Here is a 63,210-nt window from a genome sequence, read left to right as displayed (position 1 = left end):
TGCCCAAGGAGGTTGTGGATCCCCCATCCCTGGAGGCATTCAAGACCAGGCTGGATGTGGCTCTGGGCAGCCTGGTCTGGTGGTTGGCGACCCTGCACATAGCAGGAGGATTGAAACGAGATGATCTTTGAGGTCCTCTTCAACCCAGGCCATTCTGCGATTCTATGATTCTATGACATGAGAGAAGACATTCAGTTTTAATTTCTCAGACCGAGCTGATCAAAGTTTCTGGTTCTTACAGGGCATGAGTTGGGGCATTATTGCATTATATTCTGTCCTCCAGAAACCCAGCTTTTTACCTTCTTCAGAATGGCTTCTTCCCATTAAAGAATGTCTGGCACAAGTAACCCTGAACAGCCTAAAATCAAGTTGTCTTTTCCTCCTTAAATCTTCTACTTTGTTCGGTCCTTCCTCTCTTGGCTCAGTGTCCTTTTCTGATGAATGCTGAGCTTCAGCCAAATTTAGGGTGTTGAGGCGCAGTCAGCAGTGAATTAAGCTGTAGAGGCTGAAACAGCTGTCAACCATGAGCCGTCCCTTCTTCGTACTCTGTCTTCCCCCAGTCTTACAAAGGAAGCCAGCCCTGTGTCAGAGAATCTGAACAGATGATAAATCAACTGGTGAACAGCTGCAGCTTCTAGTCAGGCATGTTCGTACACAAGAAAACCCTTTTCTAGCTGCCTACATTACATAGTTGGTGGCAAATGGAGAAAGCGTGGGAGGCAGTTCACAAGCAGTTCAATTACACTTGCAATCGTGGTGGCAATGTGAGGGAGAGAGTTTGCATTAACAGATGGGTTTGATTCTTGCCACACCGCTGATATTTAATGCTGGATGTGTAACAACACATCTTGCTGGAACTCCGTCTTTGAGAGCTTTTGTCATAAGCACAATGTACAGATGTGCCTTATTACAACAGAAGTGAGATAAATGCGTGACCAATATACCCACTTTATATTACCCACTTGATATTCATTATTAATATATTGGGATCTTTAACAAGGATTACTTTCAAAATACTGCCTTATTAGGAAAACTTATCTCGATTTATTATGCGGCAGTTATATACCTAACATGAGGGTTTTTTTAATAGTTTTCTGTGACAAAAATATTTATTTATTCTGCTCTAAGGCTGGTGTATCCAATTTTTTCACCTGTTCTTACACTTCGTTTCATCTCTCTTCCTTGGAGATAAACAGATTATGCAGGGTTTGTTTTTTAACTCGGAGATTAAGAATTCCTGTCTTTAAGATTTGTCAAAGTTCTTAAGAGTTGTATGAAAGAAGATGGTCTGCCTTCGTGTCTTGGTTAATGGAGTATCCCGCAGGGAGTTACTTTTGTAAGAATAATCTGCCATTGAATGACAGATCGAGAGAACTCCTTAAGGAGAAACTATTGAAAGTTTATTGCAGTGAATTCTTGGAACTCACCAGGGTTCCTCTCTTACTCCTGTTTGCATTCTATGAAGACCCAAGATCATCTTTACGTTGTCATTCTCTGGGTGTTTACTTAGAGACAGCTGACAGCTGTGTGGATCCTGGAAAGAACAACAGATTCCGCTTCAGACTTGCTGGTAGGAAAAGAATCTAAAAGTAATGCATTCCTCCTGGGAACAATATTACAGTGAAAATGCTTACCCTCAGATGAGCTTATTTGCTTTAAAAAGTGAGAAGATGTACCAGACAATCTGTGAGAGAACTGATGTAAAATTTATTTAGCGGGGATGTGTCCTTCAGCCTTCATCTGCCGTGTTAACATGGCACCAAAGAGGGCACCAGCTGCTTCAGTATTGACTCCAGAGGAATCAATTATGTATAGCAGGATGGCTATGGAAAGAATTAACAAAAAATTACGTGAAAGATGCAGCTCAGTTTTATTAGCTCCCAAGCTAGATCAAAGCCATATTTATCTTGTAAAGATTTCAAGAAACTAATTGATTTTGTGCAGGCAGCTGCCTGTTTTTCATTTGTTAACCCTGCCCACTCATCTTCATCTATAGGTAGCACATGTACATACCTATATGCTTTTGCACTCTAAATAGAAACTGCACCCTTGCAGTATGCTTCCCTCTCACTAAGTACATCTGTGTCCTGCATCTCCACCTTCAAAGCTATAATGTTCAACTGTTCTTGGGTCACCGTTAAATCACTATGACATCTCAGGAAGATTTCCAGAAGAGAAACAGCTTGATGCCAGTATAAAAGTGCCGACATGAGCCATATTAACATTGGCCTATGGATAAGTGATCAGGGAAGTACAGAAGATCAAAGGAGAGCAAAAATTTTTGGCAGGGTTTCTAAATGACAATAATATGGAGCAGCTGTAGGATAGATTAGATAGGGACTGATGAGAATGAGGAGAACAAAGGAGATGGTGTGTGCAGATGGAGGTGCTGGCCAGGTGGCCATGCAGATGGACTCATCTCTTAGCACACACCTTTGCATTTTCTCTTTGAAGAAGCTGAAGTCAAGGCCAGAGATTGGCCCAGTACTCAGACACCTCTCCTCCAGAACTTTCTAACAGCACTCCTGCTTTCTTGCACCAAATCCTTTTAGCTCAACAGTAGAACCAGGTATCCCCTTTACAGCTTCCTCTGCCTCACAGAGTCACAGGAAGCAGCCTTACCATCATTCTTTTCAGTGCATGGACAGTCTGTGATGAGAGATCACCCAGGAATTTACCAAGTTTGTCTCCATACACACAGTCAGTGGGGCAGACGTGCCTTTGGGATCCTGAAGGCTGCAGCTGAACAAAATGACCCACAACATCCCAAGGCCTCCTTGTAATGGCAGTATCTGTGGGCATCATCACTGAGCATCACAGTTACTTGCAATAGCATTCTCTCCTCCACAGGCATATGAATTAAATTAAGGAGTCTGTTCATAGTATTAGTGTCCAGTCTCAGAAAGCATTAACTACAATAAATCTGTGACCATACTGGACTGATGAGTACTGTATGGACAGGAATTAATCTACTGTGACGAGAGCAGAAAAACCATGAAATAGGAGGAATAAAGTGTCAGCTGAGGATTTCTGGTTGCCTGTGTTGGTGGTGCTTAGCCTTAGCAAAGGAACAGCTCCTGTCACTCCATACAGGTCATGGGCCTGAGCAAAGAGAGAGTGCCATTCCTGCTGCTGTGCACCACAGTGAAGCACCTGTAAATTCATAAAGGGGCAGCTTTGTTTTTTTCCATACTTCTAAAAGGCCATAGGTTCAAAGCATCCAAAAGGATGTAAGCAGTCCCTTATTCCTGCTAGGAGGCCATGGGAAGGCCTCAGAGGACAGCGATAAGCTCTGATAATGACTGGTGTTCTTCCATGCTGAGTGAAAATTCCAACTACCCTGCAGCCATAAACCTGCCTTTGAATATCTGGCCTCCAGCACAGCTCTTAAGTAGAAGCTGCTCATTTGTTTTTCGTAGTTGCTACCAATGGGATACTCTTTCCTTGCAGAAAATGGCCTGATGTTGACTGAAGCCAGAGAGCAGGTAGATTGCACTCTCTATCTGCTTACAGAAAGAAACTTGCTCAGCATTATTTTTCTTTTTGTGGAGTGGGAAGGTACATGGAGATCCTTCTCAGATCTGGAAGCAGCAGGTTCATCTGAAGACAAGACAGGTGTGCTGTGGGCTGGCTTGGAGCCTGGAGAGGCAGGCTCTCATCATCACTGGGCTGCAGCTGTTTCCTCATACATAGCTGACTGGTGGTACCTATGAAGTGGATCCCAGGTGATTTCTCCTAAGGTTGTGATAGACAGGGTTCCTGACAAATATTTTTATTAGACAGCAGCCAGGTCGATCTGCTCCCTTGTCAGGTGACAGCCATTAACACAGTGTAACCCCAGCTTTGGACAGTTGGGCTAAAATTCTCAGAACCCAGCTGAGTCGTGGCTACCAGTGCTGAGGGTTGAGATTTGTGCTGCCTGTGAGTCTTGTGTGATGGGAGAAAACACAAGAACGAAATGCGTGGAATTAATAACTCTCGTGCAGTCTTTGACTCTTAACTTGCTCAGTTCATCTAACGTGAGTTAGGAGGGGTTCAATCATACTGACTACACAGACAACTCCATAGAAATGATTCTGAGTGTAAAGCCATCCCATAAAGCCATACTCCCTTCCAGCTGCACACATGTTCTGCTTAATGTCTCTTGATTGTTCTGATCCTTAACTTAACCATCAGAACAATACACAGTACTGACCCATACTCCATATTACCTGTTGGGATGTCTCAAGATTGCCATTGGAGAAATCCACAGCTGACTTGGCCGTGGAGTACAAACCACTTCAGAATCATGCCTTGCACAGTTTCTTTTAGGAATGGAGAGAGCAACAGTGATGAGGATATGTGTACAACTGCTGTCCTGAGGATGTGGAATCCACCTTTTTAATCTTTTGCTCTGTATTTCTTACTGCTGCACTCTATTTTCTGCATCTCTGTGACAAGGGAAATCCTTCTCCTGCTCTGAGTGCAGATGTTTCCTGTTGACAACAGTATGATAGTACATAATGCACACCTAGTCTGTCCATAAGAGTACGATTGCTTGGTGCTTGTTGATCTGCTAGTGGTGGCTCAGGCACAGGGCTATCGGACAGGGTGCAAGTGCTTTTCTAGGTACTTCAGTGTAGTTCGTGTCATCTACAGGATAGCCAACACTGCCTCAGCTTTCCACACAGCCGCTAAGAACAATTTACTGTAGAATGTACTGCGTGATGTTATTGTTCGCTGGACCTGATCCAAACTGCCATGTTCGTTTTGGCCACATGGAACCCAGCAAGAATTATGGACAAAACATTTGCGTCTCACAGAAATTACCTCGGCAGTTACTCATAAGAGTGAAGTAGTGGTCTCTGATGTCCCAGGGCAAATCTCTTCAATCACCCTGGAAACTGTCATATCAGATCTGCTATCACAAAATATTTACGGTATACAGTAGGAAAGATGAAATCTCTTCTAGATAACGTAGGGCTCTGGATGAGCGCCCAGCCTTGCTGCCAAACAGCTGGCCTTGCTGCTAGAGCAGAAAGTAGAAAGAGGAAATATGTTTCTCTGGAGGAATGTGCATGAAGGTTAACAGAGGTAAGAGTCCTTATTCCCACAGACCAAAATTACCTGGAGACCTCACTAACATCCGTTCCAAATTCTTGTTGGAGAGCCCTTAACAAAATCAGTTTATTTAAAATGAAAGCTCATTCAAAGGCTACCATTCAAAATGACCATGGAGGCACAAATCCTTGTATGCTCGCAGGCTGAAAAAGTACAGCGTTATTGAAATCAGCCTCTGTGAATAATGAGAGCTGTGCTGTGTTTTGTATTTTTTCCCTTTCCAACCCAAGCAATTCCATGACTGATTACTTCTAATCCTTAGAAAGCATTTGGGTGATTCACGTAAAGTTGTTTTTACCACCTGGCCTCTCTCATTTGCATTTCTGTCTGGATTGGAAGACCAATTTGCTCAGCCTGCACATGCGTGTGCCACTCAGTATCATAGTTACTTTTAATCATGACCATTTCACTTCCAGTAGGTTGAGAGAGAAGTGAAATTCCTCGTGTGAACATCAGGCAATAAGAATTTCTGTGCAAATGGTTGTGAAGTGTAGGTTTGGTGTTTATATCTTTGTTTCAGATTACTGAGAAAAATATATTTTGCTAAAAGGAAACCAACTTGGGGCAAAAATATACCACTGACGGTAGATTTTGTCAATTAGTGGGACATTCAAGATAATGAAGCACAATGAGTGATTTTCAATAGCTGGTATCCAACAACTCCTCTTGTGACTGGTTCATTAGATTGTCCATAAATTGACTATTTCTTAAGTTGTAACACAATCTTATATATGAGCAAAACATTGGTTTTTAAAATGAAACTGTTCAGAGAAAGTCTGAGCAGAGAATGGGCTAAGTATCCCTGCAGTTGGGGTAGAACTGCAGGCCTGTTTTGCATGCCCAGTGTTATCAGCTGCTGAGGAGAGCATGGATGTATGGTATGGCTATTGTGTTTGATGCCACCTATGCCTAAGCATAGTCAATGGGGAGTTCATAGTGTGTCTGTGTGTGCATGGCTGTGAGCAAGGAGCATCTCCAGCAGCTAGGGAGAGTGGAATCCAAGGGCAGCCACTGGGCAGGTTGAGTGCTTGGGTCCAGCTGCTGAGGGGTCCCACCTTGTACATAGAAATGTATTTCCTACTAACAGACCTTCATCCGGATCAACCAAAATGTGGGAACAGGATAAGGCTGTCGGTACTGTCTGTGTTTGCAGGTGAGCTGAGTGTACCTGTTTATGCTGACGTGGCCAGCTATGTGTGTATGTATGTGTTGCAGTTGGCTGTTTGTGTGTGTATTTACCAGAAACACAAGCTCAGTGCTGCAACTAGTTGGACCTAAGGCTATGGAGCTGTGGCAACCCCACCTCTGCTGGATTTGGCAACCCCTGGCACATAAAAGTCTGTTACGCTCACATTTCATCATACATTCATAGATGTCTGTCTACAAATAATGCTTATGCATGCAGTTATCCTGTATCCCACACAGAACTGTGCAATTCTTCTTACTTGACTGCACAAGGTTTCTGTTTCTCAGTCTTCCAGCTTCTCAAGATCCCTGTGAATTGGAGCTCCGCTGCTTGTCATTTCAGCCACTCTCTCATAATTGGGGTCATCGGCAGATTTGCTGGGAGTTGCATTGTTCTTCACCATTCAGGTCATTACTGAAAATACTGAACAATGTGGGAACCATCCAGCAGTTGGATATTGAGCTGGCTACTGTCCGGTGGGCCTGGCCAACCAGTCACTTCCACACAACTGACAAAATTCACTGCTTTAGTAAATACTTAGCTTCTAAACAGGTACAGTGGGGAAGGTGTCCACCTCCCCAGAGTCAGTGTGGCCTCACTTGATGTCATTGGGCCAGGGGGCTTATCTGAGCAGTATTTAAAGCCTCTTTTGTTCCCTGTTCAGCTCCAGAGCTATGGAGATCATGGTACTACTTCTGCCAAGCTCTTTGCAGTTACTGACACATTAAGACAAAACCAGGAACACACACAGATGCATGACTTCCCGGGAGTTGATAAAATACTCTAAATGGCAGAGCCAAGTCAGGGATAACTTTTGTCTCTGGCTTTCATCACTGTTATGCATCACTAAGACTGAAAATGGAGTTCCACAAAACAGCCTCCCATTCCAGCCTCTCCAGCTCACTCACCCAGCTGGACAGGAGCATCACAGACTTTGTTTTCTTCCTTGACACTTCTCATTGCAAACAAAAATAACTGATAGCATTTAGCAGCACTGAACAACTGACAAAGCCCTCTACTGCTGATATGTTGAGGCTTGTTCTGGGATGTCTTCTTGTCAGCCTCCGTAGTCCACAAATGGCAGAAACTGAACTAAAGAAGGGGACCACCCTCACAGGTGCTACTGTGACTTGCCATATTTGCTCTAGGCTGTGCTCTCTAGGAACTGAGAGCTGTGGTGCAGTAAGTAGCCAGTTAATCCACATCTGTGCACTGCCCTGATAAAGCAACCCAAAACTGTATTTGACTGGATTTCACATCTAACAGAAGTTAGATAATGCAGATTATGTTTCTAGTTAGCACTGTATTAACGCAGGCACAGTGTGGTGGAAGATGACATTATTGCTTGATGAAAATAAAACATGGTTTGTAATCTGCACTGTTACCTATTTTTTTTTTCTTTTTTATAAATCTCTTTTGATATGTATATGAAATAAGAACATTCAAGAAAATTAGCAGTATTAACGTTGAGACACACAGACTCCATATTACTTATGGACTAACAGCAGCTCTGTACGCTCTGAAGTTCAGCTACCATTTTCACACAGAGGTGGTGACGCACTGGAACAGGTTGCCCAAGGAGGTTGTGGATGCCCCATCCCTGGAGGCATTCAAGGCCAGGCTGGATGTGGCTCTGGGCAGCCTGGTCTGGTGGTTGGCGACCGCGCACATAGCAAAGGGTTGAAACTGGATTATCACTGTGGTCCTTTTCAACCCAGGCCATTCTATGCTTCTGTGATACAGGAGCAAATAAGATTATGTTTTGTGAATGACTTGTCTACATTGAACAAGAAGTGAATGCTATTGTGGTGGCAATTCATCTAAGCGTGAAGAATTAGGAAAGAAGGTACAACTACTTCATTTTTATGGACTTCTGCTAGTAATCCTTCTAAAAGTAGTAATTAGTCAAGGCTTGAAATGTCTCCCTTCCAAAATATTGTGTAGCAGTTTCAGTTTAAGAAAAGTGCTGAGTACGATCAACTTTTGCCCACAAGCACAATGCAGTTGTTTTACTGCACAATTCTATGCTTATAACTTGCACAAGTTCTTGTTTCATCAGGAGCAAATTGCTATGAAGGGAAGCTGAGAGCAACAGGAATTTGGGCTTCTTCTCATTGGGGTTCGTTTCAGAGCCACATTAATACTAGTGTACGTCCTGGCTCCAAATGGCATCCAGTTCTTGCTCACCTGTATTAAACTAGACTTCGGTGGTGGGAAGCACTGTTATATGCAAGTATACAACATCAGTTACATACTTTGTTTTATATAAGTTTATCATGTATATTTTTACATAGAAATTTATCTTGTGATTTCTACATGAGTGGGGTTTTGTTAGTGTTGGTTTTTTGTTGTTTTGTGGTGTTTTTTTTTTGTTGTTGTTTTTTTTAATGTTTATGTTCCAGTTCACGTAGCAGTTATTCCAAAATATAACTTCACTACTACAGTCCTCAAGACCTCATTTGCGATAATAAACTCACAGGTACAAAAGCTTCAACCACCCTCCACAAGTTAGAACACGGACTGCTAACACTAAAGTAATCAAGCCAGTTGCCACAAACTGTTTTTATTAGTAGGGGATCTCTGGGAAAGATGTAGGTGGTGTGAGTAGAGATGTCTGTTAGAAACTGTGATAGCTATTTACTACCTAATAGAGAGCATACACATTTCCTCCTTCTGGAAATAGAGAACCAGAATTCATTTTCACACTGTGTTTTCTTTCAAGAAAGCTCTCTCAATATCGTATTCTCTCACAGACAGATAAATTCTGTCAAAAATCCTGACAAGGGAGGAGAGTACAAATAAAGTATTACAAACAAAAAAGGAATAGCATTCAAATAAAAGGTCTATAATTTACTCAGAATGATTGTATAGTTTTCACTAGCGGTGTTCACCTTGCTGTATTGTATGGTATGCAAGAACAAACTGCCTCAAATACAGTTCTGTACTGCAGCTGTGGCAGGTTAGAGCAATGCAATTAGAACATTAAAAACAAAAACAAACAAACAATCAAAAAACAAACAGAAGATTGTTCTTTCTTTACATTTTCTTTTTAATATTCCGTTTAACTAGAACAACAGTAATTGCCTCGGAGGACCACATGTCTCAGATCTCCGTTCTGCTACAGGCAAACCAGAAATCAACCCTGAGCAAAATAAACTAAACTCTTAATCTTAAGGATACTGATAGCTGGAATGTTTAGATATCAATTAAGAACTGCCACAAGGATGCTTACAAATACCTGGATATATCAGACCGCCTCCTGGTTGCTGGAAGAGAGCGTTATTGGTCATAATCACTATGAGGAGAGCTGACAGTCTGATGGCTCAGCTGTTGGCCAAATTATCATAGCAACGTGAACGACAATTTTGCTCCCTTCCTTCCTCTAACTATTTCAGTCAATAATAATAGAATGTGTTACACTTCTTTATACCCCTGAATAAACCCATAATGATAGTCAATACTTCAGTGCACTAAGTACTGCATAAGCTGTGCCAAGGAGAGCAGTTAGTAACTACTGTTAAGCAGAAGTTTGGGTAGCAAAGTACTTTTTCACCACCTATTCCCTGCATATATTTAAAATATATGTTAAAAAAAAGTTGAAGGCAAAAATTCTTCCCTTGCAATACTTTGGTTTCTCCGATAGCAGAGTAATTCATACCAAAAAAAAAAAAAGAATTTTGAGCTCCAAACAGAGTTTAATGGGATAATGGAAAACTCAATGTTTAGTGAAATTATATTACCAATATGCCAATATTACCAAAGATTTTTTAAAAAAACTATATAGTAAGGAAAATCTACAGAATATTAAAAAGAACCATCAACCGCGCTAGACTGTATTAAGCATCCCCAATAAATAATATCCTCTAAAGTAATATTGAGCAGAAACCACACATTGAGTATTATTTGAGATGGTTATGAAATTTGAGAGGCAGATGTTTAAAATCAATCTGTTATTTGGGAAAGGCACTGGTATAGCTATCAATGCAAACAGCATTAAGTTTTATCTCTGTTTTGTTCATATCTGCACAGGAGTGCAGAGAGGATGAAGAACATCCTCATCTCACAGTACCTATATTCATTTAATGTCTTTGGTCTGCATTTGATCTCCTGGAAATGGAGGGCAAAGGGAAGAACGAATGGGTAAGGCAATCAAATCAATCCCATGGGTTTATGCAGACAAGTAGAAAGCTGAATACAGCAGCCAAACTGTACACTGAGGGTGACTGTGTCATAGCACAATCCTCAGATGAGAACATCAGAAAACCATAGGCTGAACCTGAAGCATTAGAAAACCTGGTATGAATCCAGATGTCTTGTCCTATGTACTCACAGTGGTCATGTGCCACTGCTAAAGCACTTCTGTTCCTGTTCACCATGCCCACTGAGTTAAGGGTGAGTTACAAGGAAAAGTAGTAATTAATAGCACAGATACAAAGGCTTTGTCACAGTGAGAGGAGAACATTAGCTGGGTAACACTCATGAAGTGTTACTTGTTCCAAGAAGTAACCATTTAAAAATGGTGCTACCATCAGAACCTGATGGCATTTAAATAACAGACTAATAGACAAATGGAATCACAATTTTTCTATTCTTTGGGTAGTCTTCAAATTTCTCAAGGTACCACCTGAAAAAAAAAAGTACAAATCTGTTGAGTATTGCATCCTCAAAATACTTTCAAGGAAATTAAGTAACTGCGCAATGCATTCAAATTAATCCATATGTATTTTTGAATGCAAGCCAGAAAAAAAATGCCTTTAGAACCTACTCTGGATAGAAAACTGCTATTTACCACGCTCGCCCTAAGGAAATCTGATTGTGAGCTACAACAAAACAAAGCTACCACTGCAAACAATGAGAATCAAACTAGTAGGTGTGATGAGAGCAGCCAGGGAATGAATGGCCTATTGTAATAAAATGTGTATTGTAACGATTTCTTCCTTTAGAAGAAAAGGAGGAAAAACAATATCCAAGGGAATAAAATAAGTCAAGTTTTATAATGACTACATAAGCGAGCATGAGATACTTTACACATTGGATCAACACCTGGTTCTGGATAGAAAAACCGTCAATTCCAGTCAGAGCTCACATAGTCAAACACTACGGTAGCTTTACTAGTTCCCTTCAACAACTATCACTATTTTCACATCCAGATAATTACAGAAAAAAGACACATTAAAGTAATAAATATTATTATATCACTTTATGACAAACACATTTACTCCAGTTTTCAAGTATTTCATCTTCTGCTTCTCTAATATAGAAAAAAGTTCATTAATCTGAGCTCCTCAGAGTTGCATGTGTTCACATTAACAGTACTTAACTGAAAGACTTAAGTTGCAATAAGCAGAGAACAAAACTCTCATAATAATGCACAACTGATTTTGATGTTGTTGCAGGCTTACAGTTTCAACACTGAATAACACTGCCTGTTTGTCTAGTGACATACAAGAGGAAGTTTTGTGACTTCTATATAAAGCATGCATTGCATGCTTGCCTGCAGTTGTGTGACATCAACATCACACTATTGAATTACATATTATATTCATTTTCAGTGATTTATTCCCATTTTGTCAAATTGAAACTTGCTTCGATTTACTATTTTTGCTCTTGCTTTTTCCCCCTTCACTCCATTTATTTAAACAAAACAAAACAACCAAACATTGATTCCCTTAATGCAAATTAATTCCTTTAACAACCATTAGGGCTTTTCATAACACTCTTATTACAAAAACATGAAAGAGTTTTACCAAGGCTTAAGATACACGGAAACAAACCATGGAATTTGAGTCCAAAGAAAATAATACATTAGGAAAGACTGCAGAACCTAACTGGTTCCTTCCTCATCACTTGGGTTGCCGAGGAAGAGGACACATGCCCCTGTTATTTCTGGGAGTACAGGGAGACCTAAGATAATGGAGCAAAAACCACAAAGAAAATGTAGTTCCTTTGGGGATGCAATGGCCTCATGCCGGACTGTGGACTAGAGACTAACTAGTTAAGTACCAGCTCTGCACAAAAGGGCAAGGACATTCTGGTGGACAGGGTGAACATTGAGTTCAGCATGATGGATCCTTGCAGTGACAATAGCTAGCTGCACACTGAAGTGCTTTAACATGTATAGAGCCCCAAGTTAAGGCAAATGCTTATTCACCACCATTCAGCAGTCAGTAAACCATATCTAGTTTACCGCATCCAATTTTGGGCTTTCAGTATGCCCAAAAACTCATGAAGAGTTCAGTAGATAGTCATTTAGACAGCTATGTAGCTGTAACATACAATACACAAGGAAGGGCTGAATTAGCTAGATTTGCTCAGCTTGGAGAAAAGAAGTTTAAATGGGGCATTTAATTGCAGTCACCCACTATCCACAGAGGTATTAGAAAGAAGACAGAGCCATATCCCTCTCGAAAGTGCACAGAAAATGGTCAAGAGGTAGGGATAAGAGCTGCACCACAGAACAGGAATAAGGAAACATATATAAGGAAACAGCCAGACATAAGGAAAAAGAATTATTCCCCATGTGAATGGCAAAGCGCTCAAACAAGATATTTTTCCTCAGAGGTGCTAGAATCTTTGTCCTCAGACGGACTCTGAACTCAACTGTATGAAGCCCTGGGCAACCTGGTATAGCAGTGAGGTGATGAGCAAGTCAGACTAGGTCTTCACAGGTCCAGAATGAACAACTTTCATTTAATGAATAGCCATTATGTTGACCACCTCATTGTATGTTCTGTGCTTATGCTTAACTACCCTACTGAAATCTTGTCGTGTTTAATACCGCTCAGAGTACTCTCTCATTCTCCACAGCAGTGGCAGCTTTTCATTAGACTTGTTCTGCAACATCTCTGTGGTATAATTCATGAAGTGGAAATGAAGTGTGGTATAGAGACGACAGAAATTCTAAGACACAAACACTTACTGGTGGTGTTGCTTTGCTCTTGAACCCAAAATGAAAAGTGTACATAGTGCAAATGCAAGGCTTTCGATAGTGCAGCAGGCAAGGGCGTATCCAAGCCATTCCAGGATCTCTCCAAAGAAGTTGGCTCCACTGACATATTCAAACATTCCTCCTAAAGGCAGAAAGGGCAGAATTACTTTAAAAGCACCTTAATCGAGGAGATCTTTGATAGTATTTTTATTGCAAGTCTATATCACTATATCACCTAGATCGTCTATATCAATAGTGTCTCTTCATATATTTTTTAAAGCAGTAGAAACAGTGTTTTGCAGTTCAGGCTGTACTACATAGGATTGCTTCAGGCATCACTCTTATCCAGCTCCATTTATCCTTTAGAAATCAAAAGAAAAAGACAATATACTTAATAACAGAAGTGATTTCATGCCTCCATAAATAGTTCTTTACAGGGATATCAAGCTGGCACTGACCATCAACTGCACTTTTTCCTTTTTCTTTTTTAAATAAAGAAAAATAATTAAAAAAAATAATCCCTTTTAAATAGTCTCATAAAATATTCCTACGTTTCATTAGCATACAATACTTCAATAAATTGGAGAAGTGAAACAGCTCAGGTCAATGATGAAAAATATAATTTAAAATTCAAGTTGCAAATAGCTTAAGATGTGTTGCCCTTCTGTTCTTGCCCCCTGTCAGGCCTAGAGAAAGGTCTTAGCTAAAGGTACTTCAACACTGACCCTCACAAAATAAAGATTATCAGTTTGTGTTAAGTAAGTGTAATCTACAGCCAATTAGGCATAAACAGTCAGTGCTCACCCGATGGGAGTGTTATAAAAGTAAGAACTTTCACCCTGATTCCAAAGTTAGCATGCAACCTGACATTACAGTCAGAACCATGCCAAATGCGACCAAACAAGCAAATATTTACCAGTTGTAATAAAGGACATGTTTTGAACTTGCTCTAATTACTTTGCTGACAGAACAGAAGCAGAATTCCAGAGCTTAATTTGGATAAGTAATATAAGAAAACCAACTTCTCTTGATCAAGCAGCAAAGAATATCTTATTTCCTTCTGAACATTTCACACTGTGGTAGTATTCATTTGCAATAGATGCAATCCAAGTGCCCATGTAAAGATAAAGTTATCTTCTCGGTGGAAAAAATAATACGAACTCTAAGAAACAATTTCCTAAGGTAGAACAACTGCTAAGTTTCTTCTCAAATCATAAATTATTGCCTCTAAAAAGATAACACCAAGCTTTAGAAGGTCACATTTACATATTGGAATATCTGTTTATATTGGAAGACGCTTCTTGAGGCCACCCAGTGCAACTCCACCCTGTTCAAGCAGGGTCAGCTAAAGCTAGAAGCCCAGCAAAATGTCCAGTCAGGTCTTCAGCATCTCCAAAGATGAAAACTAAACAGTCTTCCTGGACAATCTGCTCTATAGTCTTTGACCACCCTCACATTTAGAAATACATAGAATTGTGAGTTCACATAGGATTTCATGTGTTTTAATCTGTGTCTATTGCCTTTCTGCCTGTCAGCAGGCACTACTAAAAACCCAGCTCCTTTATCTTCATTGTCTCTCATCAGGTATTTACATACATTGATAAGATCCCCATAAGGATTTTCTTCTCCAGGTTGAATAGCCCCAGTACTCTTCATGAAAAATGCATCTTTTGCTATATATTTATTACCTCTTGGTATCTTGTAACCAGTTTCTCCAGGTTTTCTCAGATTTCTAAGGATATGATCAGAATAAATATTGATTATCATGCCGATCAGCCACCCCATGAAACCTGAAAAGGAATATACAAAATATTAGTACACTGAATCAGAAAACAAAGTAATAGATAACTTATTAGGCATGTTATCTCAAAGCAGTAGTAATACAGTACTGTAAAACACTATAAGCGGTTCCAGTGACTCTGTGGACAATCCCAGTTTCACAATGAGCTCTTGAGTAAATAAGGCTCATAGTAATCAGCCAATCTCTTGACCAAAACACTATTTTAAGTATAAGGTGTTATTCTTGGGTTGCTAGACAAATATAAGCACGTATTTATGTGTATGTGTGCATACATACGCATACGTATTAACGTATATCTTCTAACTTCCAAACAAATCAGAATTTTAAAGAACACGGAAAACTGGTCATTCTTATTCCTCGTAAAATGACACACCTCAGACTTCTTTTTAAGTGACATCATGCAGACTGTTTTGTAATTAACAGGAATGGAAAAATACAGTAGATTCTGATGCAAGACTAACAAAGATAATGTAATCACGCTCCCAGGAAGTTTAGGGTAGGGACTTGCTAAACCTAGTACTGCTGAGCATTAACAAACACTGAGCTCGAAATTATTTGCCAAACAAGATGCAAAAAAATAAACAAAACATAACAAAACAAACAAACAAACAAACAAACAAAAAAAATGTTCTTTAAGATTATGGAAGAATTTCTGCAGTACTTTCTCAAATTCATTACCAGGTTGTAATAGATTTCTTTCTGTAATCTAAACCAGAAATATATTCTAAGATAACTGCAACAGAGAATGAGTGCTGAGACCCAGCTGCAATACAGCACAACACATGATATATATATATATAAATCTAGTACTGAAATATACTGTTTTCACCCTTCCATTTGCATCTCTGGCTGCATGCCATCCTTCTTTGAAAAGAGTAATCCTTGCTGTTGGGAACAGACAAGATTCAAGGCCAACTGCATTGAAAACACCTGCAAAAATATTGAATTTTATTTGGGCCAAGCACAAGGGCTGCTCTGAAAGCAATGCCTTTTTATTATGTCGGCTTATGACATCAAAGACAGATATTGGTGGCATGGCAGTAGAGGATGAACCTTCCCATCAATATTCCATTACATTTTGTTGTCGTGCAACATATGGCAACAGAGGGGGAGTCTGACAGAATGGTGTCTGACATGGGAGAGTATATAGAGCAAAAGTTTGTCCATTAATTCCTCCGTGCAGAAAAAACTGCACCCACTGACATTCATTAACTGCACTTGCTGAATGGTCACAGAGACCAAACAGAGGATGTGTTCACAGTGAGGGATGGGTAGTGCATTTCAGCAGGGGTGACAGCACGTTACCTCTGCTGGGGTAGATTGCTATAAGCACGTCATGCAGGCTCTTGTTCACTGATGGCAAAAAAAATGCACAGCTAATGGTGGTGACTGGGTTGGAAAATACTGTTTTGTAGTTGAGAATTTGCTCTATCAAAGTATATATCAAGTAGTATTACTTTACTTTTTGTATCTGTTGTTTTTCCATGGTAATAAGTAGGAGGCTCTACTTTTGGAGCAACCTATGTAAGTACCAGTGACTTGCTTCTGAGCCAAGTCACTTCACGCTCTAGGTATAATTTTTGAGTGTAAGGAAAACACGTTAAGTCTTTCAGACAATTCTCTTACAATACATAAAAAAAAACAGTAAAATCTCTGTTAGCTGTTTGATTGCCAGCTTTCTTTTCCATTGTCAGCAATGTTTACCAAAGAGACCTGCCTGCTCACTTCCATGTGGATTAAGAAGGATGTGACTGCTCTACAGGAAACTAAAATTGCTGTGTGAAAGTCCTTTCCATGTTTACCTTGGTAAGTTTAAAATGCTGCTTGACTGGCTTGTTACAGGCTGCTTACAGTACAAGCAGAATGTAGAACTGTAAACAAGCACATCTCTTACTCATATCACAGAGCAGGAAGTTTCCATTAGTAATCAAGCTATGTAAATGCTATACATCTTATAATGAAATTTATCATAACCCTCTCAACTAGAAATTCAGCATAATTACTCAAGATAGATTAGATGCTGATATATTCGATCAAAATGAGGAATTCACAGATGAATTCAAATATCAACAAGATTCAAAAGTATAGAGCAACTCAAATGCTACTTGAATGTTTTTAGTTAAGTAATCATTTGAATGTCTTTTCTTTCAAAATAAATCTCTATCCAAACAGAAGGTATTGAACTCTTACAATATCTAAGTATAAAAAATGCTTGCTTCTCTTGCACTAGTGGCTATGTACCAACTTGATAATTGCCAGAAAAGAAAATGGAAACATACCTTGGAAAATAAGGGATGTTATTTGTACTATTAGATGAGCATATCATTATTTCTATCCATAGAGTAATTTGAAATCAATTTTCTTGAATAGCACACAAATTAATTCTTCTCAAGTGTAAACAGTATTTCTACTAATACAATCCAGTATTAACACACACAAAAAAAAAACCCTCTATGCTGAAAGTTATACTCAGTTCTATGAAAAGGAAATTGGAGATCCTTTAATTTTTCTGAAACACAACTATAATTCTGAGAACTCTGCCTTTTGGGAGCACTGTAGTTCACTGTCCATATTCCCATGTCCTGATCATGGCTGAATCTTGAAACTCCACTCTACAAAATACAAAGAATAATGAAGGACTAAATATGATGGGCCAACAGATTAATACATGTCTCTGAGCCTGGTACACCCATCAGGGGTTTGGGTTTTTTGACCTCTGCTCTGTTTTCATGAGACCAGGACAGCTGGAAACTAATAGGAGTGGCTTCTCCCATCAGTAGAATGGGGTCTTAAGACGGGAGTTGGGAAGGTTCATTCATAGAGCTTTAAACTAGGTATGAAGAGGGGTGGAGGTGTAACTGGGGTCACTAGAACAGAGCCTGTATGTAACATCCCTTTGCTTGTAGAAGAGGGGTGTGCTAGTAAAATCCCACAGTCTTGTGTCTTGGTGAAGGAGGAGGATGACTCACCCTTTCATATGAAGAACACCAGGGCTGGTGTGAGGTTGGTGGCTGTGGAAACACCTGAGTGTGGTCATGAGGTTATTAGGGCTACTGCCACTCAAAAGGAGGCCCAGCTCGGGTGCCTTCATACTAATGCAGGCAGCATAAGTAATAAACAGGAGGAGCTGGAGGCCACTGTGCCATCAGAAAGCTATGATATAGTCACCATCATGGAAATGTGGTGGAGGGTGAGGGAACCAATGAGGGGAAGCAAAATCCTGGACCTACTGTTTGTTAACACAGAAGGTCTTGTGAGGGATGTAAAGGTTGGAAGCCGTCTGGTTGGCCGTGATCATGAGATGCTAGATCTCTCGATCCTTGTTGAACCACAGAGTTAGCAGAACTGCCACCTTGGACTTCCAGAAAGCAGAGGTCCTCTTTAGGACCATGATTGAGAGGGTCCCTTGTGAGGTAGCTTTGGAGAGCACGGGAGCCCAGGAAGGCTGTGAACACTTTGGAAGTTATTTTAAAGGTGCAGGTTGCTGATGATTCCCAACTCACGGAAGATGAGCCAAGGGGCAAAGAGGTTGGACTGGCTGAACAGAGACCTTTGGTTGGATCTCAAGAACATAAGGGAAGTTTATGGTCTCCGGAAGAGTGAGCAAGCTACTTATGATGATTACAGGTATGTAATGAAGCTGTGCAGAGAGAAAATTAGAAAGGCCAAAGCGCAGCTAGAACTGAACTTTGCCACTAAGGTAAAGGAAAACAATAAATATTCTTATAAATACACCGACAGCAAGAGGGGGGCTAGGGAGAATCTCCATCCATTGTTGGATGCCGAGGACAACTTAGTGACCAAGGATCAGGATAATGCTAAGGTACTTAAGGCCTTCTTTACTTCAGACTTTAATAGTAAGACTTGTTACTCCCTGGGAACACAGCTCCTTGTGCTGGTAGATAGGGATGGGGAACAGAATAAGCCCTGCATGATCCATAATGAGATGGATGCTCACAAGTCCACGGGCCCAGATGGATTGCACCCTACAGTGCCGAGGGAGTTGGCAGATGTTGTTGCCAAGCCACTTCCCATAATCCTTCAACAGTCCTGACTAACTGGGGATGTCCTGGTGGACTGGAGACTGGCAAATATGATGCCCGTCTTCAGAAAGGGCCGTAAAGATGATCCTGGTAGGTACAGACCTATAGTCTCACCTCAGTGCCAGGGAAGGTTATGGAACGGATAATCTCAGGAGCCATCATGGATCAGTTAAATGTCACGCATGGGATCAGGCCCAGTAGATCCTGTCTGACAAACCTGATTTCATTCTATGACAAAGTGACCCACTTAGTGGATGATGGTAAGGCTGTCAATGTGGTTTACCTGGACTTCAGTAAGGCCTTTGACACTGTCCCACACAACCTCCTTGTGGAGAAGCTGGCTGCCCACAGTTTGAATGGGTGTACGCTTAACATCTTTAACATCTTTATTAACAATCTTTATGAGGGGATTGAGTGCACCCTTAGTAAGTTGACAGATGTCACCAAGTTGAGAGATAAAAGGAGTTTATGAGATAACCGAATGAAACTGTTGTCACCTGGTTGCTTCAGTGTTGGGACAACAGAGTCAGTAGTGTGTCCCTAAATAGTAATGAAACTCACCAACTAGGAAACACTGCCCAAGACTCAGCTATTGACAGAGTGATTAGTAGATGTCTGCACAGTGTCACCACCCTCTGGGAAAGAATGTTATTGGCTGTGAAGGAAAGACATCCTTTCAAAGTCAAGCTGGAGCCTGGCCTGAGAAGATCTCAGGCCATCTGGAATACTGTTGAGAAAGGCATCCGGTATTTGAGAGAAACAGCCATAGTGGAAATGCTGTATGATCTCACATTTGTTTCTAATGATCCACACCAAGACCATGATTCTGAGAGAGTGAAGAATACACCTGAAATATGGCAGAAGCTCACAAGAACAGCAGCAGAGAGGTATGCCATTTTACTGGTAGCAACGACCAATAGATACGAAGACCTAGGCAGAAGACCCCCTATTTTAGAACTGATTCTTACACTTCAAAACTTGCAACAAAAACTACCACCATCCCATGCCTCCATATCAGTCATCTGCCAAATAGTAGAAAGACTGGACAAAATGGAGAAGAGCCAGGATGGCATGAGGGAGGAAATGTCCCTGGTGATTAATCGTGATGAACCTGTGGCAGTATCAGAAACACCCAATGAAGACCAGGATGATCAAAAGAACCTTCTGAAGGAGCTGGTCAAACTGATCAAAGTCTCAGCTATCAAAGGCAAACAACCCCCTGTTCAAGCAAATGACCACAGTAAATTTATGTCTCATGCTGCCCTGTGGAGCTACTTACATGAGCATGGAGAGAACATGAAATGGCATGACAAACCCTTCTCCTGCACTAGTAGCATGGGTGAGAGAACTACAGAGCAGATCAACTACCACTGAAGTTGCTCCCATTACTTCAAGTAACAAACAGAGGAGCCCTGCCCTCAGCCAGGGGAGAGAAAGGGATAATAGAGTGTATTGGACTGTGTGGATTCAATGGCCTGGCACATCAGAACCACAGGAATATAAAGCACTGGTGGACACTGCTGCCCAGTGCACTCTGATGCCCTTAAGTTATAAAGGGACAGAACTGATTTGTATCTCTGGAGTGACTGTAGGCACTCAGGAATTGTCTGTGTTGGAGGCAGAAATACACCTCACTGGTAAAACCTGTCAGAAACACCCTATAGTGACTGGACGGGGGCTCCACGCATACTTGGTATAGATTATCTTAAAAGGGTACATTTCAAGGATCCCAAGGGATATTGATGGGCTTTTGGAATAGCTGCTATGGATACAGACAACATTAAGGAGCTGTCTGTCTTATCTGGCCTGTCAGAAGACCCATCTGTTGTGGGGTTACTACAGATAAAAGAGCAGAAGGTACCAAATGCAATGAAAACAGTGCATAGACAGCAGTACCACACCAACAGGGATTCCTTGCTCCCCATTCACAGGCTGATTCATCAGCTAGAGAGTCAGGGGGTGATCAGCCAAACCCACTCACCACTTAACAGCCCCATATGGCCGATGAGTAAAGCCAGTGAAGAACGGAGGCTGACAGTAGATTACTATGGCCTGAATGAAGCCACACCCCCACTGAGTGCTGCTGTGCCAGACACATTAGAACTCCAGTACGAACTGGAGTCAAAAGCAGCCTAATGGTACGCCACCATTGACATTGCTAATGCCGCCTTCTCCATTCCGTTGGCCACAGAATGCAGGCCACAGTTTGCTTTTACTCGGAGGTGTGTTCGGTACACATGGAACCATATGCCCCAGGGGTAGAAACACAGCCCGACCATTTATCATGGACTGATTCAAAACACATTGGAACAGGGCAGTGCTCCCAAGCACCTGCAGTACATCGATGACGTTGTGTGGGGTGATACAGCAGAGGAAAACTTTTAGAAAGGAGAGCAAATAATTCAAATTCTTCTGCATGCTGGTTTCACTATTAAGCAAAACAAAGTGAAGGGACCTGCCCAGGAGATTCACTTCCTAGGAGTAAAATGGTAAGATCGGCACTGTCACATCCCAGGAGATGTGATTAACAAAATCACCACTATGTCTCCTCTGACTAGCAAGAAAGAGAGACAGTCTTTTCTGGGTGTAGTGGTCATTTGGAGGATGCACATCCCAAACTACAGCCTCATAGTGAGCCCTCTCTATCAGGTGACATGAAAGAACAACAATTTCACATGGGGTCCTGAACAGCAACAGGCATTTGAACAGATTAAACAGGAGATATCCTGTGCTGTGGCCCTAGGGCCAGTATGGATGGGACAGGATGTAAAGAACATCCTCTACTCTGCTGCTGGAGAGAAAGGTCCCACCTGGAGTTTGTGGCAGAGAGCCTCAGGAGAGACCTGAGGCTGACCTCTGAGATTTTGGAGTCGAGCATACAAGGGTTCGGAAGAGGGCTATACTCCAACCAAAAAGGAGATCCTAGCAGTATACTAGGGGGCTCAGGCTGCTTCTGAAGTAACTGGCGCTGAAACACAGCTCCTTCTGGCACCCCAACTACCAGTACTGAACTGGATGCTTAAAAGAAAGGTCCCCTCCACCCATCACACTACTGACGCTACCTGGAGCAAGTGGATTACACTGATTACACAATGAGCGTGGATGGGGAACCTCAGTCATCCAGGAATCCTAGAGGTGATCACGGACTGGCCTGAAGGAAAAAAGTTTGGAGCATCACCAGGAGAAGAGGCGTCACGTGCTAAAGAGGCCCCACCATACAATGAACTACCAGAAAATGAAAAGAAATATGCCCTGTTAACTGATGGGTCATGTTGTATTGAAGGGAAGCATCACAAATGGAAGGCTGCTGTGTGAAGCCCCACACGACAGGTTGCAGAGGCCACTGAAGATAAAGGAGAATCAAGTCAGTTTGCAGAGGTAAAGGCTGTCCAGCTGGCCTTAGATGTTGCTGAATGGGAGAGGTGGCCAATGCTTTATCTTTATACTGACTCATGAATGGTGGCGAACACCTTATGGGGGTAGTTACAAGCAGAGGGAACAAAATAACTGGCAGCGGAAAGGTAAACCTATTTGGGCTGCTGAATTGTGGAAAGGCATTGCTGCCCAAATAAAGAATACAGTTGTAAAGGTGTGCCATGTGGATGCTCATATGCCCAAGAGTTGGGCTACTGAAGAACAACAAACAAACCATCAGGTAGATCAAGCTGCCAGAATTGAGGTGGCTCAAATAGACTTGGACTGGCAGAACAAGGGCGAACTATTTCTAGCTTGATGGGTCCATGAGACCTCAAGCCATCAAGGAAGAGACCAAGGGGTGGACTTAACTATGGACGCTATTGCACAGGTTATTCATGACTGTGACACATGTGTGTCATGGTTTTGCAATTTTGTAATTTTGCTATCAGTATTCCACATCATAACATCATGATAAAGCATAGATAATTTTGACAAATCTGCTGCTCACAAAAGAAGACTGAATGTCCCAGAGAACACCACGGTCATTCATATGACAAGGACTCTATATAATCTCACTTCAGTGCTGGACTCACTCTCTTGGACCTTGCCAGCCAGGGGGGAGCCATGTGGGAGTGTTCCAGCCATTTCGCCTAGAGTTACAGTAGGCCTCTCGGTTTCGGGACTCACTCTCTCCTATTTTACTTGATTTGTTAGCCTTAATTCCAATTATATTGTATTATATTGTGTTATTCTGTATTTCGATATAGTATTTAGTAAATAAGTGTGCCTCCTTAGATTATTGCCACTGTATTTATTTTCAATTTCCCTTTTTCCTTCTGGGATAGCGGCCCTGCAGGCCATCTATTCCCCTGTCATGGGTACAGGTAGATTTTAGGTTAACCCATGATAATGTGCAATGATTAAAGAAGCCAAGAAAAAAAAAAAAGAAGACAAGGAAGATCAAGCAAGGCTTATCACATAGCATTTAAGAAGATCTTGTGATAAGGAGGCATTATGTCTCATGGCTCATGTTTACAGCACTGCATTGAGATCATCTTTTGATTAAGGCACTGGACTAGGATACCAGAAGCTGAAGTTCCATACTCTGTATTGCACTTGTCTTTACCAGTTTAAATCAGCTGATCTTTTTATCTTTTTTTTTGTTGTTGTTGTTGGAACCAAGCGTAAGGAGACTGAAGTTTCAAAAGTACTGAGAGTTTCAGATATACCCATCCAGCTGCCTACCTCCCACTGAAGTTATCACCCCCTCGTACCTCATGTTCTCCATTTTTAGAGCACATACAGTACTTCTTCCTAACCTTCAGAAGATGAGGAATTTTAAATAGATTAATGTCAGTCAATACAGCATTTAGCACAGCCTGTTGCCATTTACAATAACATTGCTGTAAAGGCCAGGCTTCCCTATTCTTGCTGTACAAGGCATGAGAAATCGGTAAGAAATACTAACTTGTTCTGATTCTAGAAAAGAAAATGGTATTATTTTTGACAGAAGGTAAAAGCAGACGATTAGGAAACTATATTTATATATCTTCCCCTCAATATCCAACCTAAATTTTCCCTCCTTTAACATAAAACCATTTCCCCTTGTCCTGCCATTATCTACCCTCATAAAGAGTTAACTCCCCTCCTGTTTGTAGGCTCCCTTTAGGTACTACAATGAGGTCATCTTATTCTCTTAATTACATGCTTGGCTCCAAGAGTAACTATAACCTCACTTCCCCATAGGGTTGAATGATCAACCTCATCAACTTATCCTTGTGGTGCAGTCTTGCTCTTTGAGAAAGTACATCCGTATTACAAGGTCTTTTGACATTAAAATTGGTATGGTACTATTCATCAACTGCCATAACTCTGTGAGTTTGTTTTGTTCAACCACATACAAACCTTCAACATCTGTGACATCAAGAAACAAGGAATTTTAATCAGCATGTTATGTGGAAAACCTCTGATTTGGTTCTAAACCTATAAGCCTGAAAGTTCCACTGAAGGCCTCAATACTGAAATAATATACTCTTATTCACTGTGGTGTTGAAGAACAAAATACATTCACCTAGTGCTGACATGGAGGAAAAATTCTCAGTTCATAGATATAAAATAAAACATGAAAAAGCTTCCAGCTATACTACTGCAAACAAGATAGCTAAGCTTACTTAGAATGCTGTGAGAAAAATACTAAAATGTGGTTGAAGATGCTATAGCATTAAAAAAGAAAAACACCTGTGAAGACAAAGGGAAATTGCTACTCCTAATGTTATCATCAGATATTTTAACTCACCTGCAATGAAACAAGGACGTTTTAACCAGTCTGAAGGGTACTCTGCATAAGTGGTTAAGCTTCGGCCTTGCAAGTATCCATTGAATATACAGAAGAGAAGTGCTAGTAGGAAGGTGAAAAACGGTGTTGGCTTTCCTTGCCGGATCAGAAAGGGAAATATGAGTGCCCTAAAATGAATGAGGAAGGAAAATATGTTGCATAAATAAAGGGTGTTTGCAGTGTCCAGACTTGCAATCCACAAACCATATCCTGCTTGCCAAATTCTCAGCAGTCTTTGATCCCTGTTCAGATGGAAGGTTACACTTGCTTTATCACCTAAACATTCAATTTGTTGCCTAAGAAGAGTTAAGGGATTGGTCCTTCCCCCAACTGCTTACAGCAGAAATTTTGAGCTTCGTATCCAAAACAATTACTCTGATAGGAGTGGTAAAGACAAATGATGTTAAACACAAGACTGAATGTTCTCCTCCTTTGTTTCTCAATTCTAAGTGTTATATTCAAGCATTATGAAATGCACCCGGTCTCATAAACCCTACACACAAAGCCTATCAGGATTTTCAGGTGATAACATCAATGTGAAAAACACTGTGGTAGATGATAATACTTTTACCTAACCAAGATACTTCACAACAAACTGTCATCCTTACCTGTATGGAATAAGGCACCATAGAGTGAGTATGACACTAAGGAAATGGACAAGTGCATTAGAAATTGCTGAACTGAAACTCCAGAACAAATGGAAACTAATTACAACTAGACCAGGCAACACACCAACAAGAGTAGGGGCACACCTGTGTACTTTTACACATTGTGGGTACTTCTGCATGGAAGCTAGAGCACGGGACAGCTGGTCAATCACCTGCTTAGCTTCTCAACTTATATTATTGTTAACCTTGATAATCTAGCTTGTTTTGACAGCTTATCTATCCACACAGCCTGTGAAACCGATCACAAGAAACTGGATTTTCAAGTGTGGAAAATTCATGGTTTTGAAAGAGAATCCCCTTGAAAGTAATTTAATAGAGCTCTGTTGCCTCCTAGCCGTAGAAGTCACTTAAAATATATTAATTGCTTCACTTTGACAGTCTCTGCTCCAAGAAAACTGCTGCAGAAATGACAAACAGCTGCCATTCCATTTGGGCAAGAAATCCCAATGGCTTTTCCCAGAGAATTAAATGAGCAAACAAACTCCAGGCAAGAAAAAGCAAGTGAATGTTTGCGTGCTCTATCCCATGCAATGAGCCAACTCCTGATCACATACTGACTTAATTGGGATCTATAATGATACAGGACTGGGATTACAGAAGTATGAATGCTCTTCAGGTGTCTGCCAGCTACTCAAGGACTACTGTCTCAAAACATCAGTAGAGCCACAGCCATTAAGTGGACTGGAAAAGCCTACTGAGGTCAACCAGTCCAACTGCCAGCCCATCCCCACCATACCCACTAGCCATGCCCTCAGTGCCACATCCACACATTCCTTCAACACCTCCATAGGCGGTGACTCCTCCACCTCCCTGGGCAGCCTGTACCACAGCCTCTGAGAACAAATTCTCCCTATCAACCAACCTGAACCTCCCCTGTTGCAACTTGAGGCCACCCTCACTCATCCCTGTCAGTGATTACTTATAGGAGAAGCAAAACTCCAGTGGTTTGAGAGGTAAAACGTAATTAATTAATTAATTAGCAGGATCATTCTAAGCCTACTGCAGTACAGCAAACCAAAGCTGATGAGAGCTATCTTTCAGTAAACCACCATCTGCAAAACAGTCCCACCAACATTATGCAATCAGAAAAATGACACTGCCACACAACATCTGCTTAAGCCTTTGCCTGCTGTTTCCAGCTTTCCCTATATAGGAAAGGTAGGCTGAGATCACAGAATCACAGAATTGTAGGGGTTGGAAGGGACCTCTAGAGATCATCGAGTCCAACCCCCCTGCCAAAGCAGGTTCCCTACACCACGTTGCACAGGCATTCAGGTGGGTCTTGAATATCTCCAGAGAAGGAGACTCCACCACCCCCCTGGGCAGCCTGTTCCAGTGCTCCATCACCCTCACCATAAAGAAGTTCTTGCGCACATTCGTGCGGAACTTCCTATGCTGAAGTTTCAGCCCATTGCCCCTAGTCCTGTCCCCACGCACTACTGAAAACAGACCAGCCTCGCCACTATGGCTCCCACACCTCAGGTATTTATAAACCTGGATCAAGTCCCCCCTCAGCCTTCTTTTCTCAAGGCTAAACAGACCCAGTTCCCTAAGTCTCTCCTCATAGGGGAGATGGTCCAGGCCCTTCACCATCTTTGTGGCCCTCCGCTGGACTCTTTCCAAGAGATCTCTGTCTTTTTTGTACTGGGGAGCCCAGAACTGGACACAGTATTCCAGATGAGGCCTTACCAGGGCAGAGCAGAGGGGGAGGATCACCTCCCTTGACCTGCTGGCTATGCTCTTTTTAATGCACCCCAGAGATCCCGTTCCAAAGCCATTCGTGCTTTTACGAAGGGAACGACGCGGAGCAGAGGCACAGCACCGTTTCAAGAGCCACCAGGTCATCTCCACGGCACACCTCAAGCTCTCGGCACCGGGAAAACCGCCAGCCCACCACAGCAGCCCGGGCTGCAGTCAGCACTGCGCTGAAAGCCCTTAGCGTACTGCTGCCCCGTTTCATACCACCGAGATCGGATAACGCAGCAACCCCGGAGCACCGCCCTGACCGCCCGCACCTGTTCACGTAGTGCAGGATGAAGCACAACAGCAGCACGGCGTTGGGCAGCCGCCAGGTGGGGACGCAGGCGGCCAGCGCGAGCGGGACGAGGAGCGAGGGCAGCTCCTGCAGCAGCCAGGCGGGCCGAGCGGGCACCAGCCAGCCGAAGCGCCGCGATGAGTAGCGCCCGTAGGGCATGGGGATGAAGTGCAGCAGCAGCGCTGACGCAGCGCCCAGTGCCACCAGCCCGTAGGAGAGCAGATGCAGCAGGCGCTGCTCCCGCGGGCCCGCTACCCGCTGCCAGAACGCGCAGAACGCACCTCCACCTGCCATGGCGCGCTACGCCCAACTGAGACAAGCCGCCCCGCGACTCCTCCATTCATCGGCAGCCTGCGGCACGCCCCCTGATGTCCCGGACCAATCGGCGTAGGGGGCGGAGCCTCCCGCCTCCCACTGGTTGGTGGAGGAGCCGGGGGGCGGGGTCGGCTACACGGCGGTTCCCGTGAGCGGAAGTGGGCCGGCGGTAGCGCGGCCCGGAAGGAGCGGTAGGGGTGGAGCCCGCGCATGCGCGTCGCTCGCGGGCGCGCGTGGACGTGAGGCGCGTGGTGCCGTCGCTCCACCACACACTCGTCACTGAGAGACACGGCGGGGGTCGGCAGGCGCCTGCTCGCCATGGGCCGCCGGGCGCGGGATCGCCGGCGGCAGCTGCAGCCGCAGCAGCGCCGGGAGCGGAGCGGCGGCGGCGGGGACCAAGCGGTGAGAGGCGGGTTGGGATGGGAACGGGCCGCGGCGGGGCCGGCGTGCTGACGGGCCGCGCGTTGCAGGGCTGGGCCGGTGGCTACCCCGAGATCGTGAAGGAAAACGAGCTGTTCGAGCGCTATTACCGGGAGCAGCGGATCGTGCCCGACGGCGAGTGGGACGACTTCATGGCGGCGCTGCGGGAGCCGCTGCCCGCCACGCTGCGCATCACCGGCTATAAGAGGTGAGCGGGGCCGAGGGGAGGGCCGCGCCGCGCCGGGAGAGGCCTCTGAGGCACCGCGCCGTGCCTTGCAGCCACGCCAGGGAGATCTTGCACTGCCTGAAGGAGAAGTACTTCCGTGAGCTGCTGCACTTGGAGGTCGACGGACAGAAGGTGGAAATGCCGCAGGCGCTGAGCTGGTAAGCCTGATGGTGGGGTGAAGCGTCCTGCAGGCCCTCTGCATCCACTGTGCTGGGCTGGTCTGCACCCTTTTGCTTTTGGTTTTCCCCTCCCTCCTGCAGGTATCCAGAGGAGTTAGCGTGGCACACCAACCTGAGTAGAAAAATCCTACGTAAGTCACCGCAGCTGGAGAGGTTTCATCAGTTTCTGGTTAGCGAGACGGAGTGTGTAAGTTCAGATCTTGGTACTTATTTTGCACTTCGGGCATTATTTTATTTCAGTGCAGTATTGCGGTGGTACCCATCAGAAACTGGCTAGCTCAGGAAAAGTGGGGTTTTGTGTTGCTGTTGACTGTGACTCATCCCGTACTTCCACTACATAACTACAATTATGAATGTTCCTCCTCAACTAGTAGCCATTTAGTTGGTTTGGGAATGTATAAACATATGCCTCTGAAATAACAGTTGTTCGAGGGAGAAGAATCCCTAAAATGTCATCTAGTCCAACTCCCCTGCGATAAGCAGGGACACCTACAGCTAGATCAGGTTGCTCAGGGCCCTATCCAGCCTGACCTTAATGTGTTTTCTGGAAAGAGGCATCAGCCACCTCTCTGGGAAGCCAGTTTTATTGCCTCACCAAAAAGCTTTTTCCTTATATCCAATCTGCTTCTCCCATTTTTCACTTTGAAGTCATTTCTTTTTGTTCTGACTCAACAGACCATGCTATAGAGTCTGTCCCCTTCTTTCTTATGGCTACCCTTCGGATACTGAGAGACTTCCCCAGAGCCTTTTCCAAAGTGAACAGCCCTGACTTGTAACTATTGCTCATTCAAAAGGCAGGTGTTTGAGTGTGGTATAAGATGTGTATGTGTATATTACAGAAAGTTCCCTTCAGTAATGGATGTTTCTCTCTTGGTGTAAGTCAGTTTCTGATTTCATCTGAGCAGAAATTAGATCTGTAGAACTATCAAAGGTGGAGTAAATCTGAAATCCTCAGAAACGTCTTGATGAGATAATATTATGTGCTACAAACTTTAACCCGAAGTTTGTAACTGCTTTTGACTCTTTAATTATTTTAATTCACAGAGTTTTTAAAAACCCGTTTCAGGAGAAATGCTTTCTCTTTTGTCAAATGATTTTGTTCTTTCTCATTTGAAGGGAAACATCAGTCGTCAAGAGGCTGTTAGTATGATCCCACCTCTGCTGCTTAATGTTAATCCTGATCATAAGGTAACTAAGAAACACGATGTGGTGCCTTCATAGGATATTGCTTCACCAGCTGGCAACTACAGTGGCAGTGCTGGTGTTCAGTGCTGGCATGTTTTGTGCATTCTCTAAGGAGTCTGTAGCTTAGATTGGAGGGGACCCTAAAGATCATCTAGTTCCAACCTCCCTGCCTTGGTTAGGGTTTCCGACCTCAAGATCAGGCTGTCCAGGGTCCTGTCTGGCCTGGACTTGAATACCTTTAGGGATGGGGCATTTGCAGCTTCTCAGGACAACCTGTGCCAGTGTCTCACCACCATCTGGGTAAAGAATTTACCCTTAACATCAAACTTAAATCTTCTCTTTTTTAGTTAGAAGCTATTTTCCTCTTGTCCTGCCTCTACCAGACCATATAAAAAGTCAGTCCACCTTCTGCTTATAAGCTCCCTCCCAGTAACAGAAGGCCTCTGTGAGGTCTCCCCACTGCCTTCTCCAAGCTAAACAAGCCCAACTCTCCCAACCTTTCTTCATACGAGAGGTGCTCTAGTGCTCTGATCATCCTTGTGACCCTTCTCAGGACTCACTCAAACAGCTATGAATGTATTTGTGTTTGTTTTAGCCCCTTGAGGTAAAGCTGCATTCCTTGGTGAATTTCAAGGACAGAGCTGTACTTCCCATTGTTTGTTTTGTGGTGGGGTTTGGTTTTTTTTTGACCATCAGTGTCCTCAGTAATCATAATTATTATGCTTAATACGTTTTTCAAGTGCATAGCAGGTAGGGCTTCTTGGTTTGTTTGTTGGTTTGTTTGTTTTTAACCATTTGTGTTTGTAGATTCTAGATATGTGTGCTGCACCTGGATCTAAGACTGCACAACTCATTGAAATGTTGCACGCGGACATGAATGTTCCTTTTCCCAGTAAGTTTGCACAAGCTATCGAAAACCTTTGGGACTTTACATTTTATTTTATTTTTATTTTTATTTTATTTTATTTTATTTTATTTTATTTTATTTTATTTTATTTTATTTTATTTTATTTTATTTTCCCTGTGGGTTACCTTTAATATCCCAGAAATCAACTGCATTTACCTACCTACTGAATTCCATAGTTTGTTGAATTATATGAGATGGGAAGTACCTCTGTCTCGTCCTTGAAACTTTCGTGGGCTTCTTTGGCTTGAAGGAAAGAGATGGATTGTGCATCTTCACAGTCCAGACTGCAGTAGATGCGATCACAGCTTAGTTTATCTATATCTAGTGTATTTAGCAGGTGGTGTCATATTAGCCTCCGTGTTTGGTGGTTTCCTGCAAACACTTGGCTTAAGCTGCTTGAGGCTTAAACTTCCAAATAGTTACATCTAGGTAGATGCTCACAGAAAATACTATCCATAGAAATGATGAGGTTGGGGGTGGGTTCTTTCTGCTTTATACTTCTGATGTACGGAGGTTGTTTTCAGCGCCAGTGAAGGTTTTACCTTTGTTCCAAGAGAATGAAAAGTGGAAGGACCTTTATCTGTGTCTTTCCAGCCGTGTGGAAGTTAGAAATCTTGAGAGTATCTTGGTCGTGTTTATTAAACCTCACCATGTTTAATTTACATTCAGGAAGGTGTTCTCTGTTCATAAATAGTTTCCTAAATAAAACTATCTGGTAAAAGATTTGCACGAATGTGAAGATGAGCAATAAACTGTGTAAATTATTTAACTGTTAAATAGTAAAGTTTGTTTTATTCTACTGTTTTATGTTCACAGAGGGTTTTGTAATTGCTAATGATGTTGACAACAAGCGTTGCTACTTACTGGTTCATCAGGCTAAAAGATTAAACAGTCCATGTATCATGGTGGTAAACCACGATGCCTCCAGTATCCCTAACCTACAAATAGATGTGGATGGAAGAAAAGAGATCCTCTTCTATGACAGGATTTTGTGTGACGTCCCCTGCAGGTATCTTGTGCCTCCATGTACTAGAATTTTTGTGTTACTGAGTGTGTTAAGCTGTATATTGACTTCCAAAAGAGCTGAATCTCTTAAACTGTCGTAGGTAAGGGAATACCACATCAAGGAGACCTTTTTTCATTTCAAGTGATACTTAAATGTGGTTAGTTTAAGTGTTAAACATTTTCAACTTACAGTTGGTGTACTGAAAAACGAAAATAGTGTAGAAATGAAAGTACAGCGTATGGGAATTGGTTACTGTGGAGAGGAATGTTAACTCAACTGCAAGTCCTTTGGATATGGAATAAATTTTACCCACAAATAACAAATACGTTTTCAACCTCATTTCTAGTGGAGATGGAACCATGAGGAAAAACATTGATGTATGGAAGAAGTGGACAACACAAAACAGTTTGCAGCTCCATGGGTAAAAATGCTTATTGTACATCTCTCGTCTTTCATTTCTACTCCTCCTTTTCCCCCTTCTTTTCTGTACCAGCATACATTTGTATGTTAATATAGGACAAAGGATTTTTAATTTTCATCAAATCAAGAGTTCATACATCATTCTGAGAAAAGTTTTAGCATTTCAAGTGTGAGGCCAACCTCCAGTGAAGTGTGTGAATCGAAATCTCTTGTATTTTTATGAATATACGACATTGATATTCAGTGGATTAATTCTCTACAGAGTGAATAACAGAGTAGGGAACAGATCAGTCAAACAGGATTGGTAATGTTTAGGCAGGTGAAATACTGTTAGAAAATAACTGGCATAATCACAGAGACTTGTAAAATTTAACAGTAGTGTTTTAAGTCTTTTAAAATTTTAGAGTTCTTACATGGTTTTAGTTACCTAAGACTGACTTGTGTTAATTGAAGGTGAGTACAGGTGTATGATAAATAAAAAGGCATTAATTAAAAGACAGTTGAAAAGCTGAGAATATTTTATTTGTATTTGTTCAAGCTGGGAGTGCAGTCAGTCGGAATGATTCAGTGATGAGGTGTTACTGCTGAGTAACTCTATTGTAATTACAGGGTTTGTTTTAGTTGTAAGGTTATCCAGTTCAGTGATACCTTCCACTGAAGACCAGTGTTACTTAAACTCTGTTGCCTGTAGTACCTGGAACAGTTAGATTATTCTTCATTTTAATTCTAGATTTATGAGAAGACACGGGCTTGGGTGGTTATTTTTCTCCTGTTGTATGCTTTATAATAAACTTGATGGAGCACTAGGTGGATCTGATAACAGAAGGTCATGTTAAAGCTTACTATGCAGTTGTGCTAGTGTTTGACTAATTGCTCTTTTAACAGGTGTAATTGTGAGGGTGTTTGCAGTATAGAGATAGCTGACAGTTTAAAACTGGTTTTAGTTGGTGTACTGGTGACAGCTGTTGAGCTTGGTATGTGCTGATTTTGTAGTCCATGGAGGTCTGTGTGTCTGTAGTATAACTTCAGCTGTGGCAGACTTAATGATAAATGTTTCTGGTTCTTGAATGATACCTTGTTAGACCGAGGTTGTTCTTTTAGATTGCAGCTAAGAATTGCAACCCGTGGCGTTGAACAGCTGGCAGAAGGTGGGAGAATGGTGTATTCTACGTGTTCATTGAATCCTATCGAAAATGAAGCTGTGATTGCATCTCTGCTGGAAAAGAGTCAAGGTGAGATAACAGTAGGAAAAATGTTATTTTTTCAACTGGAAAAAAAATGTGGATGATAGCACTAGTAGTAAGCTTAGTGTACTCCTAGCATGGAAAACAGCAGCATTTTTTTGTGTGTTAGATTTAATTGGGTTTGATATGAGCAGCTTTCTAGAAAGTAAATCAGCTGCCAGTATAAAACCTGAGAAAGTTTTTTAGTGATTTGAAACAAACAAACGAACAGTGGAACTCGGATAGTTACCTGTCTTTTATTAACTGATTCTACTGGTTGGGGTCGTTGCCTCACATTCTTATTTCCTTGGGAAAGCACGACATGGGGTCTCATTTCTGTAGATCATAGGAATAAAAACCCTGGAATCCTTAAGGAGTTTGCTGCATTTAGCATCCTTTCTCTCACATGTTAATAGCTCATGAACTCCAGTGTCTTTAGGCTTATGGTTTTTGTGCAGTTTTGGCTTACAGATGAAGGTATGATTACATTGCTGTTAAGTCTCCATTGTTTGAAGTAATCAGTGGAGGAAAAGTTGAACTGCATTGCATCGGCTTGTTGTAATACTGGCCGGTATGTCTGATCTTCAGCTAAAGGACACTTTTTTGGAGTCCATAACTAGAATTTTGGAGACATCTAACTGGATTTTGCATTCATTTGGTCACCAGTATATTAAGTTGAGCCACGTGCAGTGCAGAAGCAACTGTAATGTTGAAATAGTTGTGGAAGTAGAGCAGCCTCTTGTGTGTAATGTTTTATTTGTGCTAATCCCTGTACTGTTCTCAGAATATGTATGGAATTTCACTGTCTCTGAAACAGCTGTTCAGCTGAAAATACATGGAGATAATTAGGAATCGTCTTTTCAGTAGAAATTAAATGGCCATTTTTTTTTTAAGGGTAGTTTCCTTGGATCTGTTTCCACATGGCTTTTTGAGGGCTGTGTCAGACAAGAGTAAAATGTTTAATGACAAGACTAGAAAGTGGTAAGAACTGTTTTGGCTACAACATGATCCAGTACGGAAAGGGACACAGGCCATTCGTTGCAGTGTTTGAGGGAAATGCAATACTTGGAACTAAGGATCTTAACTGTGCTATTGCACTTTGGCATATGGATCCTGTATCTGCTCAGTACAGGTGGTTTAAAGCCTATTTAGGTGTTCCAGTGAATAAATGTGTTATCCCTGGTGCTTTGAGCGTTAGACCCTAAGAGTTTTCTTAGGTCAGTCCAGAAGTTTTGTTGGTTCTTCTGCCTTAACTGATTACCTATTGTGGTATTGCTACTTACGTAGCAAATTAGTTATTCCTTTCTCTGTAGGGAAAAAGGAAAATGCACTTTTGTACCCTGTTTCTCTGCTGAAAATTGTAGTGCTTCTAACACTTGATTTTAATGCCTGATTGATCTGATGTCATCTTGAGGCATCAGCTGAAGTCATGCTGTAAGTAGTTGACATTCAGAGGAAATACACAGATGACATTCTAGAACCAATACAACATGACGTTTTGGAATATGCATACCTATATCATTTTTCTCACTCATTTAAAAGAGTCACATAGAACTAGCTACTGTAAGAGTGAATGTTTACCTCATCTAGAAGGGATGATTAAATTGTGTAAAACATGAGGAGAAGTATTCCTGATATTTAAATAATCATTCAGAATCTCAAAAGAGACATGTTAAGGTTGCTCCTCACTAGTCGATTTTTATGTAATTCTGTCAGGACTTAGGTTAGCTTAAACTTTTTACTCAGTAGATTAAACAGTCATAATTCTGTGTTGATTGATATTTTTTCCAGTCACGTTGAAATGCATTAAGTATATAAGTCCATAGAATCAGAACATGCTGTGCATTTTCTAAGGCTTAGTCTTTGTAAAAGAGTACTCCTCTGAAAAATCCTTAACCAGTTCAGTAAATTCAAATACTAAGTGAAGATAAAAGCTGTTCTATGACAGTGCTGCCTGGAACGGTGACATAGAATCATAGAATTACCCAGGTTGGAAAAGACCTTGAAGATCATCAAGTCCAACCGCAGCCTAACCAGTAGCCTAACTCTAAAAACCCTCCACTAAATCATATCCCTGAGTACCACATCCAAATGGCTCTTAAACACATCCAGGGATGGCAATTCAACCACCTCCCTGGGGAGCCTATTTAATGGTACAGAGTGTGGAGAACTACTCTATGCAGCTGATAGAAAAAGCACTTAACCATGGGTTCTTGGTTAATGTGTCGCAAACTTCTGTAGTTGGAATGAGCAGCTCTTATCATCTTTCTTGTCAATTTGCACTGTAGTGATTTCATTATATTTGGTTCCTCTGAAGTCATGAAAAGTGATGATCTGAAATCTTTAAGGAAAATGATTTTTATAAAAGTTAAAGTTAGGAGCACGACTTTCAGATTCTGGTGTGTATATATATATATATATATATATATATTTGTTTCTGTGAGATTTCAGGTGCCTTAGAACTTGCTGATGTCTCTTCCGAGTTGCCAGGTTTGAAGAGGATGCCGGGAATTACAAAATGGAAGGTACTTTTATATGGTATTTCTGTGACATTCTTTGTGTTTGGTGGAGTAAAATTCCAAGGGATTAGATTGACCTGAAATAATGTTAGTAACTTACTGTTTAGAGTTTTAGACTATATGGTATTAAAGAAGAGGGTGAAAAAAATCTTACCAATGTTAAGTGCCTCTCTCCTCGTCTGCTCTCGTTTTCCTATACCTTTCTTGGTTCTATCACCTCCGCTTTAAACATATTCCCTTTCTGACTGCATTCAGCCCACAGCCTGTAGATGGCACCATCATTTCAGCCACTTTTAACTTAGCCTTCCTTCTCTGACTTTACTGTCTGTAACTTGGATATTTCTGTTGTTTAGCTGGTCCATTTGAATCATTTGGAAGCAAAAGTTGTTAAGCACTGTATGGAAATAACCTACAAAAACTGCAGTGGTGTGAGTAATCTTAGTATATTAATAGAAATCCTGTATTTTTCTCCAGGGCTTGTCTGTTTCCACCTTAATAGGGAGGAACAAATAAGCCCAAAGCTTCTTCAGCTTCCAATAAGAGTATAATCAAGAAGTAGAAAGCCATCCTGGTAGTAGGATCCTCTGATTAAATTTGGCTTATGAATCTCTGCTTTTGCAACACCACTTGTTAGTTATGCCTTTCTCCAGTGCTTCACTAGTCTCTCACAACAGCATGGTCTGCAGGTTTGTATTTGTGTGCAGGCTAATGAACAGGGTGCATAGAGTAAAGATTTTCTTACGCTCTGCCATTAGAAACCTGGACTAGAGACTGGGCTATAAAATGTGTACACGGAAATTGCAAAGAGTATATTTTGTTCTCAGTGGGATTTATAGGACTGCGATTTAAATACAAATCTCCATAATATATATTTTAGAAATTAAACTAATAACATTTGTTGGAAGTTGTCCTTTATTTGCTGCTATTACGTTATTTCAAGCCTCACTGGCTAGCTTGTCATTCAGCATATTAGCTTGCTTCGGTACTGTTTTCACTGGGTACAGTCTTTTGTTTCCTGGTGAAACATCTGTTCAGTGGAAGTTGTGTGACTCAGTGATTACATTGAATATTCCTGAGCATGTGTTCGCTGTAAATCTCTGGAAACAGCAAAAGGAAAACAAGGTTCTGTTTGAGTGATGTTCAGTACTCTGTCCTTAGGTTAGATGATGAGTAAACTCCAATGATTTAGCTCTGAAATTTGAAGAAAATAACCTTTTTAACTTCAGGTACCATAATTGACCTCTGCATCTCATCTAGTTGTTGTTCTGCTATGACAAGAACAGGCAAAATGTTCAGTAAAGAGGAGCTCACTACATTCTCTTTGATGCTGCCAGCAGTTACTAAATGGAACAGGGCTGTTAGTTTTCTTGCTATTTAGCATCATTCTGGACTTGTTTTTGCTTCCAGAAAATACGTCAGCATACGCACCCGTCCTGAATTCACCATCCCTGTGTCCTGTTTTGTTACCTTAAAACCACGAAAGGCCCTTCAATTCATGTTTTGCCCAGTGCATCCCCACGTGACCTTTCTTACCTTCCTAGTGACCGCTAAGGAAGCAGGCACGGCGGGTTCTGAAGCTAACTTTCAGCTGTTGTTGCTCACTTTGGTCTTCCTGCCTAAGAATATTCTACTGCAAGAGTGGTGCCTCTAACCTTTCACATAGGATATAAGAATCCTTAAAAGCTTTGAACTTTCAGTGGAATAAGGTATTGTTGTGTGTATGCCGTATCTTAGAGTGGATTTATAGGTGCATTCTAAGTCCTGGATATTATCCAGACAGTGACCTTGTTCTTTGTAATACTTGTATTTCCTTATTTAAAGGTCATGCTGAAAGATGGACAGTGGTTTGAAGAGTGGAAAGACGTGCCTTCAAGTAGACAAACACAAATACGTCCCACGATGTTTCCAATAAAAGAGGAGGAGAAGCTAAAGGCAATGAATCTAGAGCGCTGGTAAGGTTTTTTTTTCCAGGATAGATTTTATGAGGTTTTGATTTCTTAACCTTGTATGGAGATAGGCAAATTGTAATTATAATGTGTTGCAGTACAGCTCTGTGATTGTGCAGGTTTAAATATAATTAGGTTGCTTTGTATGTAATGGTAGTGCGCAATAGTTACATTCCAGTGAGCACTGTTTACCAGGAATAAATATTAATACAGCATGTCAGATTCTTTGCAACCAATAGAGATGCGTAGTCAGATTACCAGAAAAGTGTGTTAAATATTAACATTTCAACACCGTGACTTATTTTCAATGAAAGATTTTGCATAGCTATTCTAAAAATAGTGTTTAGATGTGAGTCATTAAAGATCAAGATGTGAGTGGTGAAATGAATGCGTGGCACTGATGCAAGTTATTTTGTCAGAATGCTCTATTTTAGATCCTGTTTCTACCTTGATAAGTTCAATCTGTGCAATGTTAATGTGGATACTTCAGCTTACCTTGAAAGTGAATGTGACATCGCTAATACTTTAGAGGAGTCTGAAAGCTGATGATGAATACACTGCAGTCATGGTTTTGTTGTTTGTTCCTAGCATTAGGATATTGCCACATCACCAGAACACAGGAGGCTTTTTTGTGGCCGTGTTAATAAAAAAGGCTCCAATGCCATGGAATAAACGCCAGCCTAAGGTAACTTATTTTAAAGGAGCTGAAATGCAAACTTTCAATAACATTTCTGGAATTTACGACCTGATGTCAGACAAAAGATGATTCATAGCAAAATAGCAAGATCATCATTAAAGTCAAGACTAGGAAAGAATTGCAGTAGCTTTTGATTGGATTGCTAAAGCTGTTGCTTCCTTTAGCTGTGTGTGATCTGTCTGTTTGTCTGACGCTGCTTTTTCTACTGTATTCTAAGTGAATTCGGATTTCAATATATCGTACTCTGTGAGGGGTTGCTCAGGAGTGGTTCACTAGCAGATGAGAGTCCAGCAAATCATCAGCAGCGGGGATTGTGTGTAGAACTGTTAGGAGCAGCAGCAGCAGCTTCAGCCATTTGACTTTAATCTCTTGCTGTCAGTTTTGTTTTTCTTCCATCAGCACTGTAAGTTGACGTGAGTCTTTTGATCTTAGTTTGTTCTGAGAGAAACTTTGCGTCTCAATCCCTTTTAGCTGTTTCTGTTTGATTTGCTTAATTAGAAGGATTGAGTGAAACTTGTGTCACAATTGGAAGAAAAGTTTGTTTGTAAGCAAACATCTTTCACATAGTTGACGCTGTTCTAAATTTAACTCTGTAGCACTGTTACGGGAAGCGTACAGTAGGCTGCGTGTGCTATTTTGAGTGCTAGGAAGAAAGCAGCAGATCCTAGCTTAAACTGATCTTCTCCATGAACGTTTGAACATGATTTTATAAATGGTGCAAAACCAGCTTTGGTCACAAGTTGTTCAGAGCCATGCTTAGTGGGAAATACAGCCTGTGGTTGTGTCTGGACTTGAGCAATTAGATCTCCTCAAGCACTTCCGCAGAAGTAGTTAAGAACTAAATGCGTGCAAAGAGCAGGTGTAGATACCTTTTGTTACTCATGAGGTACTATTTTGTCTTTCTTGCAAATGCTGTGTTTGAAACAGGTTCATCAGAAATCACCAGAAAAAACAGGAGATACTGAAGTGACAGCAACAAATGCAGATGATGGTTCTGAAGATACTACTGAGAAACCAACACTTGATGGAGATGAAGAGTCTAAGAAAGTACAAGAACTGCAAAATTCAGACGCTGAGCAAAGCAAAAAGGGAGTTTGCGGGTAAGAAATTGTCTAAATATTTGTCCTGTGACAGCATTGTAATTGCCAAGCATGGTTTAGCTCTATTGGTTTTGCACTTTTAAAAGTGGATCAGTAAAAATTACTGAATTTTGTCAGTTGTTGGACATTTCCATTTATGTCTCCTAATCTAACAAGTTAGGAGAATAACCTCCTTGTATATTAGCATTTGAAAAGTCTGATAGCTCTTTCTTCTCTGGTAAGGAAAAAACTATTTTCAGAAGTTGACCTTTGAAAGATCTTAAACTGTCTCCACAATTTCTTTCTCACAAATGTCTGCTTTGTGTGATTTCTGCTCTCAAGAACTGCTTACACTTCCTCATTTTACAAAGTCAACTGTATGTAGTATTGTCTTACTGAAGAACAGTAAAATGTCAGTACTAAGCTTGGCATATAATCAGTCTCATAAAGGCAAGTGTTGATTAAATTAGTCGAATACCCCTGTTCTAAGTCACTTACTTTTATTAAAATTGACAACGGTATTTGCTTTTTAGACCTCCGCCATCTAAAAAAATGAAGTTATTTGGTTTTAAAGAAGATCCTTTTGTATTTCTCCCTGAAGATGACCCCTTGTTCCTTCCTATCCAGTAAGAAAAAAATGTTTTGTTTTTTTTTTTCGAGTAAGATTCCTAAGTTTTAGGAATATTAGCAATTCAGTGAATCACGCAAAATGGTTCCAGTTGGTCTTAGGTAAACTTGTTCCCTGTCTTTGCGCTAGATGCCCATCACCTCAGCGCTTAAACTCTTCCTAAATGAAGGTAGACAACTAACAGCCACGGATGATAGTTTGCTCTGGAAACGTTCAAGTGTATCTTACTGTCTGTGACATTGAATCATTTCTGATGTCAGGAGCCTTTGAAATGCTAATCTTTGTGTACTGAAGCTAATGTCAACTAACTGAAGGTGTTTGCAGAGATAGCTTAAGGAAAGACACCAATCTGTATGTTTAGAGTATGTGATTTTTGGTTGCTCAGTGAATCAAAACAAGTATTGTGGTCACAGGAAGTTTTATGCACTGGACCCTTCATTTCCCAAGATGAATTTATTAACTCGAACTCAAGAAGGAAAGAAGAGACAGCTGTACATGGTTTCTAAGGAGTTAAGGAATGTGCTCCTCAACAACAGCGAGAAGATGAAGGTATGGTTCATCTTAACAACTGGATGCCTCCTTTACCTTCATTGCAGAGTTAACTGTTTACATAGAGAATTAGCCCTTATGTAGGCCTTGTCTCTGAGTGAATGTTTTTCTTTCTTTGCCTCCTTTATTAAAGAGATGAGGCACTATCTCAAGAGAGGCAAATATCAACCTCCAAGATCAGTATTATTTTTGGCATCCCAGAAATGTTCTGTGGTTTTTAGGTACCTTCACAAATACTCAGAAGTTTATGTTGATGCTGCTGTAGTTATGAGCCTCTTAATTTTAGGAAGTCTTTGAAAAGTTTACCAAAAGTAATGGATAACTTGAGGTGAATTATTAGCTGGCCCTGTTATATGGAAGCATTGTTTGAAAGTAATTTCCAAGCCTGAAAAACTGTTAAGCTGAGCAGTAATGAGATGGATAATTGTTGTGAATTAGAGATTGTGTGTGCAGAATGGGGGGGGCTGGGGGTGTTAATAAAAATCCCCCACAAAATGCATTGTAAATGCTAAAGATTTGTCTTACAAGCAATTGAATAAAATGTACTGACTTCAGAACTAGATCAGGATACTGTTCAAGGCCACGTACAGTTGAATCCTGAGAATCTTCAAGTCTATTCAGTACACGTTTGCATCAGATCTTTAAGATGGGAACTTAGGCTTTTATTCCACATGCGGGAAATGGCTACATAACTGATAAAATCTTCAGAAACTGAAGCCTACTATTTAGATAGTAAGGTTTTGGGTACCACAATTTTATGGCATCCTAATTTTAAGCAGCTCTTGTTTTTAAAATCCTGCCCTTGATTGACTTCCCCAGAATCACACAGAAAATTCTGCCTCAAACGCTGATTAAAATTAGATCTCAATAGTTGCTGCCCTCATTTTATGCCTACCTCTTCTTCACTGTGCATTTTTAAGCATGGGAAGGAGTAGTAATTGTCTGTCTGGAAAGAGAGCATATTTGGCAGTGGGAATTGCTTTTTCCTTTGAATGAGTTTTCATATGAATTTAAGTATCCAGTGCAAACGAGCAAATGTTAAGTCAGGCATTTTCCTAGTTTTAGTCAAACAATGGAGGAAAAACAAAGTTCAGAGTGATAATTTGGAATTTATGCCATTTAATAATGCTTATTGGCTTTGCCTTTTACAGGTTATCAACACAGGGATAAAAGTCTGGTCTCGCAACAGCGATGGTGAGCAGTTTGGATGTGCCTTCAGATTAGCACAAGAGGTAATTACAGAGCACTGTATTTTCAAAAGAGATACTTTGGTTTTCTCTTCAGCTTATGGCACGGCTGGCCCTGAATTTGTCAGATTGAGTCATTTGCATTTTCAGTATGTTTTAAAATTTATAAGATATTTTGTGGTATTGGCTAAAGCTGATGCTGTTTTGAACATTTTGTTAAAGCAGAAACTACATTTTGAAATAATGATGTTTATCTGTTGAACAGGGAATATATACTCTATACCCATTCATTCATGCAAGGATTATAAATGTCTGCATAGAAGATGTTAAAATACTGCTAACCCAGGAAAATCCATTCTTAAGTAAATTTAGCAGTGAAACACAGAGGAAAGTCAAAGACATGGGTAAGCCTTCCAGTTTGTGATATGACAAAATGATCATCGTTTAATGTGTTTAAAATGGAAAAACAGGCAAAAATCTTGCCATGTAAACTGTATTTGCTGTAAAACAAAACTCACCAAGAAGAACCCTTTGAAATTATCCTAAAACTCATTAATTAGGTAATTAAGCATTAGTGAAGCTCGATGTGCCACTAGAAATTGTAGTCCTTTCTGGTCATAGTTTTGAGGCTTATAAACTCCGGGGAGTTGAAGAGTTGCCAAATGAGTGACTTCATGCAGCAGCAGCTCCGTGAGGGAGCATACGAAATAATAGGAGAAAGATTTTTAGGTTCTCTATGAGTCTTTGCTGCTCAGCTGAAATGGTGTCATATGCAATTGTTCCTCATGATTCTGTGTGTCCAATTTAGGAACATGTATTTGATCTTCTTTATATAGGGAGGAATGTGTACTTACACTGAACTTTTCTCCTCTGTGCTGAGTGCTTGAAGAAATTGAGACATTTTTCAGTTTATCTATTTATCTCATTTTCTCTATTTCTATCTATTTTTATCTTGATCGCTGGTTCTTGTATGTTGGGTTTGATGTTCCAAAATAGGAGAAAAGCACTTTATGAAATGTGGGCTGCCATATGCTAATATTACCTTATTTAAAAATTCCTCGTCAAATTTACTGAGTGAATCAAAACACTGTGGTTTTCAGTCTTGATTTGTTTGATTTAGGGGCCTTTTTTTGGCAGGTGCATCTCTAGGTCCTGTACTTAGTGTGGTTTGAACAACAAACCTCAAACCACTGTTAGTGCTTATAGTTTCTTATTGATGTAGGTAACTGCTAACCAGCTGTCGAAGGCATGCTATGCTGTATGGCTGTCTGAAAACTTGATTTTTTCAATATTTTTCTAATCTCTGTTGTTTGACACCAACCTCGTATTAAGTAACACATCCCTTTTGTTTTTTTTCTCTCTCCCTGTACTGCAGCGATGGGAAGTATAGTTCTGAAGTATGAGCCAGACCCTGAGTAAGTAGATATGTAGCTTTCGATTTACTTACTTTTAAAGTCGGGACAGCAGTTTGTTTTGAATCGGGGAACAAAAACAAAAGTGGAAATGCAGTGAGGTCAGCAGTAAAGCCAGCTAGAATAAGATCTAAGGCTACATTTGCCTGTGCCCCTTCAAAAACAGCTGCAGTGTTTAGCTTTATAGAGGAGGGCTGCTTGTTTTGCCACAGATGTTCATCATCACTGCATGTGATGTTTTTGTTTCTCTTTTAAGGAATAGGAAAAAGATAAACATTTTCTTTGTTCATTCTCATTGCCTAGGCAATTTAGGAAGCTCTTTGAGTGATCTTTCTAAACATGAACTTCATCTCATTGTTGCTTATATTGGTTTTAGAAACCTGTCAGAGCCAGAAAATCATTTTACATGTTGTAGAAATGGATAGCCTTGAGAAGTTGGTTTGGTTTGGATTTTTGCTTCCTTTTGTGCTGGGACAAGCGGGTACGCATATAGATACTGAAGTTGAGAACAACATGCTTGCTTCTTGTAAGCTTTCCACTATGGGAGTGGTGAGGTGCTGGCACAGGCTGCCCAGAGAGCTTGTGGATGCCCTGTCCCTGGAGGTGTTCAAGGCCAGGTTGGATGGGGCCCTGGGCAGCCTGGTCTAGTATTAGATATGGAAGTTGGTGGCCCTGCCTGTGGTAGGAGTGTTGGAGATTCATGATCCTTGGGGTCCTTTCCAACCAGAAATCTTCTACGATTGTTCTAGAAATAGTTATAAACTGCATTTACTGTTAATTGTTTTGCATTCAGGCTATGGCTATAAGATTGTTTTCAAGATTCTTTCCCCTGCTTGACCAGAAGTAACTGCTTGTTTGTAGAAAACCTGATGATCTTCAGTGTCCTATAGTGCTCTGTGGTTGGCAAGGAAAGACATCGCTCCGTGCCTTTGTGCCCAAGAATGAGAGACTTCATTACCTGAGGATGATGGGAGTCGAAGTGTTTAAAGCAAAGAGGAAAGAGGGCGAATCAGAAGGTAAAACAGAGGAGGAAGTTCAATGCAGACCAACACAAACAGAGGAAAACATGGATGTGGAAGATAGAGAACGTGATGCAATCACAAAAATGGAAGCAGAAACAGGTGAAGAATCTTCCCACAGTCCTGTGGAAAGCAGTGGTATGGAAATAGAAAATAAAAGTGAGGATTCGGATCAATTTAGTGAAAATACCAACAGTCACATAAGCCAAGAAAGTAAAGATATCAATACAGATAATGTGAAAGATTAACTTTCTTTCTGTGTTACTTCTGTGTAGCTTCCATGAGGCTCACATCCAGACTCTGGCTTTCAGCATGGAAGAGTATTTTAAAATTTCAGTTGGAATTTGACGTTCCTGTTTTAAAATTTCATCTATTTTATTTTTTAAATGAAAACTGTATTAAAAAAATATATATCTATCTTCAAGCGTGTCTTATTTTTACCACTTTTAAGTTCAGTTTCACTTGTGGATTTGCGTGTCTGTTGCTGGCAATGGACCATGCACCAGTAAAATCTAAAGCCTGTCTTTGAAATGGAGATATGGTATGTAGAAATGAACTGCCTGTGGCACTGCTCTGGATCTTATGAAGAATTCCTTCAGAATAAAGCGAAACAACAACTGAGGTTTCACTCAAAGCATGCAAGTTCTAGAAAGAGCATCTTTTCTTTTAAGATTGTTGACCTTGTTAACTGCCTGACCTGACTGCTACGTATGTGGTATTTTTTTAATGGGTAAGGGTATCATGGCAAGTATGCATACAAATGTGCGCATGAGATGGAATCATAGAATCACCAAGGTTGGAAAAGACCTAAAAGATCATCCAGTCCAACCGTTCACCTATTACCAATAGCTCCCACTAAACCATGTCGCTCAACACAACGTCCAGTCTTTCCTTGAACACCCCCATGGTCGGTGACTCCACCACCTCCCTGGGCAGTGCATTCCAGTGATGAATGGACACAGTGCTGATTCCATTTCAGATGCCTAACTGAAAACCCGTTTTGCTTATCCAAATTAAAACAATGCCCAGCTTCCTGGAGAGGAAATGCAGGGTGCGTTTTGTCGGTCTGGTATCTAAGATTGTTCTTCAGATTTGTAAGTCCTTTGTTAGGGAGATGGAATTTCCTTAACTAGATCTTCAGCTGTGCTGAGCATGCCTCAGACTCATGTCTTAACGTGCCTGGCAGAGTCTGACTGTCAGTTGAAGTGTTTCCCTGTCCTTCCATCACGTTGGCTTTCAGTTGTCACAAGATGCTTGTTTATGGCTAAAATAATAGTGCGGTGTTTTTTACAGCGTGTATGTTGTCAAATGGTATTGTAGATGATGTTATTTAGGCTCAAAAGGTTGTTTTACTTAATGTGACTAAAAAGAAACTTAGTTGGCTGCCTTGGAAGTTCATAATTTACCTTCCATCCCTTATGGCTTAGTTTCTCTTTTTACTTCTATCAAGTTGACCTGAAAGGAAAGTGACCGGTGGGTACATGGTATTGTCCTCCAGTAGGGCCATGTGATGCAAATATTTGTGCTGCTTGTCAAACTAAATTTACAGCGTGTGCTTTCACTGATGAAGTCCTAACATGGCTTGGATCCATTCGCTATATCTTGCTACAACAGACTTGCCCTTGAACTACTTCATCAGAGGGGGAGTATTCTTGAGGGAGAGATGCAAACTGCAATAATGACATGTCCTCTGGTAAGATATGAAGTCTTACGCAATGAAAAAGCACTGACAGGACCCATTTTCCTCTGGAGAGTCCACAAAATAGGTTAATGAAAAAAAAAGCCACGGTTCTTGCCCTTGTATTTTGCTTGTTAGAGTTCAGTGCTCTGTTGTATTTACACACCGAAAGCTGAGGATTGAGTTCCTTCTTTTTATTAAGAGCTGTGATTGGACAGGTAGCTTTTTGTCGGCTTCTTATGCTGAAGAGCCGCACAGTGGAATTTCCTTTTGAATTGAGGTATATAAAGCACGAAAATCAGCATTGGTTTCCATATCTTTGCATCAGCCCCTGAGGAAGAATGATTATAACACAGCCATCGCTTTTATGCTCTAATGATCTCCATAAATTATCGGAAGGTCAAATGTTACAATTACGTCAAGGAGTCAGAACTGGTGGCTGCTGTTACTGCATCTGTTGGTGCCTTTGAGCAGCTGTTAAAGCTGTCTCTCAGTCCATGACCGCAAAGGCTTCAGTTCTGTGGAAGGTTAGGCTGATGAGAATGCTTATTGGTACAGCTGATCGCGGTGTAACAAAAAGCAGATATAACAGTAGCAATAGAAGAGCTCATGCCTGAAACATTTTAATCTCTGAGGGTTCCCTTTTTCCTGCATTGCATACAAAACAGATGATGCTTTACTCTTGCTTTGTGGAGGGTTTTTCTGTTTTTTTCCCCATCAAGAGCACACGGGAGATTTAAGCCAAGAAACTGGGTGTCTGATCTTGTCCTGTCCAGCATCTTGACAATGCACATCCCCCCCAAAAAAAGTGGCTTTTGTTTGTTTAAGTACTGCTAGTTGGCTTGTGCTAGTTGTTCTGTCCTACCCACTCTTGCTTCGATAGTCAGGAAGCAAGATGCCCAATACTAGGTAGTGGCTGAAAATGCTATTGTAGCTTCCCAGGATGGAAATGTGATGAAAAGCTGTGTGTCGTCTTTCCCTGTGAGCTATTTTCTGCTGTGACTCTAATGGTCAGATGGCTGGACCTCTACTAGGGTGGTTTTGGGCTTTGGTTGCTGCAAATAACAGAACAGCCCAAAAGGACTGAAGGGAGGCGATGAGTTACCGTGTTAAGGCTGAGAATGTGAAAGCCTTGAGTCAATCCTCTTAAATAGTCCCTATGAAATCTGTGAGTTTTTTTCCAGTTTGCCATTTTTTAGGAAGACAGCACTGTGTTTCTGAATGTTTGTTCTGAAATGCCAGATGCTTGTGCTGGTAGCAGGGTGTTTTATGGGTGGTAATCATAATAAAGAGAGGACACTGAGGTGCTGGAGCAGGTCCAAAGAAGGGCAGCAAGGCTTGTGAGGGACTTGGGAGGATATGCCCTTCAAGTAGCAACTAAGGGAACTGGGGCTGTTCACTCTGGGGAAAAGGAGGCTGAGGGGAGACCTTATTGCTCTCTTCTAATCTCTCTAAGGTGATTGCAATGAGAGCAGTGTTGGTCTCACAGGTGACAGGAAGAGGGAAAATGGCCTCAAGTTTCGCCAGGGTAAGCTGAAGTTGGATATCAGGAAAACTTCTTTACAGAAAGGGTTGTTAAGCACTGGAATAGGCTCTCCATGTTGAGTCACCGTCCCTAAGTGTGTTTAAAAACAGTTTGGATGTGCTCAGGGACATGATTTAGTGGAGGGTTGTTAGGGTAGTTTGGTTAGGTTGTCGTTGGACTCGATGATCTTTAAGGTCTTTTCCAACTTCAGCTATTCTGTGATAGAGAGGAAATAAATGTCTTGCATCTGAAAGAATACTCTGATTGGGTTCTGCTTCGAGCTGTCTTGCAGAGAATCTGCTGGGTTCTGGGAAGTTACTTTCTGCATGAAAAGCAGAAGATAAGAAGAGGAAAGACCATGTGGATACTCTTTTGTAGCCTTGTCTTAAGCATTTACTAAAAGTTAGTCATTTCTCTGGAAGTTAGAATGGTGACAGAGTAGTCTGCCTCTGAATTAATATACCACAGTCTCGTGGCTCCAGGGTGGTTATTTTTCCCTTAGCCATCTGAGAAATAATAGGCTTCAGATGTTTGTGTATACGGACCTTTAGAAAAGCTCCTGCTTACCAACATCAGATTTAGCCTGAGCAGTAAACGAAATCGGCTCCTGTGAGATCTCCTGTCTGTTCTTGACTGCAGTAAAGGAGAACCAGCACGCTGCTTTCTTCAGGAGGAAAATGCAGCCTGGAGAAAGCAAGCAGTTGTGTGCGCTTGCTGAGTTGCTGACTGAGTGGAGGTCAGTATTGCAGACACCATGCCCAGGTGTCTGCAAGATGAGGTGTAATGCAGCTCTGGCAGAGCAGTGTGGGCAGCGTGGAAGATGGGCAGGATGACTGCAGCAGCAGCCCCTGGCGGCCTGCAGCCGATGGCTGCCATGCAGGTGGGCAGAAGGCACTGCATTGCTGGGTGCTGGGTGCGGAGCTGGGTGAGTGCTGCCCACCTTGGACAAGGCTGAGCAGCATCAGCACCCGAGGCTTGGCCACTTGGTGTGCATTTTCTGTGCCTGCTGCTGAGCCTCGTATCGAAGCCATAATGAGATTTAATCATTTTATATCTCGAGCTTAAAGAAACCTAAGGGTTATTTTTTTTAGCTGTGGACTTGCCTGCTTCTCACAGAGCAGCTACTTGTTTTGAATGAAATGGAATTCTTATTTCTGCACTCGGTAGTTCTACTCAGTTACATTTAAGCATGCTGTCGGCTACGTGTTTGTCCATAACCATGCTTTTTTTTTCCTTAAATGAGTAACCCAGAGCGATTCCATGTCAGTTATCAGAAAATATGCACTTTCACTTATATTTATTCTATCATCTGCTGTTTGGCTTCCTTCCAGACAGAACAGCAGAGCGTAACTCTGTATGTAGCTAGCATTCCTAATGCCTCATCTGCACTCATTACTCAAGCGTTGGGGGTTTTTGTCTACCAGCGTTACAGTAAATGCACAGAAGTCAAGTTGTTTGGTGAAGAGAATAATAGTTTAGACAACTCTACAGTGTATTTTCTTGATGCAGTGACGTTTAAATGGGATCTCCATCTGCGGAGGTTACCAAGAGTCAGCCAGGCAAAGCCAGTTGATGAGTGTTTATTACCATACCATACCATGGGGTTGGGCCATAAGTCTCCAGAGGTCCCTTCCAACCAACCCCCTGAAATAAGAAGTCAGCAGATGGAGCTGATGAAGACCCTACGTAACACTGGAGCTGGCATTCAGAAACAAGCAGAGAGATGAAGCAGGTAAGCACTGTTTGTGACTTTCAAGCGTTCTTTATTTTTTTGTCTTTTAACCGAGAAATCAATCATCACAGTCCTAGCATGGAGTTGCTAACCGCTCATGTCCAGTTCTTTGGGTATCGCTTTGAGGCGCTGGCATTTCTTGGGAAAATATAAATCACTCACATGAGCATTTTGGTTATATTTTGCCCAGGTAAGATGCTTCTACTGTGAAAGTTCAGGAGCCTTCAGATGCTTGTCGTGCATTGGTGAGCACACCTGTTTGACCTTCAGCTTGCTGTTGATGCAACAGCCATAATGCTGATACCTTCACTTCCCAGTAACAGTTGAGCTCTGAAGGCCAGTGGTGAGGAACATAGGAAACGTCAGATAGCGTGGACTGTAGCAGTCTGTTCTCTTGGTTACGCAAGCCCAGCTGCCATCTCCTCACTCAACATAGGAGGCTACAGTACCTCCTAACCCTCTTGGTGAACCTTCTCTAGTGTGCATCTCTGCTTTGTTGACAGTTCCCACAGGGACCTACAGTGGTCACTGAGGCCAACATCCTGCTAAAGCAGGTTCCATACAGTTGGTCACACAGGTTAGGAGATCCCCTCTCAGCCTTTTCCAGGCTGAACAGTCCCAGCTCTCCCAGCCTTTCCACACAACGGAGATGCTCCATGCCATTCCTTATCCTTGTGTTCCTCCACTGCACTCTCTCTAGAAGTTCCCTTTCTTTCCTGAGTTGAGGAGCCCGGAATGGGACACAGTACTCCAGATGTGGCCTCAGCAGGGAAGAAGACAGGGAGAAGGTCACCTTCTTGACCTTCTTTTGAATTGGCCCCAGGATCTCATTGGCCTTTTTGGTTACAAGGGTACACTGCTGGTTTGTGGCCAACCTGCTGTGCACTGAGATACCAAGGTCCTTCTCTGCAGAGCTCCTCTCCAGCAGGTCAGCCCCTCACCTGTACTGATGCATGCAAAGTTGAGTGCAGCCCAACCTGCAAGATTAAGGTTTCAGGTAATGGAGTTCCTTCAGGAAAGTGGAATCCAGTCAAATCCTTTGGCTTCCTGGAATCAAGATAGGGGGATGGATAGAAGGTGGTGTGTTTTCTTACACTTGGTCTGTAACAAAGAGGCCTCCAGGCAGTCAGGGTAAGTGCACTGTTTGGTGCAAGGCCCTGGCCATGCCATCAGCTCTTTGCAACAGGTTTCCTGTCACGTTGATGAACAATTCTCTGAGCTGAGGAGGGAGGGGGAAATCATCTTAGAGCTTTCACCTTCTCTCACAGATAATGTTACAGGCCTACAATCAGGTATCTCCCGTCTGTGGGGAAAGAACCCTCCATCTTCTGTGAAGTCATTTCTTAGTGGTTGCGGATTCACCACATAGAAACAAGGAGTTGACACCTTCTCGAATGACGATTTACAAGGATGAAGCAAAAAGCAGCTCCCCACCTTCAGAGTGGGTTTAACATCACTGCTTCTCTTGTACAACATCAATTGATCCTGCAGGCATTTTAGCATCACCTAAAGACATTTTGCAGTGTCTGTTGACTGATTTCCTGTTTTAAACCTGCACATTACAAATACGTTCCCTTTTACACCTCAGTAAATATTTTCCTTGGGAGTGGGATTTTAATCAATTGCTGCAAAATTAGCTTCATTTATTTGAATTTACATATATTTTCTTTACTATTACAGTAAAAACACTTGAGAGCTTGTGGAAGATAGCAGGATGACAGCATTGAAGTTAAGCTGATTGTTCCATTATTTTCTGGCTCCTCTCTTTCAATCTCTCATAAATCCCTGCTCCTTTCGAATCCCCCGTGAGTTTGGTTTCTCAGATTGCTGAGAGCTCTGAGCCAGTGGGAGCCACCTCTCCAGCTATCTGTGGATGATACTTAACAAGTTTGTCTAATCCGAAGGCGTCTCATTTATTTCATTCGATCTAAATTCTTTATTATTTCCTATCCTCTTCCTGATCCCTGATACTTTTTTTCATCTAAGATTATGTGCTTGAGAGGTCTTATCTTTCTAGAGGGACAGTTCATCTCTTTAGGTACATTAATTGCTAATACTCTTTAGGAAAGACATTTAAAAGAAGTAATAGGCGGTCCAGCTTGAATCATCTGCTGATTCCTTTCCTTTGAATATATCTCAGTGTTTTCTCTGGGTATTCAATAATATAAGAACAAACTGCGTGCAAAACAATTTCCTATTATTTTGTAATTCTCTTGCTAAATTGAATTTCGTATTTCTTTGCATCAATTCTTTTACATTCACTTTCGTAAACGGAAAGTTTCTGCTCACTTTGATTCCTTTTTCTGCTTATAAATCCACCGGGGAAGCACTACTGCAAGGTTAGGAGCTTGAAGTCCTCAGGCTGGGAGAAGTGGGTCTGTTCAGGTATGATCTAGTCGGTGTTCTTCCAATACAACAGAAGCTGATACAAGGCGAGGCATGGAAGGATTGAGTACAGCTCTGCTGAAAAGGATCTGGGGGTTCTGGTGGATAAGCCAGCAATGTGACCTTGTGGTGGAAGCCCTGTGCCAGAAGACCTTCAAGGTCAGGCTGTATAGGCCTCTGAGCACCCTGATCTAGCTGTAGGTCTCTCTGTTCATTACCAGGAAGTTGGACTAGATAACCTTTAAAGGTCACTTCCAACTCAATTCTACAGTTCCAGTAAATGATGGTTACGGAATAGATGGAGCCATTTCTCAGTGAGAGGTAATGGAAGTCACAGCAAAGAACACATGATGCAGCAAGGGGAACTCTTAACTGGACTGAAAGAAATTCTTCCCTGGCAGAGGAGTTGAGCACTGGTGAAGGCTAGACAGGGAGCTGGTGGATGTTCATCCTTGGAGTCCTTGGAGATGCTCAGACCTTATCTGGGTGAGGTCCTGAGCAAGCTGCTGTATCCTGGAGGCCACCCCTACTCCGAGAAGGGGTTTGCAGCAACTAACCTGCAAAGGGTGATTTCAGCCTTAATCTTTTCCAGGTTCTATGACTCTATGGCTCCTTGGGTGGATGCCTTTAGTGATGTACAGTCATAGACATGTCAGTCTCTTCTGCTCAGTACTACGTTCAGATATCCTCTGGCAATTCAGACATAAATACTGTAGTTCATGATTAGAGAAACATGAACTTGTGGCAATCCTGCGGACAGCGATTTTACAGCACAGTCACTGATTCCTTGACTGACTGTACAGTAGTTGAATATTGCTGGTCGTATTCATTTACTGTCATTCAAGTTAATTCATGTGGAATGTGCCAAAATACAGAAGGAATACGGGAGGATTTATTTCATGAATCACTGAAATATGACTGAGTTGAAACTGTAGATTACGTTGTTTATGTTAGATTGGGTTACTAGAAATGAGCCTCCACCCTGGCTCCATATCACCATGCCACACTGTTAATTCAGTAGCACCATGGAAAGTGTAAGGCTGGTGTGAACTGTGTTCCATGCTTCAGAATGCTGCATTCTTACCCAAAGAGCTGGGGTAAGACCTCACAATACGCGAGCAGTATGTGAACAATATGAGATATCAACAGATTTGAGTTGTTCCTGTTGTTACTAAGTCATACGCTAAGCTATGGACGTTATGTTGTCTCTAGAGGCAGAGTATGAACTGTACATAATGACTGAGTCTCAGATAGGGCACATCTGAGCAACGTTAGGACTCTTATTTCCTGTAGAAACCTGAAATCAGGGCAGGATTATCTGGTTACTAGACAGTACAGGAAAGCCCATGCTCCCTTTGATTTTTGGCAGAGATGTGGCCATCCACACCAACGTGCACCGCACCAGTGCTAGGCCTGGGCCTGAACTTTGACCAGAGGGGGATTCTGGACATTGAATGAATGGCATGTGATCAAATCGGAGTGCACAAGAGATGCAATTTCTCAGCTCTCTCATTTTGTCAAGGAAGTCTGAGCACAGAAGGAATGACAGGCCATGGGACACTAATCCTTTTCTCTCTGTGAAGGAATCCTGGTGGGAGGTGGTGAAAGAAAGCATGCTTTGGGTTCTTCTAGGTGGCCCATGAGACCATCTCAAAAACAATCTGTCTGTGGAGAAAAGTAATGTGTGTGCTACTGAGTCTCCCATAGGGCCTGTGTGTGATGGCAGCCAGCCCTCAGGAGACACTGCTGATGCTCTGAAATAGAATGTCTTACAGATGATGCTACAGCAACTGAATTTTACTTCCCTTTAGGGGGACTTCAGCGGTTGGCTAATATCAGAAGCAGTTTAGTTAATCTAGGTATTCTTTCTTAAAATGTTGGGCAGGGAGTGCATTTTTTCTGGCTATCTTTTTATTAGCAAAACCTTTTCAAGCAATGCTGCTATGCAGTGCACTGGGAAAAGGTGAGCAAAAGAGAAACCAAGATTAGCGTGTCAAATAACGAAAGCTGTCATCACGACAGACAAACAATTCATCTGTTCCCTATGGAAAATCTACTCATTGTGTTTTTCACATCCAATTAGGATTTGAATCCACACTGAATGTTCAGGACAGCTCACAAAACAACCGACTCAAAACCCTCATATAATCACCCGCTCTTTAACGCTTCCTGTGACAAATTGTAACAGGTCATGGAAGTGACGTGCTTTATTAGCAGGTCATGGAACTGACATGCTTTATTAAGAACTGATGCCATAGATAAGCTTTGCATATATAAGGCTTGGGAATGTCGTGAGCTGGAGATTCCACCATCTCCATGGGCAGCCATGCCAGTGCTTGCCCATTCCTACAGGGAAACATTCAGCAAAACCTAGTGAAGTAGAATCAGCTGCCATTTACACAGCTGTACTGAAATGCTGCATTTTCATAATCACTGTGCTTGCTGAAGACCATTAAGAAAAGAAACAACACAACCCAATACATGGGAGAACAGAGAGATCTCAGTAGGAAATGAGCGATTGCCAGCAAATTACCATTGATTTACAGGGAGAATGCACAGAGACTTCTGCGAATGATACCTTTTTGTCAGGCCAATTGCAAAAATTGCCACTGGAAGAGCCTTAGTGAGCAAAATTGAGCAGCGGATGCTGATCGTTTAAAGAAGGAAAAAGTCTCAAAGAGCCAGTGAGGCCAACGCTTGCAGTTATGACTGGTAGCACCAAGCAAAGCCGCTGACTATCGTTTTTGTGTAAGGGCTGGGGACGGGGTTTTAACAAATGCATCGTGATTACTGGAAAGCTACTGTTTGCCTCCAGAGCTTGAAAGTCAAAGATAGAAAGATTGATTCTAGCTCTAGAGCTGCTCACTTCCCAGCAGCAATAAATTGCCCTTATGGATAATGCTATGCAAGAGATGGCCCAGAAATGACCTGTCGGAAGAAACCAAAGCATAAGCAGCCTGTGATGACAGCTCCACAAGTTCTCATTACATAAAACGTTCTTCCAAAGGGGGTGACCTTGTTCAACAAGCTGTTTGGAAACACTGCCTCCCAGCACCACTTCAGGATGTAGATTGGGACTTCACAAGCCCATAGCATTGCAGAAGCAGGATAGTGTGGGACTGATGGGAGCAGTGTGCCCAAGAGAAGCTTCCCCAGAATGCTGTGCACACCAAATGAACACCAGTTCCTTCCTGGCTTAGGAGAAAGTGCTTGTCTGGTCTGACTATCGACATCCTCTTAAAAAGCATCTGCTCATTCTTATGTGGATGTCTCCATTCACCAAGTGCTTGGTGCTTCCAAGTAAGAAAGTGAAACTGGTTTTGAGTGAATGCACTGTCTCTGGGTGGGAGGGCAAAGGGGACACTGGAAAGCTGGGGAAGCTTTCTGATGGAAGCAGAAATACTGCAACCTGTTGAAATAATAAGCAACTGCAGATATTGCAGGTGGCTACGGATGAGAGATACATGAGAGGGATTTTGAAGATCAAATATCCCACATTAAAAGGAAAAGATGTAACTAAGGCGTCCTGTGTATACATAGCACTAAAACGGTGGTTTTTCAGGAGTGTACATTTAGTCACTGATGCGCTTACTAGTTGTGTTCCAGCTCCTGAGGGAAACATATCCACAGGAGAGCTGATCCCTTGAGTGCTTAAAGGAGTGATTAAGGACATCACTAGCAAACTATGTGATTTTCAGATGGCTACTTTCTTTGCAGACAGCATTGAAGGCATGCCAGTTCTGGGCTTGTGAGTAATGATGGAGTCTTGGGAGGACAGGAAGCACCAGAGCAATCTGATGAACAAGAAGGCAGGTACAAAGCCAGACAGAAGAGAGTAGTCTGTTCCAAAAAGAACAGGAGATGTGCGTCCACAAGCTTACAAGGGGCATAAAGCTGATGTTCAAGGGCTGCAAAAGAAGCTATGATACATGTCATAACTATATACAGATGTACAAATGTATGTGTACGCTAACATTTCATTTTGCTCTCTTAAATGTATGTTAAATGCTTACTCCATTTATACCTTGAATATTTTAAAATGTTATTCTGATATATTAATACTTAGGATTTTTTCTACATGCATATTTTGGTATATTTATGTAACTCAGCATATAATAGATGCATACGCTAAGATAATTATTTATAAGTTATTTAACAATAACAGAATGGAATCCAATATTTATATTTTATATAGCGTGTTTTCTAATGTGAATGGTTAGCTATTAATGCTTACCAATGTTGCATTCTATGTGTGTTACATAGGGTATAAAGTCCTGCATATCACCAATAGAAATAAACATCATAATTTCTTACTGAACCTGATTTTGTGCTGAAGGATCATCAAAATGCTGAGCATCTGCTTTGTTCTGATTCTCTTTTCAGATTAAAAAAGCAAGGCAAAAAACAATGTTCTGAGTGATGTAGATACTCAGGAGCCAGTAAGACCTGTGCCTCTACCTGACAGAGAGCTTTAACTGATCACTTGAAATTAAATCAAAACAGAACAACCCAGGCAGATAAAGGAGAACTTAACATAACTAATCACCCAAAAAACCTTTGAGGGAATTCTTTCCTAGCAGCGATAAAGAATTCAGAATCTCGTTATGGCTAAAGATCTGTCCGTGAAACAGAAAGCAGACTAGGACTGGGAAATCTGTACTCAGGAGGGTGAAAGATTAGGAGTGTCAGGTGCTTAAAAGCAGTAACCTTAACAGCTGATCTCTATTAAATACTTGAACATTTGAAGAGGTTGGGAATGGTGGATATGCAGAATTTGCTGAGGCTACAGAGGCATTTGTTTTAGTTTAAATCTGGGAATATTACAAAGGGGTCTAATGAAGAGGAGCGTGATGAAGGGTGAATAAATGATGCTGTATCGAATGGCCCTCTGAATTCACTGCAAAGGAAGGAGTGCTGGGGGGGAAACAGCAAACTTTTAAATGCTTCAGTATTTTAAATGGATGATACTGCATTCATAGTGAGACACAGGCACTGCCGTACACAGACAGAGATGTGGTGAGATGTTCGCCTCCTGAGATATTCAGGACTCACCTGGACAGTGCCCTGAGCAGCCTGATCTGATCTCAGAGCTGGCCTTTCTCTCAGTAAGAGGTTGAGGGAGATAACTTCACTCCAGCCTGAATCTTCCTGACCCCTAGGACCAGTCGTGTGCTCTCCTCTGAGCCACTGGGATACATCTTGACGGCCGTCTCATCCAGCTGCACAATTCTCATTCGCACTGACATTTCTACCTCATATAGAAAATCCAAAACAGACACCTGCTTCACATCTTGCCTAGCACAAGATGAAACGCTTGTTGTCACAGAACATCGAGAACACAGAATGGAATTTGCAAGCAATATTGAAAGATTACGAGATACCGTATATGAATGTTGTCAGACATTCTTTCGGAAAAGCAGTGGATCTTCCTGTATGTTTTTACAGCGTATTCAGAGCCCCTGAGTATCCTAGCAATAAAGTCACCGACCAACTGAAGCTGCCCTAAACACAGCATGAATGCCAGCATTTTTGACAAGCATTAAGCACCATAAAATGTCCTTTGGAATGAAGTGCAGTAACAGACAAAATCAGAGCTCCCTGCAAAGTGTGAGGGTTACCCTCACCTCTGGTTATCCCTGACTTCTCATGGCTTGAGGCTCTGCACACACTCATTCAGAGAGATATGAGGAAGCCACTGCATGCTGTCCATTGTGTCTCATGGCAGTCTGTAGTTAACCCTGACCAGTTTCCACAGGGCCACTTGCTACTTTCTGTATTATCTGGATCCCTTTACACTAAATTAAAGCTTATTTTTTTTTAAGCAGAATCATAGAATCGTTAGGGTTGGAAAAGACCTCCAAGATCATCTAGTCCTACATCAGCCCATCCCTGCCATGCTCACTAACCGCATCCCTCAGTGCCACATCTACATGTTCCCTGAACGCCTCTAGGGACGGTGACTCCACCACTTTCCTAGGCAGCCTTTGCTACTCTATCTGAGAATACATTTTTCCTAATATCCAGCCTGGACCTCTTTTGGAACAACTTGAGTTGTTGCCTAATGCTGATAAAATGTTTTGATTTTAATTATTTTTCACCTTGAAGATGGAGGAGGAGGGAAAACTTTTCTCAAGTAATTTCTCTAGTCCAATCCAAAGTACTGTGTCGCTTAGGAAGTAAGAGACTGAGGTATGGAGGGAGGCTGGAGCTTTTCCCTATGATCTGAGGTTTAATTGTGTGAGTCACTACATTGGATTTTCGCCTTACTGACAGAAAGTGGAAAGCAGTGAGAGTACAGAAGGAGGGATGTGAAGGTGCTTGTCTGTCTCAGCGGAGTGCTTTTTCTTTCCAGCTGGCCTTCTGAATTTGCTCCCTTTGGCTCAATCAGCCTAGAACATAACACTTCAGCTGGTGTTACTTTGCTTTCCTTCCCCCCTTACCCTGTCCGCTTTATCCATAAGGCAGCAGCAGATGATTGATCTGGGAAGAATAAACCTCTCTTCAATATATAGCTCTTAGATGAAGAGGTCCCTCCGGTCAGGGAACTGTGAAATAATAAAACAATTTCCTATTGCTGATTTCCTCTTGAGGACAAGGTAAGATTTTGTATTTTCTTACACGTGAGTGGATTCCACTGAAGATATCTCAACATTTCTCTTCCAGATTGAAATAATTTAATTGAATTAATACCTACACAGGATTACATTTTGACTAGCTCATTGAATCAACCTCTTACACTACCGATGCTGATTCAGCTTTACCAGTGTTGTCATTCATGGAGCTCTGGTGCTCTTGGTTTGACTGTGTGTGACAGGGAGCCAAGGGCAGGAAAGGACTAGGGGAGGTAGAAATAATGTCCTTAAAGACTGTTTTCCCTTTGCATAAATCCGGCCACTGAGAAGTTAAGGGCATTCTTCAGGAGCTTCTGGAAGTACTCTTCAGTTGGATACATGGAGGTCCTATCCCGCTACTGTTTTTTTCTCTTATAGAGAAAAATCTGGACTAGCATTTAAACAAAACAACTTGTTGTTGCTTGGCCTTGTTCATAGGACGCTGACCATGCTAGCTGTTTAACTTCATGAGGTAATGAGTATACTTAAGGTTTCATCATTTATAGCACCAGTATTAGAGGACAAAAGAATGTAGGTGTTGATAAACAAAATACCTTTTCTATTTCTCTGTTGTTACACACCACATAACAAAATCTCAGAACACCTGACAGAAGGGTCCTGAATAGGTTATTTATTCCCTACAATTAATTTCAGTGACAGAGATGGTATGAACACATCGTAAATCAGGGCTGTCTGCTCTTTGAATCATGCAAAGGCAAAAGCAATGTGTATTTGTGCTCATTAAGTTAAGCACACACTTCAATTACTTGTTACACCAACTGCTTCCCACTTTCTTTCCAGCTGGTATGTTGTACAAAACTTACCTAAAAACACACATAACCAGGTGCAGCTATGCAAAGCAGGAATGAGTCAGACAAGTTTACAGAATCCTGCCTAGCCAGGGATGGAGGGAATAGGGAATACAGACATCTACGAACGCTTTCACACCTACCAAAACTTGCCATTTTTTCATTCAAAAGGAGTCCGCAGTGGCCCCTTGAGCTCTTCCAGGACCACAGTTACCTGCCATACTTCATGATCACACTGTGTGCTGTTGTGGGCACTGTCTCTGGTGTCTCCTTCACCACCTTCACCATGGCAGACCCTCATCATACATACCCAGTTTATTACATCAGCATTTACCCTGGCTATTATGAACAACATCCAACTTTCTCTCTTGAGAACTGATGCATGAATTATTGAGCAGACAGCAACCTGATCACATCATCTGCCAGTGGAATTCACGTCAAGAAATACGTTCTTTCTTCGGATCACTTCCAATGGGAAGGAATCTTTGAACTTTGTACTGCCAGTACAGAAAGAAGAAAGGGTTTTGAGATGAAGTTGTCTCAAATGCTGCAGAAAATGTGCACGTAGTTATGCTTCAGTTTTGAAAACCTTATGGGTATTACAGCGGAATGAATAACAGAATGGTTTGTTTCAGCTTTGGTCTTGATTTGGGTCCAGGTTTCCCCTGTATATATACACGCACACACTGGGAATAACAACCGAGTGCTTGTAGAGAAGCTGGACAAAAGGTCAGGCCGAGTCAGATTTTTTGTCTTTGGTGATGGAGAGGAGACAAGCAACTCCCCACACCTTCCTTGCAATAAACCATATACAGGGCAGGCACCAGTTTTGTGCTCTCAGAAAGGAGCAGACCTGCTTGTGCAATGCTCAATGCCCAAACCAACTGCGCTTCTAGTGTTATTCCATTTGGCTCCCAGTAGGACGTAGCTGAATCACAACATTACTCACTGTTGCAATGTTAACAGCTGTGCTCTAGGGCCGGTCACTTCGAATACATTAGCCCTTTGTTCAGTCCCTTTGTTTTTTCCAAGTGCTGGTGAGGGAGGGGCACTTGACAACACAACTTTATCTCAGAACTGGTGTCAAAATAAATGCCTCCACTGAAAGCTTTCCTGTCTAGGAACAGCCATGCAGAGCACACCAGGGCACAGGAAAGACAAGTCAGGGTCCCTACAATGCTCTTTATTGACCAGGTGGGCAAGGGAACCACGTGTATTAACCACACTGGGTTGTGTTGTGCAGCAGAATGATGTAAAGCAGTTACAAGCAGATGTGCTACGCTATGACACATACCAGTGGAAAGCCCTGTCAGAAATGCCAGCAAAACCTTTTGTTCTGTTTTGCCTCAAACATGAATCTGCAAAAAAATTTTACAGGGAGCAGGTTATAAAACAAGGGCAGCACCAATGACAGGGGCTTTGGCCTTAGGAATTCAAGACTGGCTCACCTTAGCAATCAGGAAAGCCTTGCAACATCAGGCGACCTCAAGTACAGTAACCTGCTTATTAGGACTTAGAGAATTTCCCCACAGAAGATGCCATCTGTAAGCTCCAGGTTTGCTTCGCATGCTTTCCTTAGTACTCTCTACCGCTGTCTTTCAGCCTTGCATGGTACTTAACCACCAACAGCTGGCTCTTCCTGGAGGTTCCTCTCCCGAGAGAAGAAGGTAGGAAGCTTGAAGAATTGTGCTACTTGATTGCTTCTGAGTAAATGAGAATGTATGGAGTGGAGAAGTAGCTGACTCATCTTCTGCTTTTATGATACCATATGCAGCACCTTCTGCCTGTTTACCCTCCTTCCAACCTTCTAACTATCAAGGAGGTCACATAGCATGAAGTTACTTCTGCAGCTTCGGGATAAAGCATGTGCTAATGTGGTAATTCACGAATCACCAGGTGTTTTCCTTTCATTTGTGCCAGCGTAATTAATTTTTGAATTTGCTTGTATGCAAGTTTTCAGCTTCCTTTCATTTATACTCAGCTGTGTTTTTTATTATGGTTGACAAATTATTTCTCAAGCATAACAGGATGGAAAATGCTATTTATCACTATTATAATCATTTAATTCAGTGAGTTGTAAATAAGGCAGCCTCCTGAATGTGACTCGAAGTTGCATAGCAAGCAGCTTCAGGCAGAGCATCACAGGACAGACATATTTTTGGCCATGCAATTTGTTCCCCCAGCACCTCTGAACAGCAAAATGAATAACATTAGAGAATCACAGAAACATTTTGTTTGCAAAGAACCTACAGAGCTCTCTGGTTCAATCTCTTGTTTCAAGAGGGGCTAAATTCAAAGCTACGTTAGGTTACTCAGGGCACTGTCAAGCTGATGCCCCCAAATCTCCCACAACAGAGATTCGGTTACTTCTGTGCAACTTACTGTGGAGCTTAACTGAATGTGGTGAAGAGGCTCTTCCCTCCATCCAGCTAGAGCTCTGCTTCATTTCTACTTGTATCTGTTGCCTCATGCTCTTTTGTTCTCCATCCCAGAGAAGAGCATGGTTCCATCTTCTCTTTTATCCCCTTCTAGGCAATGAAGGGCTGCAGTCAGTCTCCCCTCAGTCTTTTCCTTCCAGGCTGAGCAGAACCTTTTCTCTCAGCCTCTTTCCACATGTAACAAGCTTCAGACATCTAACCAACTTGGTGCCTCTCCACCGGATTTCTTCCAGTTAGTCAAAAAGCACTTTGTTCTAGGGGGCTCAAACTGGAGATGGTATTCCAGATGTCCTTAGCCTATTAGTGATGAGCAAGGAAAAGAACTGCTTTTGACCAGTTGGCCATGCCCTCATTCACATAAGGGCACACTACTGATACTGAATAAACAGTACTGACAGCAATGAGGAAGCGATTCAAACTCCTCTTAGGGCTTTCATCCCCAAGATGCGTGGTAACTTGAGAAAGCATGGATTTCTGTGCTGAATTCTGGGTTGTGATGAGAAACTTCTGAAGGGGAATATTTGGCAAAAGTCTATGAATCTTATGCAAATGGCAAGTGAAGAACTCTTCTAGATCACGCGGGCAATTAGATTTGGCTCAGTTACGTTTCATTGACTTTGTGAGGAGAACTGAGACGTACTTCAAGTATTTCTGTTAGTAAATCACTGTAACTCAAAACACATGAGGTCACCGGGTAAGAAAACACCAGAGTATTTGACAACAAAAGACAATGCATGCTAAGTGTGGTGGCAAACACTTACTATAAAATGCAACATTTTCGGAATGTGAGGAATTATCTCTCAATTCCTGTTTGGTGAAACACAACTGCAATGAATATTTATCACCACTTTATTTAGCAGCACGAACAAAAGGAACTGTTATAAATAAACAAATAACACTATGGCAGTTTCACCGCTGTTATCTTGACATTCTGTTCTGAAGTCAATCAAACTGAAAGACAAAGCAATCAGGGAAAAGACCAATTCAGACACCGAAATTGCAGCTTCTATTTTTGTGTGTTAACTGCCGTCATCACCGATGTGTCCAAGATGCCAGCGTGAGGAAGCTGTTGGTGGAATATGACAGGTGTCAGCATGGCATTTGCATGCTTCTAGAATGAAAGGCAGGTTTTAAACGTCAATCGACACAACTTGTTTTAAGGTTCCCTTAAGAGTATTATAGTAAAATTCTGAAGAAATTTACAGAGAAATAACAGTTGCAAAGTAGCGCAACTTATGTTTAAGAAAATGTAATTAAATAGTCAATAATACAGTAGGGGAAAAAGGGAAGCAACTCTGCCTTTCTAACTTCTTGCAGTGTCCCTACTGGCTGCTCTTGCGGCTGTCCCTCACCTCTAGCCTTTCATGTACGAAATGAAACTGCCTCTCTGGTGCAGTTGTGCTGATAATAGCAGCTGACTCACTTTCAACCTATTCGTCCTCAGACCTACTTTGACAGCCACTTTATTCTTCAGAGCGAGCAGAGCAAAACTTTAAAATGTGTCACTAACTTGCACAAAAAACCTCCGGTGCAAATTTAGTAACCCATCTGCTCTGCAGAGCAGAACCCAGGTCAGGAATGCACTGAACGCTTTGATTCAAT

General features: G+C 41.8%; 2 protein-coding genes across 2 annotated transcripts; one reads left to right on the top strand and one right to left on the bottom strand.

Moving 5' to 3' along the window:
- Nucleotides 1-9,327: 9,327 nt before the first annotated feature.
- SRD5A1 (steroid 5 alpha-reductase 1) lies at nucleotides 9,328-28,148 on the bottom strand. The gene is given in 6 exon segments (XM_072328371.1): nucleotides 9,328-10,910; nucleotides 13,206-13,356; nucleotides 14,903-15,004; nucleotides 24,772-24,938; nucleotides 27,494-27,857; nucleotides 27,860-28,148. Coding segments are annotated over 6 exon segments (1,140 nt in total). The 3' UTR covers nucleotides 9,328-10,843.
- NSUN2 (NOP2/Sun RNA methyltransferase 2) lies at nucleotides 28,048-45,205 on the top strand. Its single transcript, XM_072328370.1, has 19 exons — nucleotides 28,048-28,230; nucleotides 28,299-28,456; nucleotides 28,528-28,632; nucleotides 28,735-28,840; nucleotides 29,770-29,841; nucleotides 30,646-30,730; nucleotides 31,562-31,754; nucleotides 32,098-32,172; nucleotides 33,273-33,403; nucleotides 35,846-35,919; nucleotides 37,735-37,865; nucleotides 38,448-38,544; nucleotides 39,484-39,656; nucleotides 40,169-40,261; nucleotides 40,677-40,812; nucleotides 41,964-42,044; nucleotides 42,265-42,403; nucleotides 43,375-43,414; nucleotides 44,273-45,205. Exons 1-19 carry the CDS (start codon nucleotides 28,147-28,149, stop codon nucleotides 44,676-44,678), a joined length of 2,379 nt encoding a protein of 792 aa, XP_072184471.1. The 5' UTR covers nucleotides 28,048-28,146; the 3' UTR covers nucleotides 44,679-45,205.
- The last annotated feature ends 18,005 nt before the right edge of the window (nucleotides 45,206-63,210 follow it).

This window comes from Excalfactoria chinensis, chromosome 2, assembly GCF_039878825.1.
Source record: "Excalfactoria chinensis isolate bCotChi1 chromosome 2, bCotChi1.hap2, whole genome shotgun sequence".
NCBI lineage: Eukaryota > Metazoa > Chordata > Aves > Galliformes > Phasianidae > Excalfactoria > Excalfactoria chinensis.
Note: the sequence above shows the minus strand (reverse complement) of the source record. Positions and strands in the feature narration are given on the sequence as shown.

Excerpts from the sequence above, each read along its gene's own strand:
- NSUN2 (XM_072328370.1), top strand. The coding sequence starts at position 28,147 with ATGGGCCGCCGGGCGCGGGATCGCCGGCGGCAGCTGCAGCCGCAGCAG. Across the intron at positions 28,231-28,298 it reads GCGGCGGCGGGGACCAAGCG|GGCTGGGCCGGTGGCTACCC; the intron begins GTGAGAGGCGGG and ends CGCGCGTTGCAG. Across the intron at positions 43,415-44,272 it reads AAGTATGAGCCAGACCCTGA|AAAACCTGATGATCTTCAGT; the intron begins GTAAGTAGATAT and ends GCTTGTTTGTAG.